The 72,089-nt window shown below is 37.6% G+C and overlaps 3 protein-coding genes and 3 pseudogenes across 4 annotated transcripts in view; 3 read left to right on the forward strand and 3 right to left on the reverse strand.

The window, feature by feature from the left end:
• Positions 1 to 38,379: 38,379 nt before the first annotated feature.
• Positions 38,380 to 40,422, forward strand: LOC104418537 (uncharacterized protein At4g06744). The gene is given in 2 exon segments (XM_010029912.3): positions 38,380 to 38,937; positions 38,939 to 40,422. Coding segments are annotated over 2 exon segments (1,542 nt in total). The 5' UTR covers positions 38,380 to 38,691; the 3' UTR covers positions 40,235 to 40,422.
• Positions 40,423 to 40,640: 218 nt separating this feature from the next.
• Positions 40,641 to 45,827, reverse strand: LOC104418538 (annotated as a pseudogene).
• A 1,267-nt stretch (positions 45,828 to 47,094) lies between these two features.
• LOC104420419 lies at positions 47,095 to 48,039 on the forward strand (annotated as a pseudogene).
• A 648-nt stretch (positions 48,040 to 48,687) lies between these two features.
• Positions 48,688 to 54,958, reverse strand: LOC104420047 (probable 2-oxoglutarate-dependent dioxygenase At3g50210). Its single transcript, XM_039302438.1, has 11 exons — positions 54,845 to 54,958; positions 53,608 to 53,624; positions 52,137 to 52,200; positions 51,574 to 51,641; positions 50,883 to 50,941; positions 50,613 to 50,778; positions 50,469 to 50,488; positions 50,342 to 50,388; positions 49,194 to 49,274; positions 49,016 to 49,105; positions 48,688 to 48,927 (listed from the first exon to the last, which is right to left on the reverse strand). Exons 1-11 carry the CDS (start codon positions 54,956 to 54,958, stop codon positions 48,799 to 48,801), a joined length of 855 nt encoding a protein of 284 aa, XP_039158372.1. The 3' UTR covers positions 48,688 to 48,798.
• Positions 54,959 to 67,381: 12,423 nt separating this feature from the next.
• LOC120286276 lies at positions 67,382 to 69,467 on the forward strand (annotated as a pseudogene).
• Positions 69,468 to 69,612: 145 nt separating this feature from the next.
• LOC104418539 (probable 2-oxoglutarate-dependent dioxygenase At3g50210) overlaps positions 69,613 to 72,089 on the reverse strand; it is a 5,372-nt gene continuing 2,895 nt past the window's right edge. The window contains exons 6-13 of one of the 2 annotated variants that reach the window (XR_005546631.1): positions 71,885 to 71,943; positions 71,615 to 71,780; positions 71,471 to 71,490; positions 71,341 to 71,387; positions 70,307 to 70,387; positions 70,129 to 70,218; positions 69,861 to 70,040; positions 69,613 to 69,830 (exon numbers count right to left, since the gene is read on the reverse strand). Coding sequence is in view for 1 of the 2 variants with exons in the window: in XM_010029913.3 (XP_010028215.2) it covers positions 69,912 to 70,040; positions 70,129 to 70,218; positions 70,307 to 70,387; positions 71,341 to 71,387; positions 71,471 to 71,490; positions 71,615 to 71,780; positions 71,885 to 71,943 (592 nt within the window). In the remaining variant the exon portion in view is untranslated. Of the gene's footprint in view, positions 70,041 to 70,128; positions 70,219 to 70,306; positions 70,388 to 71,340; positions 71,388 to 71,470; positions 71,491 to 71,614; positions 71,781 to 71,884; positions 71,944 to 72,089 lie in introns of both variants that reach the window. The other variant, XM_010029913.3, reaches the window with a different exon arrangement.

The raw sequence follows: 72,089 nt of genomic DNA on the forward strand, positions 1-72,089 counted from the left end.
AGAGTGCATGTTGTCACCTGAAGAAGATAGAGGACTCACCAAATGGGTGTCGAATTTGGGAAATGAAACATGGATAAGTCCAATGTCCAGGTATGGCTAGAACGTGTTATGATTGTGACCAACACGACCATCAGGGAGGAATTGTCATTGAGAATCCAAGCGAGCATAAACACCACTACCACAGTTAGGACGTCACTAGGATGGTGAAAGGGACATGAATTGGACTGATCATGCTTCGATCAGAGGAAGAATGTTTTGGGGAGATTTTATTAGAGTGGCACAATAGAGTTTTGGTTAAGTTCGGGGAACTCCAGTTTGTTAAAATAAAGCGGAAGAAAGGGGAACCACTAGCTATAGTCATGCTCGACTAGTTGTTGAGATATAACTTTGACATCACAGGTGAATAGAGTTGACTCAAGGAGCCTCTCATAGTGGTGGATTATTGATGTGAAATAGTCCAGTCTAAGCCATTGGCATGTGAAAGTGTCGAGTTTATTGGGAGTCGAAAAAAATCTTTGATTTCATTAATCTCGTTGGTTGAAGGCAACCTATTTGTTAGACGGGGATTGCCAAGGTTACTGGGTGATTGTCATAGATAAGATAGATTGAAGAACTGAAGATTGAGGACATCGCAGTAGCTTAAGAATTTCTAGCTGTATTTCCACAGGAATTGTCAGGTCAGTCGTCAGAGAAAGAGATAGAATTCGCGATCGAGTTAGCACTCGGGACAGAGCCACTCTCTAAGGCTTCTTACCATATGCCGTTGTCTGAGTTGAAAGAACTGAAAGTGCATATGCAAGAATTGTTGGATGAGTGATTCATATATCCAATGCATCACTTTGGGGATCACCGGTTTTATTTGGGAAGGAGAAAAATGGTTCATTGCAATTATGCATCGACTATTGTCAACCCAATCAGGTGACGATCAAGAACAAGTGTTTATGGCTGAAGATCGACGAATTGTGTGACTAGTTACAAGAGGTGTTGATGCTTTTAAAGGTCGACCTGAGGACAGGTTATCATCAATTGAGGATCGGAAAGGAAGTTATACAGAAGATTGCGTTTCGTACTCGTTACGGCATTTATGAGAGTACTGTAATGCCGTTTGGATTGATGAACGCTCTAGCTACTATCATGGATTCAATGAACCGAATATTTGAGGAATACCTAGATCAGTTCATGATCATGTTCATCAATGATATTCTAATGTATTCGAGGAGTGCTAAAGAGCATGAGAGTCATATGAGAATAGTACTTCAGACCTCGAGAAAGCATGGATTGTATGCTAAGTTTAGCAAATGCGAGTTTTGGTTGACTCGTGTTACTTTCCTAGGTCACTTGATTTCAGGTGAAGGAATCTCCGTGGACCTAATCAAGATTGAAATAATTACTAGTGGACCAAGACTGACAGCAGTATCAGAGATCAAAAGCTGTTTGGGTTGGATAGATTACTATAGAGGGTTCGTGGAAGGATTTTCAGCATCGGTGTCACCATTGACTTGACTCCTGAAGAATGAAGAATAGTTCGTGTGGACAGACGAGTGTGAGTGTAGTTTCCAAGAGTTTAATTAGAAGCTGACTATCACACCTGTACTAATCATTCCATCTGGTCCTAGAGGACACGAGATGTATAGTGATGCGTCGTTTAGGGGACTGGATTGCATATCAATGCAATATGGTAGGATTGTTGCATACGTGTTCTGTCAGCTGTGATCTTGCAAGTTGAACAACCCAACGCATGACTTGGAACTCGCAGCATTAATTTTTGCACTGAAGATTTGGAGATGATAGTTGTGTGGAGAAAGATTCTAGATTTTCACTAACCAACAAAGTCTTTAGTGTCTATTCTCTCAGAAGGAATTGAATATGAGATAGCACCGTGAATCAGAACTTTTGAAAGGACTAGAATGGTGATACCTGGTATCACCTTGGAAGAATGAAAGAAGTCACTGAGGCATTGAGTCGAGAGTCTTCAATTATGCATATACTAGTTAAAGTATGAACCTTATTAGGAAAAGTTCAAAATTTGGTTTTCAAATTTGAGATTGGCCACCTTTTGAATTTTATGGCCACCCTCAGAGTTGAACTGGATAGTCAGGTTAGAATCAGACACTTCAGTTGATAGACCGGGATGTTAAGAAGATCCTGCATGAAGATACTGATAGGAGAGAGGCTGACTTTCAAATTTCTGAGGATGGAATACTCAAGTTCCAAGAGTGGTTGGTTCTACCTAATGATGTAGCACTTAGGGAAGAGACTTTGTCAAGAATTCATTGTAGCAGTTGTAGTATTCCATCAGACAGTATAAGTAGGGTATAATCGGCGTCAGCTTGATTGATAGACTGATATAAAGATAGATATTACCGAATAGGTTGCAAGTGCCAGAAGTGCTAGTGGAAGTTTAGTAATGCAAGCCAGGAGGACTTTTACAATCACACGAGAGTCTCGAGTGGGAATGGAAGTATATCGATGGACCTTGTGACAAGCTTGTCAAGGAACCAGAGAGGTAATGTTTACAATTAAGATAGTGGTCAACAGATGAATGAAGCCGACTCACTTCAATGCAATATGAAAAGACCTCAATTTGAATAGGCGTGCAAAAGCGTGTATGTGTGTCAGATAGTTTGTCTGCGTAGAGTGCTAGTGACGAATTTATATCAAATTTAGACCCGAGATTCCTAGTTTCAGCAGAACAGTTAGATGGTTCTTTTTCGAAGCATTGCATGGCAGAGAGTACAGAACTTCAATTTGTTGAGATGAGGTCAATGAATGAAAGATCACTAGCCCAGAGTCAATTTAACAGTTAGTGATTGCAGTTGCCGTGATTAGTGACAGATTAAAGACCGTTCAGAGCCGCTAGAAAAGTTGTATCGTTAAATATCGAAAGCCCTTAGAGTTCCAAGTTGGTGATTGCATCTTTTTGAAGGTGTCACCAATGAGGGATACTTTGCGCTTTAGCAAGGAGGGAAAGACTGAAACCGAGGTACGTAGGTCCCTTCGAGATTCTTGAGAGAATTGGGACCCTAACGTATCGTCTTGTGTTGCCACCGAGGTAGGCGCAAGTGCATGACGTCTTTCACATGTTGAGGTTGGGAACGTATGAGCCGACTCGACTCATGTGCTAAATCTTGAAAAATTAGACATGAATGACAGAGTGTCGTACATAGAAAGCCCGGTTCAGATTGTGGATTAGAAAGATCAAGTTCTGTGTACCAAGATGGTCCCCTTAGTCAAAGTGGTTTGACAACACCATGGGATCGAAGAAGCAACGTGGGAAAGTGAAATTGATGAGACAACGACACCCCCACCTTTCATTCAAGACTGGTAAACGTTTAAATTTCGAGGACAAAATTTTTGTAAAAGGGGAAAAGTTGTGACATCATGAATTTCAAGTTCTGATTTCGATTGGATAAGTTGGGCATTTCATTGACGCAACTATAGTGCTTTTCTCTGAGATTGCCACTCATGAGACAACTGACCTATCGGGTGAAGCCATTAAGGGATTTTAAAAGTAATAGACTTGAGATTCGAACATGAATCAATTGCTCGACCGTGCTAGTTTGCAAGTGTCATTACGGCACAATTAAAAATCGACCAGAGACCGGAGATAGGTCGATTCGACTGAGGTGTGTGATCAAAGTGTGGGTGATTTCATCTGATTGTAAATTTTTTGTTGATCGGCACTAGACCTATTTTCTGTCATTTTGGGTAGCTTGTGTCTGTATTTGAAATCTCGAGATTTTCACGATCATCGAAAGTAGTCAATGTGTCTAAGAGTTATGTGTGGCTTGAAAAAAATCGACCACGAATCAATTGCACCAAAAATTTCTAAAAGTTATCCGATAGGTTAGGTCACGCTAAAACCGCGTTTGATTGAAATTAACCGCGAATTTGAATTCAATTTCAGAAATTTGAAGTTCTATCATGTCACAAGTCATTTTAGGAATGTCAACTCTCCTTTCGAGGAATTTTTGGCAAGTTCGGGATCTTTACAAAAAATCGATTCAGACGATTCGGAAAACGAACGGAGATTATGATTGACCAATTTGAAGGGATATTTGGCCTCGGGCATAAGCCTTTTGATGAAAGGTAATTTCGTGGGCTTTTTCCGCATTAGATCAGACCTCAATTGGAGAAGTTCGTTCAGAAATCGGATTCCAAGAAAAAGGAAATAGAATTCGAAATTGAGGAAAATTTGGAGGTTTGAGGGATTGTTTTATTTCGATCCTCAGTTGGACTTCACATTGTGCAAGTTGGTGAAGAAATTGGCCCTAAGATGACCAATTGACAAAGTTGTTTTGAAGTTGAACAAAATTATAATTTTGTTTTATTTCAATTTTTATTTTCCTCCTTTGGTCCCACCTTAATCGCACGCCCCCCAGCAGACGTTTCCCTCTTTGCGGTCTTCATTGTGCCTTGGTTTATTTGACTTCAATCAAATCAGTTGGCCCTTTTGTCCGCACGTTTTTTTTTTCCTCTCTCTTTCTCTCTCTCTCTCTCGATTCATCCCCCCAAGCTGACAACCCCTGCTATGCTTATCTTTTTTTTTTCTTTCATGGGTCTTCAGCTGGTCCACGCTACTTCATCATCATCTTTCCCCCCTCCGTGATTGCTTCTATTTTGCTTTCAATTTTCCTTTCTCCATTTGTTTTTTGCCCCCACCTCCTTCAAATTCTATAGCCCCATGTTTACCCCACCGAAATCCCTTGCCGCGCCACACGTGTTCCACCGCCCATCTTCCTTCGTTTGTTCCTTCTTTGGCCACTACATTAGGCCCGCTCGAAACCACCTCGTCCATTTGCCCAAGTCAGCCCATCCATGTGGCCCGGCGGCATCATCACACGTCCATCTCCATCAAAACATCAAGCTCATTAGTCTGTGAGCTTCAACCTTCAAGCCGAGCCCGTACCCCTACCCATGGTGGTCGAATCTAGTATGAATCGTGCTTAATCCAGCCACCATTGCAGCTCCTTGGACTGAAATTCTGAAGTTGATCTAACAAGGGTTTGTGGGCTTTGTGAGGCAATTTTTGGGCTCGTCCCAGCCCCACTTGGTGGTCTCGCTTTGAAGTTTATCGAGCCCCTCCACGTCCCTGTTATTTTGATCCAAGTGGATTGTTAAACGGATGAGTTTAACTCACTAATTCTTACTTAGTAGGTTAATGACGCTTAATGGTTGATTAGATTAGACTTAGATTGATTTTGTGGATAATTAGAATGTTTTAGTGAATTAGTTAATTACCGATGCATGTTAGGTGGTTAGTTTTATGTAATTAGCGAGTATATAGACTCTATTATTTATCTAACGAGTCTCGAAATTTTTTCGGGCTCGTTCCGGCGTATAATTAGGCTTTATGGGCCTAAGTATGCGTTTTTGTTATTTATTGGTATTATTTTATTATTTTTCATAATTGTTTAATTTAATTTCTGAAATTTTGATCGGGATAACCGGTGACCGGAATTTCATGCTGATTATAGTGGTGCATTCCATTTATTTAATTGACTGCTGGTTTGTGAGAATTGAAGGTGATTTGTGGTTGGGGATATTTTATCCCAAAATTAATTAATTTTAGTAATTAATTAGAAAATTACCAAGCGCTAGTTTACAGTGCCAAAAATATGTTATGGGCTGTTGAAAATGGTGGGATGTTCAAAAGTGAGAAAACATTATATTTTGGTTAAAGCTGACCATGTACCCACATACGGGTATTTTTATCAAGAAGGATAAAAATGGTGATTTGATTATTGATCAATTATCAGTATATTATGGCTGTCAGCTTTTGGCGAGCATATATATATATCGGAGTATTATGAAAGTACATCTGGCGGCAGCTTTTGACAAGCATATATATATATATTTATTTATCAGAGTATTATGAAAGTACATCTGGCAGCTCCTGGCGAGCATATATATTTATCAAAGTGCTATGAAAGTACGTCTAGCAGCTTCTGGCGAGCATATATAATATTCAGTACACTATAGCAATGTACATAGCAGCTTTTGGCAAGTTATACTACTTATTATCAACTTATAATAAGCAATCCTAGGTTTGATCGGACTTTTATAGGTAGTATTGATTGAGATGACCGGGGGGAGGTCGTAATGACATGTAATCGACTGAGTCAATTAATCGATGATTCGATCTGATTGAATAATTGTTTGAATTGTATTGTTTGACAGGAAGGAATTGAGGCCAAGGTAAGTCCTTTGACTCGTGTTGTGCTTAGGCAGCCTTTATGGCGTATTTTCTTTTTAGTCGGGTCTTAGGGGGTAGAACTCGTTAAGACGTTGTCTTACCCCGTTGTGTGATAACATTTTCAAGTCCTTTGATGGAGATTCCCCTCGAACTGCATGGTCGTCTCGTGATGATTACAGAGCAAGTTTCCAATTTTCTTGATCTCGAAGGTTTTTTAGTTTACGACCTAATTGTAACCATTGTCTGGATCGAAGAGGTTTTCGTATAAGGAAATACCCAACCGATTCAGCGCTTGGTTCATACCAATCCCTATGGTATTAGGCTAGGTCCCCTTAGATCTTTCGATATCCCCTCTATAGTGATTGAGGCTGCTCGAGATGAGGATTTGGTTGATCCTTCGGATGGCGTAGTGGAGGACCAGTCGTCTCGCCCTGGCCCTGTGGACTCTGCCGAATCAACAAACGAGTCGGACTAGCTGATTGTAGGACAGCTTGTTTTGAAGAGTCGACCTTTTTATAGACTTTGTAAATATTGGCTAGTAATGTACATAAATTAATTTGATATGTATAAAGGTGTGTTGTGATTTTCAAAGAATTGTGACCCTACTTTTCTATCCTATTGAATTGTTGTCCGGGGATTTTATCTGCTTCCATATGTGCATTTAAAAATGAATGGGTCGGCGATACGTCCTAAGACGTCACTATTTAATCGACCAAAGAGGGATGGGTATGTGCTCGGAGAATCGGGGCATGACAGATAAATTATAAGAAATGTGACTCTTTCAATGCGTGGACTTTGGAAAAGCAAATCAGATCTTTTTTCAAGTCAATATATACTATTGCTATTCATTGATCATTGCAGCTCTTACTATGAACTTGTTTAGACCAACAAGAACTATGAGTTTAGGAGGAGGAAGATGCTGTTCGGTGATTATTAATGATTATTCACGATTCACATGAGTGATATTTATGTCTCACAAACATGAAGCATTCCAATCATTTGTGAAATTCGCTCGAAAAATCCAAAATGAAAAATAGTACGACATCACAAAAATCAAGACCAAACATAGAGGAGAATTTGAGAACTGGAATTTCACCAAATATTGCAATGAGAATGGACCAGAACATAATTTCTCCATAGTGTACACCCCTCAACAAAATTGTACCGTTGAAAGAAGAAATCGTTCACTACGGGAAATGGCAAGAACTACGACGATTGAAATTTTGATCAGAGATCATTGAACACAATAGACATAAGGAAGCATCAAAATTCTGAAATAGTTACCATTTCAGTGCATTTTCTCTTTTTTCGATAACTTCAGTGTCGATGTTTTCTCGACTAATGATTTCATTAACATTACAAAATTTTTCACCTCACTCAGCAATTTATTTTTGAGTATAAATTTTGAAAAATCAACAAGAAAGTTACTATTATTAAGTAACGGCTAGCATTTTTAAACGTGGCTAGACTAGTCCTATTTATAATGAGATAGTGCTCACGTTTTTTTTTTCTTTTTTTGAAAACCACTGGCTGTAACCGCTAGTGATGTCCCATTACATTCTAGTATCCACTTTTCCCTGTTCTATACAGAACATCTCTCATTTCTCTATCAAATGGCTCCTAAACCTCATACAACTCATAAGGCCACTGGAACAAGAAAATCTTCTCAATCAGCCGCAATGCTGGCTAGAGCATCAAGAGGAGGACCCTCGCATTTTGATCTCACTAATGAACTAGAAGGATCCACTGAAGTCACCCAAGGAAAAAGTGGTCATGTGTCTCAACATGATGTAGAACCAAGAGAATCTACAACTGCAAGCACTGCCCAGCCAATGTTCACCAAAGGAGTAACACCGCTTGTAAAGACTCCATAGTCTTGACTTCAAGTTGGAAGGGAGACAGTTGTTGCACCCACTGTTCTATTACCACAACTCGGAGCACCACCCCCACTGATAAGAGTTCCACCAAGAAAGGAATTGATTGTGTAGCAACTAATGGGTCAATTGATTCTAGTTCTCAAGACCGAACAACTAGAGGCCCAACAACAACTAGCATTGCTACCTCCTGCACCTATTGGTGAACTCTCTTGGACAATAGAACGGTCATCACCTAAGAAATCCTCTACTAACAAAGAGCAAGAGGACGTCATTGTTTCACTGAGATTGCCCCTCAACTGATCATAGATCAACTAACAATTTTTGTTCCTGCTCCTACATTGAACAACCGAAGCCAAGGGAGGTCAAAATTGAGATCGAAGAAACATTTGGAGACAAATGTCGCGAAGATGACGACAACTGGATATTCTAGAACTTTGACCTACTGAAAGTTTCCCTCTCGATTCCTCTTATAATTCTAAAAATGTTGTTACGTGAGGATCATGAGGCCACTTTCCAAGCTTTCAAAACTCGTGGCCCCCTTCCTCATAGGCATGTTGATTTGAAAATCTTGATGCCCGCGGAATTTTTCTCTCAAAACTTTTTGACAATCTCAAGCTCAAATCTTTTTGCATCATAAAAGATGAAGTTCATCCACTCTTGTGGCTCTCTTTTATTCAAATCTCATTTTCCAAACCGTGTCTCAGCAAGAAAAACTTTGTTGTTGTTGGAGAAATCCTCTTGAAGTGTTTTGAAGTTGACAAATCGTTTCTATCAGTCTAGTCTGAAGGCTTGCAGACTCTGTTATTTAAAGTCTGAAGACCTCCGGACAGCCAGACTCAAGACTCAAAATCTATCCTCATTGACAAGTCTCTAATCCGTTGAAGAAAGGTTATCCGAACTGGATGTTTCGTTAAGGATTTAACCTTATCAACTGAGAAGATCTCGTGGCTGGAGAAGACATAACGAGTCCTTTAATTGATCGAAGATTGACTCGATAAATTGAAGATCCGGTGATTGCCTAAATATTATTGGAAGGTTCGCTATGGAAACCGAGATTCTGATTGTATGGGCGAACATGATTGATGGGCTATCAACACGTTCCTTTAATAGCTTGAACAATCTTCCTAATTGATTCCGTCCAACGGGTAGATTGGAGGAATTCCTTTGGTAAGTGCCAACGGGTATGATGGCATGAAGGAGTATATAAGGAAGACGGTCTTAGTTGTTCAAGGTGTGCGCGATAGATGAATTCCAAAGTCTGAAGCTCCTTTTTGTTTAGAAAATTCCTTTGAGCGAATACTTGTATACAAAAGAGAGTCTATATTTGTGAGAAATTTTGAGGAGGTGTGGTAGAACATCTACACTGTGGAATCAAGGCAAAGCTGTGCTGTAACTTCTCTTTTGTTCATAGTGGAATCCAGCCAATAGGCTGTCGGTGAAGAAGAGTGGACGTAGGCTTGATATAAGCCGAACCACTATAAACCGCGTGTTCAATTTTCTCTTCTCTCGTCTTACTTTGATTATCGTTTGTCTAAAATCCATCAACTGTCTAGTATTGTGCGATTGTTGAAGAAAAATCTTTTATATACCTATTCACCCCCTCTAGGTACTCATACTAGCAATATCAATTGGTATCGAGCTCGTGTACTCACTTTGTTTGAAGTGTTTTACTTGAGTTAAAGATCCATGGCTAGTATGCTAGCACCTGTGGCTGATGGAAGGGCAAAGCAATACCGGACCACCCTACTTTGATGGAAAGGATTACAACATCCGGAAGAACAAGATGAAAGCTTTCCTACGATCAAAGGATCCTCTCGGAATGGGACGTTGTAGAAAAATGAATTACTCCTACCACGCATCGTCCGAAAGAGGGAAAGAAACCGATGAGACCAGCGGAATGACTCGGGAAGAGATAATCAAGAGACAAGCATTCGATGCAAAAGCAATTTACTCCTTATATTGTGCTTTGTCACCAATCGAATATAATAGAATATCTTCTTGTGTTACAAAGAAAAGAAGTTTGGGACATATTGCATATCACCTATGAAGGAACAGTCGAGTGAAGGAAACAAGAATCAACATTCTTCTCGGTCAATACGAAGCCTTCGTAATGAAACCAGGAGAATCTATAATTGACATGTTTAGTCGTTTTACAGATATTGTGAATGGTCTTGGAAATCAAGGTCGACCAATTTCTGATCCCATGAAGGTAAACAAGCTTGCGTGGACCCTCCAAGGATTGGAATCACATAAAGACTTCGATAAGAGAGACGTAAAGAATTATGCCACTATCTGTCGACGAACTGATTGGAACTCTTCAGTCTTATGAAGTGGAACGGATCAATGAAGATGAAGATCCAAAAGGTAAGAAATCCATTGCATTAAAATCAATTGATGATTCCGATGATACAGATTCTCGAAGATGATATGGACGATGAGGAGCTTGCTCTCATGATAAGAAGATTTAAAACCGAATAGAAAATGAAGAAGGTTCAACTCAAAGAAACAAAGCTTTCAAAGACAGCAGACCAAGTCCGTTGATGATGAGGAACCAAACAAAGATGTAGTCTGCTTTGAATGTAAGAAAAAGGGACACATCGACTAACTGTCCTCTTCGAAGAAGAAGAGAGGAAAAGCTGAAAAATTTCGAAAAGCTCTCAAAGCCGAAACCGGGAGTGATACGAGTGTGAAGAAAGTGATAATGAATATGCCAATCTATGTCCGATGGCACAATCGGACTCGCACTGGATCGACTCGGGACGGTGAATTTGAGGCAAGTAATTTTAAAATTCCTGTCAAAGTTTCTAAATACATTGATGAACTGTGTTTTAGTCTTAAGACTTCTCTCAAAAGAATTTCCGAACTGAAAAAGGAAAACTTAGCTCTAAAACAAAAGGAAAATGTTTTAGTAGAAAGAGTTAAAAGTCTAGACTTAACTGTTTCCACTCTTAAAGAAAATGAAGATAATCTTTTAAAAGAAAATGCTCTTTTAAAAACAGACTTATCAAATATTTCAAAGAAATTTTCAATAGGGTCGAAAAACTTGAAAAAATTCTTTCAGCTCAAAGACCTTACTTCAATAAATCTGGTCTAGGTATGACAGCGAAACAATTCCCTTGATTGATTTTCCTAAAGTAAAAGAAAGAATTAAGGAAAGACTCTCGAGAGAGGCTTACAAAAATCATTTCAAGAAAGTTTTTGTAAAATCAGAGGAAGAAATGCTCTCAAATGTTCAAAGTGCAACAGTCCGGATCACTTTGAAAAAAGTGTCCTATGGTTTGGAAACCCGTTAAGAAAATATGGGCTAATACCGCTTATGTTACTAACACCAAAGGACCCAAGAAAGTTTGGGTACCAAAGAAAGCTTGAGACTTTATTTTAAATGCAGGTCACCGTCAAGAAAAAGGTAAAGTGGTATCTTGACAGTGGATGCTCAAGACACATGACAGGAGACTCAAATTGTTTTATAAAGCTTGCTCAAGTAAATGGTGGAAAAGTTTCATTTGGATGAAACAAAGCAAAGGAAGTATTGTGGGATTTGGAACTGTGAAAATTGGAAATCTCACAATAAGTAATGTTTCCTTAGTGGAAGGACTCAATTACAATCTTCTCAAAGCATTAGTCAATTGTGTGTGATACTGGTTTCAAGATCTTCTTTCAAGAAGGAATATGTTCGGAATCGGTAAAGATTCTACTTAGTCTTTCATGGGTCGAAGACATGGAAACATTTATCTTCCGGATGTGAAACCAAATGAATCGCAATGTTTTATCTCAATTCAAGACGAAGCAAGCTTATGGCACGTAAAGCTTAGTCATGTCAACATGAAGCAATTAGCCAAAATCTCATCAAAGCAGCTTGTTCGAGGACTACCCAAATTACCTTATCAAAAGACCGATCCATGCACTCCATGTATTCGGGAAAACAGGTAAGAAATTCATTTAAACCAATAAATCATGTCTCTACTAATCATGTACTACAGTTGCTGCATATGGATCTCTTCGGACCAACTAGAACACAGAGTATTGGAGGTAAGAAATATTGCCTAGTAATTGTGGACGATTACTCCCGTTTTACTTGGGTATATTTCCTTGCAAGTAAGTCCGAAACCTTCTCGTATTTTGAAAATTTTGCTAAAAAGGTTCAAAATGAAAAAGGATGTGTTATCTCAAGTATAAGAACAGATCATGGAGGTGAATTTGAAAATCAAGATTTTACAAAATTTTGTGATGAATCTGGCTTTAATCATGTGTTCTCCTCTCCATATACTCCTCAAAGCAAAATAGAGTTGTGGAAAGAAAGAACAGATCTCTTCAAGAAATGGCTAGAACTCTTTTAATTGAAAGTAAGATTTCTTCACGATTTTGGGCTGAAGTTTGTTTCAACAAAGCATGCTATATCATCAATAGAGTCTTCTTAAGACCTATTCTAGAGAAAACCCCTTATGAGTTATTCAAAGATAAGAAGCCTATTGTTTCATACTTTCATGTATTCGGTTGCAAATGTTTTATATTGAAAAATGCAAAAGATCGAGTTGGTAAGTTTGAAGAAAGATCGATGAAGGTATCTTCCTTGGATATTCTACATCAAGCAAAGCCTTCGAGTCTATAACAAGAAGAGCAGTCTATAGAGGAGTCAATGAATATCAAATTTCAAGACTCAACGCAAGATGAATCAAGTCAGACTCATCAAGAAGAGTCTGAACTTGCTCCAGACCTTCCAAAGCTTACAACTCAAGAAGCATCTCAGACTCTGGAAAACCAGCATCAGGTTGTTCGTGAAGATCCAAACAAAGAGAGAGATCATCAACAGACAAATCAACAAGTGCTGGAAGCATAAGTCCGGTCATCCCAAAGATCTTATTATCGGCGAAATTAATGAAGGAATTCGCACCAGATCAAAAGGGGAGAAGAGTCTAGTGTCGTAGCTCTCGTTTCGAAATTGAACCAAAGAGCATAGAAGAAGCTTTATCGATGAAAGCTGGATTGAAGCTATGCAAGAAGAGCTCGAGCAGTTCAACATTAATGATGTCTGGGAATTGACATCCAAACCAAAAGGTAAAACTGTTATTGGAGCTAAATGGGTGTTCAGAAACAAGATGAATGAGAAAGGAAAAGTCGTACGAAACAAAGCAAGACTCGTAGCCAAGGGATATACGCAAGAAGAAGGAATAGACTATGATGAGACTTACGCTCCAAAGTAGCAAGGTTAGAAGCTATTCGACTATTACTTGCGTTTGCTTGTTATAAGAATTTCAGGTTATTCCAAATGGACGTCAAAAGCACTTTCCTAAATGGATTTATCCATGAGGAAGTTTATGTGGAACAACCACCGGGGTTTGAAGACCCAAAGAAGCCGACTCGGTCTTGGACCGAAAAGGCTTTGTATGGTTTAAAGCAAGCACCTCGAGCTTGGTACGACAGATTAAGTAAGTTCTTAATACAAAATGGTTTTGTCAAAGGTAAAGTAGATACGACTTTATTTATCAAAAAGGAAAACAAAAGTTTCTTACTTGTTCAAATATATGTGGATGACATTATTTTCGGATCCTCTAATGAAAATCCGTGCAAGAAATTTTCTAAATCTATGGGATGAGTTTGAAATGAGTATGATGGGAGAGTTAACATTCTTTCTTGGTCTTCAAGTAAAACAATTGAAGGAAGGAACTTTTATTTATCAAGGAAAATATGTTAATGATCTTGTCAAAAGGTTTGACTGGAAAAGTGCAAAAAGACCGACATACCAATGTCAAGTTCTTTAAAGATAGACAAAGATGAAGAAGGGAAGAAAGTTGATCAAAAGCATGACAGAGCATCATTGGTTCACTCCTTTATCTTACCGCTTCTAGACCCGACATCTTGTTGAGTGTTTGCATCGTGCTAGGTTTCAATCGATTCTAGAGAATCCCATCTCGGTGCTGCGAAACGCATCATTAAATACGTTGCTTCATCATCAAGCATCGGTCTTTGGTATCCTAAGAAGGGAGACTTTAATCTTCGGGATATTCGAGACGCAGATCTGGCCGGTTGCGAGTTGATAGAAAAAGCACTTCGGGAACTTGCCGCTGCTTGGAAGCAGGGGACGGTGTCTTGGTTTTCAAGGAAACAAAGCACTATGTCTCTTTCAACAATGAAGCGAGTATGTAGTCCTTGGAAGTCGCTGTTCGCAAATTCTATGGATAAAACAACAACTAAGAGACTTTGAAATTGAAGACTCATGCACGGAGATTAATTGCGACAACACCAGCGCTATCAACCTCACCAAAATCCAATTCTCCATTCAAGAGCAAAGCATATAGAGATTCGACATCACTTTATTAGAGACCATGTTCAAAATGGAGATGTTTCAATTCAATTTGTTGACTCAAAGAATCAATCGGCGGATATATTCACAAAGCTTTTGAGAAAAATCAATTTGAATCTATACGTTCCAGACTCAACATTTTGAGGTATGAGGATATCAAAGTCTAAAGACTTTCAGACTCGAGACTTACAAGACTTTATCGAAAGATAGTCTTGGTACGACCGTCAGACTGTAAGTCTTTCTCTCCTTAATCTCATCTTGAAAAGGTACGATCGTCAGACTGTGTTTAAATTATTACTATATTTAATTGACGTAAATATTGCATCGTTTCATTTTCAAAAAGGAAGTTATTTTTTAAATGGCTATTTTTGCGGAAAAAGGCAGTTATTTTGAAAATGTATTTTTTTATTTCCTTTGTGACGATTCGTTTATCCCTCATTTTAACCGATCGTGCACTGTTGATTCCTCTTCACTTTACTCTCAAAAACCCTAGAAAGCATCGATCCTCCATTCTCGTTTTTCTTCTTTGTTTAATCTTCAAAAAGTTGTCATCTTTCCTGGGAAAGTCAAGCAAGGAATCTTCCAAAAACTGAGAAAGATGTCATCTTCAAGAAAGTCTTCGAGAATCGCAAGCAGGGGACCACGACGAATGAGTGAGGGGGCTACGCACTTCGATCTTACGAAGAAGAAGTGACCTAGAACAGCAAGCGAGCCCACAACATTCTCAAAGAGCGTCATTCTCCTTCATCTAGTCCTCAAGGCGTTGATCATCAACAACAGGAAGAAATCATCGAGGATGCAGACCCTGTAAGAGTTCAAAAGCCCGCTTATATTTACCAGTTATATCGTGCCTTAAAAGGAATTCTTACTCCTTTGAACTACATTGATGATTTTCTTAAAGACAAAGGATATGGGAACGAATATATCTTTCTGCGAAAAATGGAAAGTTTGGGAATTACTCGAAAAGGGGTGGCTGAGGAAACCCTTGCAAATATCCCAAGTGATCCTCGTGATCGGGGCCGAATCGTAGATGGGAATGATGATGACAAATTATACAGTCAATTTCAACCGAAAATGGGTGTTGCGGTTGAAAATCAAGGAAAAAGGGGAGATTTGTTCAAATCAAAGGAGCAAAATGATCTATACTCGAAATTGCTGAAACGTGGGGTAATAAACCCTAGGAGTGTGGATTTTGATTTTCTGGATGCTGTGAATATGAACTTGAGGGAAAAATTCAGTTATCTTCAACTTGAAAAGTTCTGCTCTAACACTATAGAAGCTTATGCTGAATTAACTGCATATTTCTATTCAAATCTTAACTTTTGGATGCGAATAGATTCTCTTTCAGCGTTAAAGACCAAGACTATGTTGTGGATATGAATATCTTTGGCAGATGTGTTAGAAGTTGAAAAAGGAAGATATCAACCAATCAAAGTTTCCATTGCTCGGGCCACACTTGAACTGGTGAAGGACAGGAGAACAGATGAAAAGATCACCTACTTAAGGATGGGTGCATTCAACATCTTGCTTCACAAGATTGTGATTAATTGCCTCCGACCGAAATCAACTTCCAAGACCGATGTTTCAAGTTCGAGGCCAAGCGATGTATGCCATTCTCTTTGGAAAAAGGTTTTTTCTCCCTCACACTGTTATGTTTCACATGTATAGAGCAATGATGAAGGACAGATGTCAACTCCTTTACCCAAGCCTTGTTACGAAGTTATTCAGACATCTGAATATTCAGCCTCCACAAATCTTTTGTGTTCGACCATGCGATCATATGGTGGTAGGACTGAAAATGGTGACCAAAATGCGTCTGAAGGAACTGAGCAAGGAGTTGGAGAAATTCAAGGAGAAGACTCTGCCAAATCTCATCAAATCTCTTTCGCAGCTAAAAGAAAAGGGAAGGAGCCCATGGTTGCTCCATCCAAGAGAAGAAGAGCTCTCCTCGTTGAGGATGAAGATGATGAGGAATACATCACCATCTCTGCATTGGCTTTGAAGAATTTAAGTCGTCCTGTTCCACATAAAGAATCAGAACAAATGACAAAAGAAGCAGAGGAGAAGGAAGAAGAAGAAAGAGAAGCTGAAAAAGAAGCAGAGGAGGAAAGACCTAAAGAAGAAAGAAGAGAAGAAGGAGAACCTGAGGAACACTCTTCTCCACATGAAGGCATGGAAACAGGGGGAGATCAAGAGAAAGGAGTGAAGTCTTCATATCCTGATGCAAGTGAAGGAGTCAGTCATTCACCTGCAGACCTAGAGGATGTTTATGCATCTCAATTTCCAGAGGAAGGTCATGAAGTTTCATCGCCAAACCTGCGAGATTATGCTGATCTACCATCGTCTGCATTTACTCCATCAGATCGAGTCGAAGCAAGTACTCAGACTGATAATGGAGCAGATTTTCGTAGAATCATGGATATTCTCTTGGAGATGCGAGGTCAAATTTATGCATTGGGATGCGAGGTTCAAAGCTTGAAGAATGAAGGTCAAGCTTCTTCTGTTCATTGAATGATAAGATGCAAGCCCTCTCTGTTCGTAATCAGGCCAATGCCAAGAGTGAGGAGATTGCACATCTAAAGGAAGACTTTAAAAGGCTGGAAGGCATCGTTCAGTCTATGGAAGATTTCCAGCTTGTCCGCGTTCCCAAACAATCTTGACTTCATCTCATCCTTTTTAATTATGACGAAAAGGGGGAGAGATGCAAGATGTGAACAAAAAATTTCAATCATTAAACTTTTAACTGTTTGTTGGATTGTTGTGTTGTTTAAACTTTGTTTGACTTTGTTTTGTGTCTGGATGAGAACTGAACTAGACTTGGACTTGACTGCTTCTATTAACTAGTATTGATATCTTATGGATGGCTTTATCATATACTAGACTAACCGATTTTCTGTGGTTGCAGATTCTAGTGTTATTCTTTTAGCCATTTATCTCTATAAGATATGCATATGTGTTTGAGAAATGTTTTGCAGGTCAAAGTTATCCAAATCTGCATGAAAGTTTTGTCACCATCAAAAATGGGGAGATTGTTGGAGAAATCCTCTTGAAGTGTTTTGAAGTTGACAAATCGTTTCTATCAGTCTAGTCTGAAGGCTTGTAGACTCTGTTATTTAAAGTCTGAAGACCTCCGGATAGCCAGACTCAAGACTCAAAGTCTATCCTCATTGACGATCTCTAATCCGTTGAAGAAAGGTTATCAAGAATGGATGTTTCGTTAAGGATTTAACCTTATCAACCGGAGAAGATCTCGTGGCTGGAGAAGACATAACGGAGTCCTTTAATTGATCGAAGATTGACTCGATAAATTGAAGATCCGGTGATTGCCTAAATATTATTGGAAGGTTCTCGCTTATGGAAACCGAGATCCACGATTATATGGGCGAACATGATTGATGGGCTATCAACACGTTCCTTTAATAGCTTGAACAATCTTCCTAATTGATTCCGTCCAACGGGTAGATTGAAGGAATTCCTTTGGTAAGTGCCAACGGGTATGATGGCATGAAGGAGTATATAAGGAAGACGGTCTTAGTTGTTCAAGGTGTGTGCGATAGATAAATTCCAAAGTCTGAAGCTCCTTTTTGTTTAGACAATTCCTTTGAGCGAATACTTGTATACAAAAGAGAGTCTATATTTGTGAGAAATTTTGAGGAGGTGTGGTAGAACATTTACACTATGGAATCAAGGCAAAGCTGTGCTGTAACTTCTCTTTTGTAACTGTCTAGTATTGTGCGATTGTTGAAGAAAAATCTTTTATATACCTATTCACCCCCCTCTAGGTACTCATACTAGCAATATCAGTTGTCTCTAGATGAACTAGCTGAAATTATTCAAACTAAGTACATCGTGTTAAAAAAGATTTCAGTGGAGCCTAATTCCTATAGCTTTCTTTGGGAGATTCCAAATTTCACTTGAGACTTTAAAGAGATCGTCCCTTTGAACTTGCTGCTCCTCAAAGTCAATTTTGCTAAGGAAATCTTGACTCTTTGCCTGCGTCCTAAATCATCTTCCATAAATGATGTGTTTTGCTATGAGGCAAGAGTTATCTAGGCTATTCTCACTATGTTCAAAGAATTCCCTCTTTCTCACATAATCTTCATCCACATGTACCGAACTGTAAGAGAAAAACAAGAAAGCTACTCTATGAAGCTCCCATCACTTGATAATCAACTATGCCTATATAATATTTATGCAAGCAAAGGAAGGTTTTGGCCACAAGATGATCCAACAGTTCCAATAAAGAGAACGTGTCTCATATGAAATTTCTAGAAATTGAAGAACAATGACTCATTTGGCTTGAGCCAAAGGTTTCCTATGTAAAAAATTCCTAGTTTTATGTTTTCTATTTTGATATTTCCTATTATAAAGTTTCCTAATTTTAAGTTTCCTAGTTTGATGTTTCTAATTTGGTGTCCTAATCCCTCTATAAATAAGAGGTGAACTCTCCATTGTATGCAAGCAAATTGTGATAATATATGATAATTTCTCTAAAGAGAGGTTCTTTCAATTCTTTATCCAATTCGTTGGTGGAGAATTTTTGAGTTTTTTATCCTTAGCTGGTGGAATGATCCTTTATGCTTTAGTGGTGAACTCTTCTATCCCAAAGTTCTTTTTTCGCAAACATGCCAAACACTTTTGTTCTGTCAAATTCTTTCCACAATCTCACCACGCATTAGCTCGATTCCTTGAAAATCTATTATTTTGTCACTTTTCCAAAGAATGCGCCTTGTTTTCAGAAAATCCGGGTCACAAGCTATATATGGACACAAACTTCGAGTCAATCAAACATTGAATGGGACGGTCTACTTCCATGCATACATGTTATTCATTAAATTACCTTGGTATTATAGCTAAGCTTAAGCTTTTTGGCATTGGCTTTTCTTTTTATTCTTGATTTTATCGAATTAATTTGAATCATTTTAGTCTTGTTACGCTTAAATTTTCTAGGACGACTTGATAATTTCAAGTAAATTTGATTTGTTTTCTTTATCTTTCAAAGCAAAATGAATCTGATAGTGATATGGCAAACAAATTAACTTTCAACGCCATTCATTTGTCTTGTGTTCCTAAGTGTGAATCTATACTCTTTGAAGATACTTTTGATTTTGCTTTTAGCGATTAACAATCTACCTTTTGCTAGGGCAAACGCCCTTGCGGGCCTTGGCGAGGATCGTCTACCATCTTCGGCCCTCTCTCCCCATCCCTTATTGACAGCTACTATTAGTTGAGATTGATGTCCTAGATCCCGAGCAAGAGCTGGAATCAAAGCTAGTTCTGTAGTAGCAGGCAAGGAGCGGGACAGATTATCTTCTTTTTCTATAGGGGTCAATTGTTGCATTTCAGCATCGGTATCCGCTGCTAAGATAGAAACACTGGAATCCTTTCCAGGGATTGTTGGACTCCTTTCATTTTTGATGAAAGGGGGATCATATCTGTAGTGACTGTTCTCTTGCTGTCTATGCTGGCCTTCTGAACTACTTTCTCGGTATTTGCAACAGTTGGCAAAGCTAGTGCAGTAGATGTCCTGAAAGGGGGAGTTTCGGGGATAACTTCATCAGGGCCATCAGATGTAGACCCATCTTCATAGAAGGCGCGCCAATATGGACTATGCTCGTTGACCTCCGCGCGGAATTGTTATTTTTCCTTTCCCTCGCTCTCGGAATTGTTATGTACTTTTGTCATTTTACTCTTTGTTTTTCTATTTCCTTTTCCCATTACCAGTGTTGAATAACAAAAATAATCATTAAAAAATTAATCGGCCACGTCGAACCCTAAGAGCTAGTTAACTGACAAGCAGTAACCATATATCCATTTCCTTGATCTATTTTAAAGTTCTGACCACTTTATTTGTAAGATGCAAAATTCGTGTTATTTTAGGATTTTATACCCAGAAATAAGTGAAGCATCCATTATTTTCTTATGCGTATGTTTGTGCTTTATTACATTATTTCTCGAAAATGAACTCGTACATAACACGAGTGAGAACCCTAGGGTATTAAGATCGTCATCTAACATGATTTATTGAGGTCAGTATCATAGATATTTCTATAACTCAAAACTAATGCTCAATTTTAGCTGGAAGAAAAAAAGGAAAGCTTAAAGGAAAAAATCTGCCCCAAACGGGCAAATTACTCTAGCAAATTACGCAAGAAAATGCCTTAAAAAACTGTCCAGATGGTATACCTGATTCGACCTTCTGAATGGGCATCTGTATAGAATTTATGATGCGGGCTCTCCACGGTTATAAGAAATAAAAAGTACGAAAGTCTAAATTTTTCAAAGAAGAAAGTAGGATGAAGTTGTTTTCCAAGGAAAAAAAATTACACGAGTACAGAAAAAGAATATGTTGGTTAATAAGTGGTTTCATGAGCTTGTATAAGGTATGGCATTCTTATTCAATCCGATGAAAAGCATGAACCCTTCTGCAATAAAACTCACATTTTGGAAAATGCTATGAAAATTTGTGTGATGCAAGCTTGTCACAAGGGGTCTATATAATCTTCCATCTTATTTAGGGTCACCTGCATTTACAAAAATGTTGATTTACGTACTCTAATTCGTATCGTCCTAGATCCGATGTTGCTTATTTGGACAATATATGTAAGAACTACTGTTTCTCTTGGGCCTTGCTGGGGAATTGTTCGACCTCTTGTTTATTGGATAGATAGCCTTCAACTAAGAGCCTTAGTTCCGTGAGCTTCTTTAAACTTTTAAACAAGCTAGGATCACAAGCAAAAGAAAACCCATGACTTACTGCTGTGTGGAGCAGGGTATGTGGCTTTGCTATTACTGCACTCTTTTCCAACTTTTGCCCCCTATCTCAAGGCAAAGTGTGCAATTGAGTCGTCCACTTTTCCATTTCGCAATTGGGTGGAATATCTTGCTTGATTTATACAATTAGATCCTTCCATTATCATGCCACTATTTTGTCTATGTGTCACTACTATGTGCCAAAAATGCCTTTATCCTCGCTTGATGGTGGTCAGTGTGACTTTCATATAACATTGTCATGTTGTGCTTAGTTGATAAAAGTAAAATAATTGGCGACATCAGCTTGCAAAAGGATGCGACTGCAAAATAAAGCAACTTATGAGAATTACTTGCACAAATCAAACAAACTAGAGAAGTTCATTGCATTGGAAAATTTGATGGCCTAATTGTACATTTCGCATAAGTAAGAGGATTAAAAGTGTTTGGTCCATTTGCCTTACGGTGATTTGCCATATATTGTAACATTTTGCTATTGAAGTCCAATTGTTTTTTTTTTCTTGTAGAACCTTGTATTTTGATTTCCTTTTTTCCTTTTCACTTTCACGATACATACATTCTCCTATTAAAGGAAAAAAAAATTGCTTTGGACTGATCCTGCAGTAATGACCAGTTGAAAAAATATTCCATTTTTGAGATTAGTAAGGCATTTCATGAGTTTCGGGTTTATCTACTCTCGTGGGCCCTCTCTTATAAAGGAATAAGTATAATGAAAGTTCTAAAACTTATTATAAAAGTGCAATTAAGTCCTAAATTTAAAAAAAAAAATGTAATCAAGTATTTAAACTTGTCACGAAAGTGTAATCGAATCCAAAACTTTCAAAAAATGTAATCAAGTTCTAAAAATTGTCACGAAAATATATTCAAGTCTTGAAACTTGTCATGAAAGTATAATCAAGTCCTAAAACTTTCTAAATATGTAATTAACGTAATGATTTGATTAGATCAATTTGATAAGTTTTAAAACTCAATTGTATTTTTAGAAGTTTTAAGACTTAATTGTACTTTCGCTTTTAGGACTTAATTGCATTTTTTGAAATTTTTATGACTCGATAACACTTTCATGACAAGCTTTAGGATTTTCAATATACTTATCTCTAAATAAAACCATTCCATTTTTTTCTTATTTCCAAAAAAAATCTTTGGGCTAGGATTGAAGTTGATGGCAAAGACTTGATCACTTACCGAGCCCAGCAGACTCGGAGAAGGCCCACTTGGACCCCAACTTTCCATGGGCTCGCTTAAGGCCTATTTCATTATCCAATTAGGTTATGACAACTAAAAAAAAAAATCTGTATTTAATGAGATTAAGCTTCTTGACAATCAAAATTCACAAGGATTTAAAATATCTAATTAAGGGAAAAACTCACTTAATGGGGTAAGTTAAGGAAGGAGTTAGTTAATTAATCAAGTGAAAGGATTTGACCACAATTAGAATCTCACCAATTATATTGCCAAAATATACAAATAATGATCACGATTCCATATATGCCAATATTCAGTCATCAATCTTCATTTATTACCAAAAAAATTTTAATTTCTATTTTTATTACTTAAAGCTATCAACACTTAATATTAATGGTGCACTATTTCCACCCTCATTTTAACTAAGACACTCATTTTTTTCAGTTAACTGACCAAAATACCATCCCCTTTCTCCCTTCAATTTGTTGTTTCTTTTTTTTTTTCTTTTATCAGGCTAGGGAAATATTGCATTTATTTCTATCACCTCTTTTATTAGTAACAATATACAAATGATACATTACACTCTACAAGATATCATCTTATCTTGCATCATGTTATCACTTTGCCTAGAAAGAATTATTAATTTTAATTTAATGAATCATAGCCTGATAAAAAAGAAACAACAAATTGAAGAGAGGAAGGGGAGAGTATTTCAATCAATTAATCAAAAATTTAGGGTTTTACCCAAAATGAGGATGGAAATAGCACCGCCCAATATAAAGTACTCAAATTCTTAGCACTTATATTTTAGTTTTATAAAACAAGCCTTTAAGCTTCGTTTGTTCCATGGAAAATAAATAATTTGGAAAACGTTTTCCTAAAAAATGATCACTTGTATCGCTAGCAAAACTAATGAACGAAAACTCTTTTTCATCATCTACAAAAATGTTTAAATATATAAATTGCTGTCGATAATGAACATATTTTGCGTTAACTAATTATTTTAAGTGATAAGAACAATCAATTTTGGGAATCAAGTCTTTGGCAACAAAAGAAAGCCAAAAGCTCTACCCTCCCTCTCTATTTATTTGGTCTCATCCGGTCAAAGATTGGGGCCTCAGAATTACTAGTCAAGCTGTTTTTTAATGCCTTTCTTTGTTCATGGTTCAATATTCTGGTACCTTAGGCATAGAGGAACATTTTCCAAATCAATATTTTTCGGCAAAACAGACGTAATCTTGGACTTTGAATATGTGGGCCTAATTAAGTGCCCAAAATCACCCATGAAGAAAGCATGGGCGGGCCAATATATTGTTGGATTCTTTTGTAGAAAACAATGACCGGCAAATAAATATGGAGATAGAAATGAAATAAAAACAATCTAAGTAGGGATAAGTGCATTAGAAATCCTAAAACTTATCATGAAAATGTAATTGAGTCCTAAAACTTTCAAAACGTGTAATTAAGTCCTAAAACTTGTTACAAAAGTTCAATCAAGTCCTAAAACTTTCAAAATGTTCAATAAAGTCCTAAAACCTGTCTTGAAAGTGCAATTGAATCATAAAATTTTCATAATGTGCAATCAATGGAAGGACTTAGATTGAACCACTTTGACAAGTTTTAGAATTTGATTGCACTTTTTGAAAGTTTTAGATTTAATTGTATTTTGTGACAAGGTTTACGACTTAATTATACTTTTTGAAAGTTTTAGAACTTAATTGCATTTCCATGACAAATTTTAGGATTTCCAATACACTTATCCCATCTAAGTAAGTTTGGAAATAAGAAATAAGATTTTCACATTGTACTGGAAAGCGTTTGAAAATTTAGCTTTTTAGCTTTTAGGGATATAATATTCTAATCATAAAAATGGGGGCGGGCCTGGACACCTCTTGCCCAAATTTGAGTTGCGAGAAAAAAATATTGGCCAAGGCCGCTTACATCAAAAGAATTAGGGCCAACCCGCTTATTTGCGCGGGCTTGGCTTATGATTAGATCTATTCATCGCATTTGGTGGCATTATCTTTTTCTTTTTTAACCTCTCAATGCTTCTTTATTATCTTATCCCCAGGAGTTGGGCTGGTTGAATACAGAGGCGGCCCGATCGTTAAAGAACTATGGGTTGGGATTCACCCCTGGCGTGAGTTTTAAATATATATATAATATGCATTTCTTATGGCGTGCATTTATTTCGTAAAAGATAATTGATTTAGAGAATATTTTATTAAAAATAATCACTTACATCATTTGAAATAATTAGTTAATAAAAAATATACTATTATTGATAATAATTTATGTCTAATTATTTTTGTAAACGATGCAATTTTTTTTTGTATTATTCATTTTGTAAGTAATATAAACAATCATTTTTAAAATATTATTGGAAAATTTTTCAAATTATTAATTTTTCGTGAAATAAATGCACATTCATTTAAATTATAATAATTAGATCTACAAAACTATGCAAGAAATGCATGTGTTCACCTACTATTGTTGGTGTTAATCATCACACCACATGACAACGCGGCTTTGCCAAATGCATATCGGAAACATCATGTCAACGCAGCATCTAACTAAAACAACAGTAACGAAAGCTTTTATTGTGCCAAATGGACATCTCTTGAGGAGGTCGACAAAGGAAAAACCTTTCAATTAACCGTCGAAAGTCTCGGATCGAAGGTAATTAGGAAAGCTAAAGTGATAGACTTGTTCATCTTCTTCATTCGAGGTCCGCGTGCGAACCACCGCACTAAAGTTTTTTCTTGCGATGACCTTTAAGAGCATAGGCCCTTATGCTAATGTAATTGTACTTGGAAACCACGGCATCCCACGGGAGACTATTGGGTGGTTTTGAGAGTGATGATGCGCAATGCTAGGTCCGCTATCATCGGGCCAACCCAAGCCTCGATGGAGGCAACTAAGCCGTCCACCGCAAGTAAGCAAGCCTTCCTGGATTTTTCTCAAGCGGAACTTTCAATACTTAAGTCAAAAAAAGAAAAAGAAAAAAAAACGTGAATGGTAAGTTACCGAGAGAAAGAAAGTTAAATGAGATAAAAATGAGATGTGCCATAATAATGTTATCCAACCCAATTTTATTTGGAACACTGTGGACTGTGTCAACTCTATACGGCAAACCGATGTGAAGGTCTTTTTTCTTCTTCTTTCCATTCACCTCTCTTCAACAAAATGAGAAAAAGGTCAATTCAGCCATCGGCACTTGACGGCACCTCTTACTCGCGGAACTCACCTTTCAATTTGAGCGAGGTTATCGGCGGACTCTGTCATCTGAAGCTCCTTTCAAATATTTCACGCGTCCATGACTATGTCGCCTCAACTTCTTCAAGTCTCCCCAAAAGAAATCTCCGATGGACGGGGATGACGATGAGTGATTGAAGGGCAGAAAGCCATCGATGTCAAATGTACTGGTTAGGCGGACAACTGTCACATGAAAAAAGAAACGAAGAAAAGCAAAGGTACAAAAGATGTAAAGCAAAAGCAAAAGCTTTTCGGTCCCCATTTAAGGTTTGAGTGGGTAGAGGGTCATGGAAAATGTATTTTACAATTGCCAAAGCTAATATTCGATTCCCAGAGTTTGGTGACTTTTTGACCAAAAAGAGGCTAGACCTCCTAAAAATACGCTTTTTTTTTCTTTCTTTACGGGTTATAATCATCAAAGTATCCAATATCATTTGTATAAAATATTCATATTCTCTTTATATACATCTAGTCTTTATACACGTTTTAACTTAAGAGTTCGGATTGACATGCTAATGTTACACACTGGTAGTTAATTGATTGCCTAATTGCCCATGTGATGTTTAGTGAGTCGAGAACACACTAGGCCAGCCTTTCCTATTCTTGTTCCAAGGCTCGTATAGCATTAGCTCCTAATTAGTTTGTGTATAGAAGCTCTAACACCACTCTCATGAACTAGTTGTATCATTATGCATCATTCACCCTGAACCTAGATGCCACTAGCTCTACTCACAAAGTTATGTGAGTACGTCTTGACCCTAATTCCACTAGCTATATTAACAAGAGTACGTGAGTATTCAATTCTGCAACGTTATCGTTACAGGCTGTTCTGTCACTTCTTTGATTTCCTCAACTATTAACACCCTACCCTGGGTCTTACATGGAATGATAATGCTTGGCCAACAAAATTGGCCATTGCACTCCATTGGTGGCTTTCCTTGATGGCTACCATTGGTCACTTGTGCTTTCCTTGACAAGTATGGCATCCGGAGCTAATTGCATTTATAGCAACCCCTTTTCCACCCACTAGGCCGGCTTCTCTTGATTCCAGCAAACCAATGGAGATTTTTTTATTGTTGAAAACGTGGTAGCAGACCCATCTTGAGATTCACCAATTGATCCATGAATATTTTTCCTATTTAGTGAGTAATTTGGTTTTTTTTTTTTTGGGTACCCCGTTGCCATTCTAGAAGCTAGATGAGAGTAGCACTTTGTCTGAGCCCCTTTTATGCCGACAATTCACTCTCTACTTTTGTAGGACTAGGTAAACCATAGGTTTTTTTTTTTTTTTAAATAACCCACCTATTGGAGGAATCATACTCTAATACTATCTATCACGGGCCAACAATTCCTTAATTGCGTGGTACCTAATGAGTTCAGAACACATTAGGCCAACCTTCAATCTATAATTATTCTTAAGAACAGTATGGTGAGTAACATCCTCATATCGAATCATACCACGCTCAACTTAGCTCAGACATCTAATCTACACACAAACCATTTTAGGCATAACAACTAGTTTTGGTTTGCCATGATCTCATCTCCTAAATAGTTGATGCTAAGGGTGGGCATGATTTCCAAGTAGAATCGAGAACCAAAGAACCAGATCGGTGGATCCGGTTTGTTTCATGGTTCGATTCCCAGTTCCTAGAGGAATTAGAACTAGAACTGGGAATAGTGAACTAGGACCGGAACTGGATTGGGATTCCTAAGCCTAAATTTATTTATGCCATTTGCTTTTCTTTTTGCCTTTTACCAATGAATTCACATAACATAATGCTAATGGACTCCATCCATCTATTTAATTGAGTTGTGTACATTTGTGGGTCAATTTAGTGAGCTCTTTGCAAAGAAAAATAAGAAATGAGTTCAAGTTCATTTCATATGATTTGTTATGTAATTTAGTGATATACCCGTCGGGTTAAGGAGTAAAATTTGTTTTGTCTTCCCATTACTTTATCATTCTTCCTCAAGAAAGTATTTTCTAAATAAGATATTTGGATAGTCTACAAGGACCTAAATTCATCTTTATTCTCTTTGCTTTACTTCTTTCATGATTGTGGCTACAACCTTCTTGTGGTTTCTCTTAAAAGTATGTGGGATGAATGAAATAACCATGGGGAAGTCATAGATGAATGATGATTCAAATTCTAGAAAAAATTGAAGTGGACAATCAATACGATTTCTATATGTTTCTTTTAAGAAGTTCTTTTGCCACTCTTCCCTCATTTTTAAGAAGCCAAACGTGTCTAAGCTTGTTCATTATTATTACATTCATTTTCAGTTTGTTTAACTAAAAAGAAAAAAAAAAAAGGAACCTATTGGATCCTAGAACCCGTAATAGGGTAAGTTCCAAGTTTCAAAAAATGAAAAATCTGTACCCGGAAGTAAGTTACAAGTTCTAAGTAAAACTTATAAGGAACTTGGAACCACTCACCCCTAGCTGATGCACGGAAAACCAACTTTGCCTTCAGTGTTTTGCAAAAATATAACATTTCTGTCTTAGAACTCCAAATACAAATGCCACAACGCTAGTCTCATGAACCAATTGTACTATCCCCTTTGCATCATTCACTTTTAACCTCAACACCACTAGCCCCACTCACAAGAATATGCAAGTACGGGAGAATTCCTATGTCACTATGGTATGTGAAACAAACGTTCTAGCTTATTTTAAGTGTACAGCCTTGTTTGTCAATTTTCACAATTGGATTGGACATTCTAATAATAATAATCCAAAAGATCAAACATATCAAGAAGGTCGTAACAAGTAGATTTAGCATAAAATTCCACCTATTGGTCTATCGCATAATAATACGAGATTTTGCTTAGCAACTTACATAGGCAAATCTCCATACATCACCACTCTAGGTCGATGATCAGCCTTAATATCTTGGAAAGCACGACAATAAGTACAAGGAAAAGATGGACCACGGAGGTGTCAAATCCTTGGCCTCTTCCAACATTATTGAGCCGAAAGAGGGGATACTTTTTACATTTACCATGGCCATGTCCGTTGCTCCTTAGGCACACCGTTGAATGCTTGTCATGTTTCCTCATTAAGTGGATAATTACGAAATCGCCAAATGATGTAACCCTATAACGCCTCTCAGTCTCTCTCCCCCCTCCTCCTCTGTATCTCTCTCTCTCTCTCTGCTCATATGACCTCCAGCCATGGAAGTTGGCCGTGTTCGAGCTTGACGGTGGCACAGTTCCTCGGGGTGGATGGTGGTCAGTGCTGCCTCTAACTCTCTGCGCGATATTTGTTGACAGGAGCAAGAACGCAGAGCTCACAGCAGATCTCATGTGAGCTTGCCGACCGGTCGCTGTTGCGGATCGTTAGAGAGAGAGAGAGAGAGAGAGAGAGAGAGAGACTTGTCAACAAACTGATTTTGACCAACATATACTTATCATGCTTGGTTACGAGTTATAGTTACGATGTTTAAAAAAAAAATCGTAACAAAACATTGCAAAACTACTGGTCGCAAATTACTATAAAGGAAAATCAACCCACACGATTGGCGAAAAAAAAGGGAATTAAATTAATATATAGAGAGGAGGCAATATTTTCTTCATTCCTTATTGAAAAAAATATATTTTTAATTGATAAACTATAAGTTACGAATATTACTCATGGGCAAAATTTACCAGAATTAAGGGTGCATTTGTTTCACAAAGAAATAAATTATTTAGAAATTACTTTCCTAAAAATGTTCTCTTGTCCTGTTCACAAAATGAATGAATCAAAAATACTTTCATCATCCATGAAAATATTTAGAATTAAATTGTTTTCAATAATGATAACAATTTTTCATTGACTGATATTTTGAATGATATAAGTGATAATTTTTTAGAAAAATTTTTTTCTAGATAATTTATTTTTCGTAAAATAAACAAAGCCTAATAGTCATGTTTTCCTCATCCTTCCTTCCACCAATTTCTATTTTGCGAGTTTTCTTTTAAAAATATTCAATGCCTAAGGTTCTGTTTCTTTTCCCAAAACTGAATGATTTAGAAGATATTTTTTAGAACAATGATTGATTATATAGCTCAACATATTTAGCCAACGAAACTTATTTTCACATTGATAGAAATTTATGCCTAAATATTTTTACGAATGATGAAAATATCTTTCGTTTTTTTTTTTTGTGAGCATCGATTTTAGAAAATATTTTCAATTCATTCATTTTTGCGGAACTAGCAAAACTTTAATAAGAAATAAAACGAAACATATTTCTCGCCTATCTCTCCCCTACAATGCACACAAAACTCACCGCCGCTGCAGCCGGCGCCTCCCCCAAGTCACACTGCTCTCAATCGCCTCCGAGCCCTTCAACCACCGCCGCCTCCTTTCCCACCTCCTCCCTCTTCTGTCCAGTAGATGATGCTGTCCAGACACAACGTGCTCCCCTACTTTTCTCCCCTCTTCTCTCTTCCCGATCCGATGCCCCCACAATCTTATCTTCCAAGAGTCGTTTCCTTTCTTTCAGTGTTTCCCTGTCGCCAATCCTAATCGAACATATTGCACGGGTGCATACAAATGAAAGTTCCGCACGTGAAAATAGCCGTACCCCCTAAAATTAGACTTTTGTCGTAGCCTTAAAAGCAATGGTAACGAGAAGTGAAAGCTGATTTCTGGTAGGTCCAATTGTGAACCCAGTATTATACTTAGCGACTTACTCGATCCCTAAACTAACACTTGATCCCAATTTCAGTACAAATTTCATATTTAAACTGGAATATAGGGGAAAAGAAAACTTATTATATGCCGGGGATTAACACGTGGTGTTTGCGTAAAATAAACTAATAAGTATATTGAGGGGTACTTATAGAACAGTGCTTGTACTATTTTTGTTCAATTTGCGTCCTTATGTCTTGTTTTATGATGAATTTGGTCCACAAACTAATATCGGTAATGATTTTAGGACGGAATTCACACTTTCATTGTTATAAATATGCTGACTAACTAATAGAGCGCTATATGTGGCGACAATGTATTATATGTAACAATGTGAAAATACATAACCTAAGCATGGAGTTATAACAATACAATTCGATCCATGTAAGACTAATGCAAATAGAGAAAAATTGATAATCCCACTAGCATTCGCATTTGAATGCTAACTAAGAACTGGAGATCAACATGCTGCGTCATCTTATTAGATATAAACAATGAAAAAATTGATAATCTGAGCCACAATGAGATTTGATACACATGTTAGTCAAACTTTCGATATGAGTACTCAAGTAATCTGTTTAGGAATGAGCGACTACTCAAATGTTGGGACATGACTAGAGATTAATCCTGAGAATCATAAGCAAAAAAGTAGAGACTAAAATCGAATGGTACCAATGGTACAAAATATCATTTTAGTGATTTTTTTTACACTATTAGTAACTATAGACTAGCATGTTAGATTGATCCTCCTTCAGATATGAGATTATTTGGAATTGATTAAGAGAGAAACCAAATATTTCGCATGCCTTATCCATGCACCCAATTGCAGTATATAACATGATCTATACGATTATTTGGGATGTGTTGGATCTATATGCGCATTAAGTACATGTGGTACATACAATCATGTGATTCCTAGATCAGGTCTTAGTCTCCCCAGTCCCATGGAACATGTGCATGGACCTACCAGGGCCCTTAATAATCAACCTATTCGGATGGTTGTACCACTAGCAATGATCCCTTTTGGCATATGCTTGGAATAATTGGAGTTCATTTGTTCTCATTGGAAAAAGTAACTAAATTATTTTGTGTCCCGAGTAATTTGTCTTGGAACACAGCAGTCCCCATCTTTCTCTAATAAAGATGCGTCTTACTCCTGCTTCTTGGACTCACTTCCATGTGCAGATTGGCAAAAGATACCAAGTGGGAGGTTGCCGACTTCTTTTCCCCTTTATTTTCTTGTCGCATGAGGGATTCACTTCCATGTGCAGATTGGCAAAAGACCTTACCTTATTTTTTTATATTGTTAGACGCAAAATGGAGCGAACAAATATGTGATTTAAGCGTATCAAAACAGCATCCGCATTAGGTAGTTTGCTTCTCTATCTCTACTTAGTCCTGAAAAAGAAAAGGTATCGAAAGATTGTACGAGTAATTCTCGACTTGTAGACCCTTTTTATGGCAGGACTTAGACTAAGCATAATCTATACTAAAAATAAAATTGAGATTTGAGACAACAAAATTTAACAAAATAAGAAACACTTTTCTTGTGATTATGACAAAATGTAGAGAATCATATCATCATAACACTAACAATCAGACTCAACGTCGCATGAAGGAAGACATTTTAAGTTTCGAAATGAAGATGATATAACTGCCGTTATTCTTATGCAGACTAACGGCAATGAATTTCTATAAGTTTAGTCTTCTCGTAGTAAACATCACCATGTGCAATCGAATTAATCACCCCATTATCGCATATTGACGGAAGCTTGATAGCACTCACCTTATGCTCAATAACATAACAAACGAAGCTCTGAGTAAGAGAAGAATGTGTCTACGTTTAGTTTTGCACATAAACAAGATCACTGGACAAGCACCATCATGGTGGTGGGTTGAATTTTCCAAGATTTGATTTGCAAGAAGTAGGTCATAGGTTCGATTTCCCAGTTTATCCTCGATATCGTGAAACATTAATTATTCAGTTTGCGAATAGGGGGCTTGGACTTAGGCGTTTCATCAATTGTGAGCTCCCACACTTAACATTGTCATAAGGCATGGGGATGAGCTCGCCAAGTGGACAGTGATGCGTGGGCTAAATTTGCAGCCTTGTAATAATGAAAAAGGAAAAAAAAAACCTCTATATCGATATAAGGGATTAATCGTGCAAGACTCCGGTCAATCAGACAATTTTACAAATTTCTTGAGAATCAATAATCGATAAATCACCAAGAGAACAAAATCTTACTCGTCCATTAAAAACTTATAAACTTCTGTTATGATATAGGATTACGAATAAGGTATACGATAAAATGTATTTGAGCATGCCGATTCTAGAATGATGAATTGCTCCCGTCAATCTCTCCGAGACTCCTTACATAAGATTTCAAGAGCACGGGAGGGGACGACAGAGCGTTGGGAGGTCTCATCTTTGGCATTTTCTTTGGGCGAATCTATAATTACTACTTTTATTAAAATATAGAAAAGAAATCTCCCGGTGAGAGGGCAGAAGAGGATAGTACTTTTGGAACTTGGGACGACTCAAATCACTCACGTTCCTTTCAAATGGGCACGGACTTTCCGGGGATAAAGGGCATGTCGAGTGGTTTATGCACCTTTGTCTTTACAGTCTTTTTAACCTCTTCTTTCCATTGAAAGTTGAAACTTTTTATTTTTGTAGTTTGTGGATGTTTTATGGATTTTTTTTCTCTGAAATTACGAACTGATCATTTATAAACGACTAAGACTATGCGATTCATGCATACATCATAAGGAAAATTATAGACTTACAAAATTGCCTTTTTCCAAGCTAATACCATTAAAAATTGCAAATTAATATACATGTAATGAATTTATATTAGGTTAATTTTTTAGTCATCAAAAACCTAAAAACCTACCATAGTGACATATTTACCTCTGTTAACTTCCGTCAAATTTTATGGTGAAATTACAGAGCTGGATGACAAACATGGCAAATCCATGTGGAATTTCATATCACTTAAAGGTAAATTTATTACAAGTATACTAGTTTATAATTTTTGGAGAAATTAGTTTGGAGTAAACTCGTCGCAAGAATATCAGTTTTGAAATTTTCATAATATTAACTCTATTTTGTTTTTCATTTTCTAAGCATAATTTGACATAACCATTGAAGGCTGTGGAGTACAAATAACTAACATCAATTAATGATGCGATTTTATTCAAATAATCTCACTCAACTTTTCTGGACCATCATCATCATTACAGAATCTTCGATCGCTATGGATAGTGCAAGAATGCTCAAAACATTTAGTCCCTGAGAAACTAAGTAGTTTTGCCTTTTATTTTTTCAATTATCTAATCTCAACTAGTAATGAAATAAGTGCTTCATTAAATCCTTGTACTTGTCGTACGCATCGTTGATGCTACAAACATTGAAAGCTGCTTGGTCTTTTGCCTGTTTGCTATAGTGACACGTTAAAAGCGTAAAAAATATAAATAATGGGTGTTTTTATTGACGAGGTCTCCAAAACACTTGTTAAATTTACTAACTAAAGAAATAATTCGAATGCAATGTCCTTGGAAATTAAAAATTTTCTTGTTATATTGCTAGTTTTACATGCATATTTCTTGGCTATGCATAAGGTAAATAAGATTATTGATTGTGGTGCTGAAATTAAATATATTTACATTCAACAAGTTTCTAACATTTTGGGTAGGAGCAATTGTAGTAATATTAATTTGAATCAACTAGAAACTGGCAATACTTGCATAGTACTCAACACAAATGGTAGTTGTGTGGCAAGATGGAACTTGTAAAGCCAATAGTTGTTGTGACCGTTGAGTTTAACGATATACAAGTTCAATCTCCTTAAAGTATGGATGTAACATGGGCTTTACTATATCTGTGATATAGGAGATTGTGTCTAAGAATTCTTGTTGAGTGGTTGAAGATGCAAGTGGAGTTGGCTTTTTGATGAGGTCCATTAACATGGTGAAGTTCAATTGCCGTTTAATTTTGGAAGATGTCTATAGCAATAGAGTCAATGAGAGATTGTGGGATAATCATAGCAAAGTTCAGGTTCCGACATAACTATAGTAACTTGGTTTCAACATCGAGTTAAGGTGGAGATTCGTCAAAATTATGCCTCGAATTTGAGGTTGTGAACAAAACCTGATCCAAGTTAAATTGTGTGGAAGCCTAACCACATGAAAGTCAAAATCAAATGCCATGACAATAATTGTTCAAAAATTTCTAAACTTATTTCATGATGGCCAATTTAATCTTAAACCCTTTAATTATGTCAATTTAGTCATCAACCTTTTAATGATTTGTCAATTTAATCATAAACATTTTAATTGTGTCAATTTAGTTTAAACCTTTTTAAGGATTTGCCAATATAGCTCTTAACCTTTTGTGATTTGTCAATTTAGTCATTATGATGAATTTTGATTAGAATTCATTGACGTGGACATCGGCCGACTATCTTATGTGGCATGGTAGGTATTGACTTGAATGATTTTTGCATTTTTATATTTTTTGAAATTATTTCTTTGTTTTTTCTTTTCTTCCTTTGGCCAGTACTTGGCCATGGCCAACAACGTACCATAAGCAAAAGGAAAAGAAAAGGCAAAAAAAAAAGAAGGAAAAAAGAGAAAATTTCATAATTAAAAAGAAATTGTCTATGTTAGCATCTGTTATGCAACATAGGCTAGTTGGCGTTCATGTCAGCGATTTCTAACCAAAATTAATTGAAATAACTACATTAGTAAATTATTAAAAGGTTTTTGGACTAAATTGATAAATCCTTAGAAGGTTTAAGAATTAATTGACATATAAGTAAAATGTGTAGGACTAAATTAGCGAATTGTCAACAAGTATAAGACTAAATTGGCATTTGTGCGGCCCTGAGTAATTTTGCTTGGTACTTAAACCAATGCAGAGCATCTTGGTGTAATTACGTCCTAAAATCACTTAATAAGTGTTTGAAGCCCATGATCTAAAAGATACACACACAAACATTGTGTGTGTGTGTGTGTGTGTGTGTTTTTTTTTTTTTTGGAAATTGGAAAGATTATTTCGTGAATTATTTGAGGGAAAACAATTGAGTTGTTTGATATAGTTTGGATTTGGAAAACATTGAAGGTTGTAATCTTTATTTCAATTACTTGATCTACAGTAAAATCTTGTATTGCTTTTCCCATAGAATAAATCACACCAACTAAACCATGTAATATTTTTTGCTTATTATTGTAATTGAAGATAGAAGGATATGTGGATTGCACAACTTATACTCAATGAGGACAATAACTAAAGTTCACACTCGATGTATTACTAAAAATAGCACCCAAAAAAAAAAAAAAAGAAGAAGTCTTAAACCAATTATATTGGTGGTAATTCAGTTATAAATCTTTTAATTAGATCAATTGAGTTTGAGAGCATTGACAAAAATGTTAATCGTCTTATATGAAATGGCCGGCGTTGATGTGGATATTTGTAAATAATATTTTGAATTTTTGAATTTTTTATTTTCAAATCTATTCTTCACTTTTCCTTTAATGGCCGAGAGCTAACAAGAGTTGTTAGCCATGACCAAGGGCCACAAAGCTCTCAACCAAATAGAGCGAGGGCATCACAACCCTCACTCATACCTAGTAAGAGCACAAGAATTGGTGGGGGTCATGGTACTCTCACCAAGCCTAGATCTAGCGAGGGCATCACAACCCTCACCATGCCCTCATCGACCATTGCAAGGTTGTCACAACCCTCACTAGACTTGGGCAAGGGCCGTGAAACACTCGCTCGTGCCCATAAAGGGCATCATTGCCTTGCTGTGGCAAGCGAGGGTTGGCCAACGGCCCTTGCCAGCCCCTTAGCCAAAAAGAGAGAGTAAAGAACATAAAAGAAATTATAAAAATAAAAAAACAAAAATATTATAAAATATTATTAAAAAAGCCCACATTAGCATTGATCATGTCACATAGGATAACAATGCATATGTGTCAACGATTTCCAATTAAAATTGATTGGTGGATTGAATTGGTACAAATACAAAAGGTGTAGCAATAAATTGACCCAATTAAAAGGGTTGACACTAAATTTGCACCAAGGCAATAGTTTTATGACTTTTTCGATACTTTTCCTAAGAATTACCATTGCAACAAGTAGGAGTTTGATCTAACCAATGACCGACTCATCATCTATATTATTCTTCCTCTCCAAAGATCGCACAAGACATTCCCTTTAGGAGTGATTAGTTTCCGGTCCGATTCGGTTCTACCAAAGAATTGGTCACTTATTTAACATGAAGATGAAATTAAAAAAGAAAGAGTGTGAGAGATTTCAACTTTTCTATGGCAAAATGAAAGAGGTTCAACCAATCAATTAGAGAAATCTTCCATGCTTTTCTCTAGCAAATTTTGGCTAGCATGATCGAAGAAATTAATTCCTTCAGACTGCGTAAAAAGGGGCAACAAATATGGTAGTGCTCAAAGAGGGAAAGTAAAGGAAATTGTCTCCATTTTATTTTGGAAAAATATAGTTGTGAGGGAAAGAGCATATAGAGAGGGATATTCTCTTTAGAAGATAATGGGAAAGGTCAGTCAACAGGGAAGGAATTAAAAAAAATATATGAATAAAAAGAAAGAGGCGAGAGATTTAAGAACTAATGAGAGCAAAGCAAATCAGTGAGACTATTCACGCCTAAAATATGTTTGGCTTCTTAAAAATGATGGAAAAGTGGCAAAAGAACTTCTTAAAAGAAACATAAAAAAACCCTATTAACTGTCACCTTCAAATTTTTCTAGTATTTGGATAATTATTCATCTATGAGTTCTCCATGGTTATTTTATTCATCCCACGTTTTTTAAAGAGAAACCATAAGTAGGTTGCAGCCACAATCATGAAAAAAGGAAAAGAAAGAGAACAAAGATGAATCTAGGCCCTATAGACTATCCAAATATTTTATTTAGAAAATAGTTGCTTGGGGAAGAATGATAAAGCAATGGGAAGACAAAACAAATTTTACTCCTTAACCCAACTTGTATCTCACTAAATTTCATAACAAGTCATGGGAAATGAACTCAAATTCATCTCTTATTTATTTTTGCAAAGAGCTCACTAAATTGTCCTATAAATGTGCATGACTCAATTAAACAAATGGATGGAGTCCATTAGTGTTATGTTCTGTGAATTCGATGATGGAATTCCCATAAGAACCAATATGCATTGGTAAAAGGCAAAGTGAAAAGCAAAAAGCAAAAGAAAAGCAAAAGGCATAAACAATTTTAGGTTTAGGAATCCCAGTTCGGTTCCGATTTTGGTTCCTATAGGAACCTAGAATCAAATTGAGAACCATGCTCACCCTATCACGCTGCTATCTTCCCTTAGTTTTTTGAAGAATATATATATACATATGAAGTCTGCTTCGGTTTAGTTCTTCTTTGGAAGTGAGAACCGGACTGTTCGAACACTAGTTTCAATTTTAGGAATCGGTAATCGAACCTAACTGGCCAGTTCGATCTAGTCCGAGCGATCCCCAATTCAATTCATCCGTCTTGCAAACTCCTAATTTTCTCCTAAGCAATTTCTCGCAAATTCTGATCATCAACAATGTAGGCGATACACTACAAATTTTGTACCGCAAGAAGTACAAGGATCAAAACTCCCTTTTAAGTCAGATTATAAGAACAAGAGTTGTCGCAAGCCTCCCCAACTGCATTACATGCAGTATATCGGAGCTGATCAGAAAGGTGAATTCGCCGTCAAAAACTCGTTCGGCATTCTCCCATCTCCTCCCCTTTGGATAGTATTTCCCCTTCTCTCGGTAGAGAAAAAGGTAGGGAGCATAGGACGTACTGATAGCTTTCTTGCAGGGTTTTCGTATACGGAGAGACCCAGCAAATGCAATACTCCGAAGACTTTTCAGCGACCCGAGTCAGCTACGTTCACTGATTGAGGCCTATCTCTTTCCATGCAAGACCAGACCCACCATGTCCTTGCTCCCCTTTTTGACGCCTAGCTCTCCGTTCACGGGATTTTGCCAGGAGAGCCCCACTCTCATCTCCATAGCTGTAACCAAATATCACCAGCAATCCCCCCAATAAAAAAACGCAAGACACCCACATTTTCTAGTCCTTATTCCCAAACTGATAGGACTGACATAGAAAAGTTTGCACCATCCTTAGTCTTTAATCCTCCCAAAGTTCCTAATGACGTTGGAAATTTGATTTGCTGCTTGGACCAGCGATGAGATAATTTCTCACTAGTGGCGCTGGCCGACACTTTGTCCATATCTGCGAAGCCTCTATTTATAGCTTTCATGACTCCGGCAGGGGCATATCAAACTGTTCTCCTCTTCAGAGGGAGGACCTTCCACCTGTAGCAGTTCATAAGTAGAGAGTCTGCAACATCTGCTTCGGGTCCCCTTGATTCATTCGTGGAGTAGCTATGGCCAAAATACCAGGTCCCACCTCATCCGCATTGCTGCTTCTGCCCTTGGTCATCTTCCATTCTTGCCTTGTTCAAGCTTCTGGCGGCACTTCAGCTGCAAAAACAGGCCGAGAGGCAATCGAAATAGTAATCGGTGGTGGCGGCATCTCGATTGGCTCCCCCCCTGCTCCTAGCCCGGAGAGTGGGTATTGCCCTCCCCCGCCCCCTCCAGAGCCTGTATGCCCACCACCACAGGCACCTCCACCGCCCACCTCCACCTCCACCGCCACCTCCACCTCCACCGCCACCTCCACCTCTGCCATCACCGCCGCCACCTCCACGATTGCGGCCACCGCCACCTCCACCATCGCCGTCACTGCCGCCCCGGCGTCCACCTCCAACTCCAACTCCAGTTGTCCCCCAGCGGAGCCGGCTGGACATGGTGTATCAACCAATACAGGATTTCAAGAAGCTCATAAGCAAGGGCAACTGCGACCCTAAGAAAGTCACTGCGACCTGGAATGGCACAGGAGAAAAGATCTGCAATTACAAGGGCTTCACCTGTGCAACTGTACCCGGCTACAAGATGTCGGGTCTCGCCGGCATCGACTTCAATGGCTTCGGCTTCTGCAATGACAAGGGACAGCTCCCTATCGACAACTTCATTGAGAGACTACCCGATCTCGTATTCTTTCATACAAACTCCAACAACATTACCGGTCGCATCCCCTCCAATCTTTCCAAGCTCAAGTATTTCTACGAACTCGACTTGAGCAACAACAAGCTACGAGGAGCATTCCCACTGACCGTTCTAGGCGCCACCAATCTCACTTTCTTGGATCTCAGGTTCAACAACCTGACTGGACCGATACCAGCGCAAGTATTCACTCTGGACCTTGAAGTTCTCTTTCTCAACAACAACGAGTTCAATGGGGCAATTCCGGAAAATCTCGGTAAAACACCCGTAAGTTATCTCACCCTAGCCAACAACAAGTTCACAGGCCCAATCCCTCGAAGCATAGGGAAAACTTCAAAGTCGTTGCTAGAGGTGCTGTTCCTGAATAACCAATTATCGGGTTGCCTTCCGTATGAGATAGGACTTCTGAAGAAAACCACTACTTTCGACGCCAGTATCAATCAGTTGACTGGTCCCATACCACATTCCTTCGGCTGTCTGCAGCAGATGAATCAGCTAAACTTGTCGCATAACCATTTATACGGGCCGGTTCCTGAGACGGTGTGCGTGCTGCCGAAGCTGAGTGCACTAACACTGAACAACAATTACTTCACACAGGTTGGGCCGGAATGCCGGAAGTTGATCTTGAAGAAAAAGCTCGATGTAAGGATGAACTGCATTTTAGGTCTTCCATCACAGAGATCTCCGGCAGAATGTGATGCCTTCTTCTCCAAGAAGGTAAAGTGCCCAAACGAGAAGTCAATGAGATATGTCCCCTGCAAGATTAGTCAGTCAAATGCCGAGGATGCCTCCAAAGGGTCAGTGACACCTGAGATCGCCCCAGCACCATCACCTTCTTATGCGGCACTCAATAGGAACCGATAGCAAGTGAAGTTATTAGACAGGGCTAAAGCAATTGTCATGTGGATTCTGCCAGAAAAATAACGGGGCACAGCAGCTTTCTGTACTTAGTTTTTTTAATATTTGCATCATGCATTGTAACTGCAAGCATGTAAGTTTCTCGTGAAGTATCATTTGAGTATAGTAAATTAATGCTGTTGAAGTTGTCGATTTGCATAGAGTCAAGTAAACTTTCGTAGATCTATTAACTTCACTATCGAGAGACCTGAAAAGATAATATAATCAAACAAAAAAACACAACCTCTGTTATCAAACAAGAGAGTGAATAGAAATGGGGAGGACCTTTGTCTAGAAGGACCCTTTGTCTATTAGTGCAGTAGCCACATGGTCAAGTAAATCGTAATACGCTACAAATTCAAGATCCTGCAAGTGAAAATCCAATAGCCTAAAGAATAAAAACAGGATAAATGTAGCACCCACAGTCGACCCTGTTATTAAGGACTTCGGAAGAAATACATGCAACTATTATTCCATGACTTTACAAATTCAGTATCCACAGCATAGAGTACAACATTAAGCAATCAAATGCAAAATACATCATTTATATCAAGCTTAAACTGACAATGGAAGAGATGGGATTTTGTATTTCACTCCACAAAATTTGTTTGGACTTTGCTAACTAAATGCTCTCCATAGCATGCTCTTCCAAACTTCCTGGTTCCACCGGTTCTCCCCACACAGACATCTAAAGGCTCCACCGGGACATTGAAATTGGGCTGTTTGTAAAACATTAATTAGTGTTCAGAAAAGAACTGGATTCAACAAAAAGAAATGCACAAAGGAGATTCCAGTCAAGAAATTAACCTCATAAAAGTATGCTACACAGACTTGATGTCTTGAGCAACTATTAATTATGCGATGCAATGTTGAGTCATATAAGCCATTGGACCAAATCTGCAGTTGTCCAGACCAAAAATTGATTTGCCAATCCAGCACAAAGTCAGAAATGAACATCAAGGAGTCTTCTTCTCCAAGTTTATACCTTAAGCATGTCGCGTATGTTGCAAACAAATGTTCCTGGAATAGGAACAGCAGAGATCCACTCACCAGAGAGGTTCTTGACCTTCAAAAACTCACCCAGATCAAAATGAACGTAATAGAGGAGCTATGAAGTTTTGATAACCGAAATGCGTGGCAGGTTTTCACTGAATAAGGTATAATACTGATTGTAATTTATTACAGAATGTGATCTGATACCATTCAAGATTTAAACCTTCTCACTCATTCTGCATGATCTAACACCAATAGAATGAGATGACAATAACAACAACAAACTAAGCAGAGGATCAATCAGAATGAGTAACATGAGAAATTTATATTGCAGTGGCAACCTATGGGATGGCAAAAATTAGGAGCTGTATTTATGACCATGGTTGTGCAGCTGGTCTGAACATTAAAGAAACTACTTAACAATCAGGATAGATAGACCCAAACATATTCTGATGATCAAATCTAAATCCATTTTCGTCAACATCAATCATCTATTGAGAGCCTCCTTGGTTTGGTCTAAAGAGGATATTCCAAATTCCACTTGGCCATTATTAAATTGACTATTAAATTGACTGCAATCTTTGTCTTGGTGGGAACTAGCATGGCATCTAATTTTCCTTTAATCCAAACCAAACAACTAACTGTTGTATTTACTGCCAAATTCGATATATTATAAATGTTGTGAAAAACATTATGGTGACTTGAGATGTTACTTACACGTTCTAAAGAGTGAAGTGTTCCATAATGAAAAGCTAATATCAATTTCTAAAAGTCAAAAGGAGAAGAATAACAAAAGTTAAAAGCAAAGCCACACCAAACATACACTGCCATTTGGAATGACCAACAGCCTGGACAAGAAAACGTACTCATACATGTCATCTTGAAATTCCAAGAACTGACTTCTCTAAGGAATTAGCAGAACAATTTGAATCAATTTAATACTTAACTCAGTCTCACTTGTTCTGTAATTACTCTTTAATGATTAAGAACTAATTTAAAATATCAAAACTAAAACATTAAAAGAAATTGCAACTGTACCTGAAGAGCAGTGATGTCATCCTCCTGATTCACCAGAGTCAACAAACCCGTAACATAGCATCATAACTCATTGTCCTTTATTTCAAGTATGAAATCCTCTAAAGACTCAGAAAGTTAACATAATCAGTGTGCGCTCCGCTGTTTGCTTCATGCACAAGAAGAAAAGAAAAGAAAAACTGCATGAGGGACTAAAGTAATGAAGAATTCTAGAGTACAATCATTGACAATGAATTAACTCGCGATGAGAGGACAAATGTATTACCATCCAATGTCATTTTCAGGACTTCCAAGGCCATTTGCTTTTTATGCACCTGGATAACCGATTATACGCAATACACAAAATGGATCTCCAGCTCTTTGACCTTCAAATTCATTTGGGGATCCGCCTAATGCTAATGCAATACCTCATGATCTTTCTTGAAAGTTCTAGGAACAATCAGAATCATGTGTACAAAAATGATGGATAAGAAAAGTATTGACAGAGAACCACTAATCAAGAGTCCATACCAGTGCAAAGGCTAACGTATTCCTCCATGATTGGCTTTAAATTTGAAGGATTAACTGGCCTGCATTGGGGACAAAAGAAAAATGCGTTAACACATTCCAGAAAAAATCAGCAACACGTAATCCAAAACAAGCTATCATATACCTGAATGTTGTTAGCAGTGTTAAGAGATGTGCAATGAATTAAATGAAAAGGCTGAGCTTATGGAAGAAATAATATCTATAATTTTCATGAAAGGACTCCATCTCAAGTTTAGTTAGCTAAATGGATGAATTCCAGACATATTTACTACTCATATGTGCATTTAATTGAACAATCATTATATTAACTAGTGTTGGAAGAATGAGGAACAGCAAAGTGATAGATCAACATGGGACCTAAGTTTATACATAATGCCACTGCCCAATTGCCACTGTCCATTTGCTCAGTTCAGTTTGATGACATTGACATAATGATGGACCTAAGGAAAACAAGCATGACGAGTACTAAAGTTTCTTATGATTAATACTTGCTACTGATGAAGAACAGTTAAAAGGAACGGTGCTCTTGTCAGGGTACAACCCTGATCGTGCCCCCTGATTGCTCCCCCGCATGGCCACTAGACCAAACGTCTAGTGACACGGTTAAAGGGGCTACAAAATAAGAGACGTAGACAATTATCTTAGGTTAGAGTTCTTGATTCAACATACCACTGATTACATCCTTCCATGACCTTGCCAAGTTCTCCATACATCCCTTGCCTCACTTCTCTGTAACACTGCTCCAAATATCACATTTTAAGTCATTGCAGTGGGAGGGAGATAACAGCGTGGGAAACAGCAGCAGAATACTATGATAACATCTCAGTATCATCGTCCCAATACCAGTGCAGGCTCCACATTCAGTGATATGGATCCCCACCTAAAGGACTATATAACTGCGCAATTCATAGTGGAATAACATTGACATAATTTGTATGAGTTTCATGCAGAGAAATTCTGTTCGCTTGAATTAAAGATTGCCTAAGACTTTCACAGATTGAACAGTGCTAATCAAAACACTCCACTTCAATGGAGCTAAACAAATTATCCAAGAAAAAAGGCATCCCGGAAAACATGGAATGCTTTTAATGATTAGAGAACCCTACCATACAGGGACAAGTCATATGATACCAGGGAACTGTTACTGTTCAATCAACATGATATAATAATCTTGTACTTAATGCAAGTATATCTGAACAGCAACCAAAACATTGGTGAAGCAACCTACGTCAATGGCCCCATGCATTTCAGGTACACCTTTTGTGATATTTTCATGAAGTCTCTGGTATCCCCTGCAAAAAAATGTTAAAAGTCATGTTTAAGCTAATTAGCAATTCACCTGGAAACTAGTATAAACTTGCAATATTACATGATTATAATTTTCCTAGGAATGAAAAAGTGGAAAAATCGTAGAAATACGGGTATAGGGAGGTGTAGTGACCAGAATCAGATCATGATGTTGGATAGAGGTTTTGCATGACCATTTTTTTTTCTGTATACTGGCCAAGCTACTTTACCATCAATATCATATGGGAATGACAATTGGTAGGTCATTAGATTCCTTGAAGCACCCTTTTTGGAAGCTTATTTTGTTTTGCTAATTAAGTAAGCTGTGTATTCCTCACCACTCACATGTGGGAGGCAAACGTTTGGGGAGCTTATTTTCTAAAGCTTAACTATAGGACATGATATTCTTTCTGATTTATTTGAATCAGTGTTTTCTTTGTAATTTGATCCTTCTGTTCATGTTCTACAACAAGCCAAAATTATTAACAGTTTATGGACATCTTGCTGCATAGAAAATTTAAGATAAGAGAACACAGCTTGTGATTCTATTTGCTGCTTCCATCCCATGTTCTACAATAAAGTAAAACTTATTAACAATTCATGAGCATTTAACTGCATATCAAATCAAAGAGAAGAGAACACAGCTAGTGATCGATCTAAAGTTGACAATCGTCAAAAGGACATTTCAAGAATGCTAGGGGAGTCTAACCTGTATCCTGCCACTGGAGTCATCTTGATCTTGAACTTCTCTTCATAAGGAAGTTCAAAAACTTCGTGCGTCAAGAACCTTTTTAATGAGGGAGTTGGGAATACCATGGCCCTTCTGGTCAATGACAAAGTTTACACACTTCCACATCACTGAAGAATGAATAAGGAAGCACACAATGTCCTGCTTTTTTCCCCCACTGAACTAAAAACAAGACAGTTTTTAACAGCAACATGCTTTTTTATGTAATTTCTGCGATTGCCATGCCTAAAACTCCATTTGAGTTTTAAGTTCCCATTCCTCACTCTACAAACTCAAGTAAACTGACAAAAGAAGCTCCCGCAATAATATTGTACTTATTATCAATGAAAAGGCCTAATTAAACAACCTTTTCACCCTAAAAAACTCAACATCTCAAGAATGGTTCTATCAGGAGACCGACCCACAATGCACATCAAACATAATTCTTGAAAAAGACCAGATGAACCAACAGAGGCAAGAGATTCAATACAGCTTATACTGGGAACATTAACAACTGAATACGAAAACAAGTTCGGATGCAACCACGTGTTCACGCATTCGGCAAAACAAGATAACAAGCACATATTCGCCGACCTCGATGTTATGGACAGGCGACCACATAAATTTCTGCCATCAAAATACAGAATCCCACTGCAAAGCACTCCGATTGATTTGAAAACAGCTTAGTAAGCTCGCGCTTGCGTTTTCAGCAACTGGGTCGACGCTAAGCTACCCGAAGGAGCGAGCGGGGACAAATTCACTGACCACGTCGAAGAAACCAGCCTCCCTACAAGCCTGATCCAACTGCCTGACAACTTCAGCCACGCCCGGGTCTTCACCCATGTCCGGATCATCGCACTTGGCCATGAGGGGACCCATATCTGCAGAACAAGATTGAAACGCACTGGATTGAACGTCGGGTCGATTAGCCCAGGTGCCCACAGAGGGCATTGTTCCCTTGTTGTGGTGGGCGAGGGTCGGCCGACGGCCCTTGCCAACGCCTCAACCAAAGAGAGAGAGTAAGAACAAAATAGAAAATAAAAAAATGAAAAAAAAAAAAAAATTGTAAAATATTTTAAAAATGTTTACATTAGCACCGATTATGTTATATGGAACAGTTTTATGCATTTATGTTAGCAATTTTCAATCAAAATTGGTGGATGAATTGAATTGGGATGAAAAAAAAAATAAATAAATTGATCCAATTAAAAGATTTGATACTAAATTGATACAAAACAATAATTTTAACTTTTTTTTATGACTTTTTTTCTATGGATTACCACTACAATGAGTAGGAGTTTAATCTAACTAATGACTTGACTTGTCATCTATGTTATTCTTCCTCTCCAAAGATTGCACGGGACATTCCCTTAAGAGTGATTGGTTTCCGGTCCGGTTTAGTTCTATTCAAGAATTGGTCACTTATTTAAAATGAAGATGAAATTAAGAAAGGAAGACGGTGAGAATTCTTAGCTTTTCTCCAGTAAAATAAAAGAGGTTCAACCAATCAATTAGAGAAATCTTCCATGCTTTTTTCTCTGGCAGAATTTGGCAGTGATCCGGTTCTCCTGGTTTGAAAAGCGAGAAACCAGACAATCAACCCAAATAAAAGGAAAACCAGAATTATTTAAGAACTTTTATAAATCAGCCACTCTCTTCCCTTTGCCGCTCTTTTCCATTAATTTTTTTGAAGAAAATTCATACATACATACATATACATATTCGGTCCGGTTCTTTTATAAGTCAGTAATTAGACCTAACGGCCGATTCAATTTAGTTCGAGCAGTTCCCAATCTAGTCGGTCTATCTTGCTCACCCCTAATTTTCTTGACCAATTTCTCGCAAATTCTGATCACCAATAGTGCAGGTGAAAGCAATACAAATTTTGTAAAACAAGAAACGTGAGGATTAAAACTCACTCGATATTACCCTTTTGAGTTGGATTATAAGAACAAGATTTGTCGTGAGCCTCCCCAACTGCATTACGTGTAGTATGTCGGACCTGATGGGAAAGGCGAATTCGCTGTCAAAACTCTCGTTCGGCATTCTCCTATCTTCTTCAGTCTGGATAGTGTTTCCCCCTTCTCTCTCGAGAGAGAAACAGGTGGGAGCATAGGACGTACTGATAGCTTTCTTGCAAGGTTTTCATATGCGGAGAGACCCAGCAAATGCAATACTCCGAAGACTTTTCAACGACCCGACTCAACTACGTTCACTGATTGAGGCTTGTCTCTTTCCATGCAGGGCCAGACCCACCATGTCCTTGCTTCTCTTTTTGAGGCCTAGCTCTCCATTCACGGGATTCTACCAGGAGAATGTCACCGCGACCTGGAATGGCAAAGGAGTCAAGATCTGCAATTACACGGGCTTCACCTGTGCAACTGTACCAGGCTACGAGATGTTGGGTCTCACCGGCGCGGACTTCAATGGCTTCGGCTTCTGCAATGACAAGGGACAGCTCACTATCGATAACTTCATTGAGAAACTACCCGATCTCGTATTCTTTCATGCAAACTCCAACAACATTACCGGCCGCATCCCCTCCAGTATTTCCATGCTCAAGTATTTCTACGAGCTCGACTTGAGCAACAACAAGCTACAAGGAACATTCCCAATGACCGTTCTAGGCGTCACCAGGCTCACTTTCTTGGATCTCAGGTTCAACAACCTGATTGGACCGTTACCACCTCAAGTATTCACTGTGGACCTCGAAGTTCTCTTTCTCAACAAGTAGTTCAATGGGACAATCCCGGAAAATCTTGGTAAAACACCCGTAAGTTATCTCACCCTAGCCAACAACAAGTTCACAGGCCCAATCCCTCGGAGCATAGGGCAAACTTCAAAGTCGTTGCTAGAGGTGCTGTTCCTGAATAACCGATTATCGTGTTGCCTTCCATATGAGATAGGACTCCTGAAGAAAACAGCTACTTTCGACGCCAGTATCAATCAGTTGACTGGTCCAATACCACATTCCTTCGGCTGTCTGCAGCAGATGAATCAGCTAAACTTGTCGTATAACCATTTATACGGGCCAGTACCTGAGATGGTGTGCGTGCTGCCGAAGCTGAGTGCACTAACACTGAACAACAATTACTTCACACTGGTTGGGCCAGAATGCCGGAAGTTGATCTTGAAGAAAAAACTCGATGTAAGGATGAACTGCATTTTAGGTCTTCCATCACAGAGATCTCCAAGAAGGTAAAGTGCCCAAACGAGAGATCAATGAGATATGTACCCTGCAGGATTAGTCAGTTAAATGCCGAAGATGCCTCCAAAGGGTCATTGACACCTGAGATCACCCTGGCATCATCACCTTCTTATGCAGCACTCAATAGGCACCGATAGCAAGTAAAATTATTAGATAGGGCTAAAGCAATTGTAATGTGGCTTCTACCAGAAAAATAATGGGGCACAGCAGCTTTCTGAACATGGTTTTTTTTTTTTTTTAATATATATTTGCATCATGCATCGTGATTACAAGCATGTGAGTTTCTAGTGAATTTGAGTATCATCTGTATAGTAAATTAATGCTGTTGAACTTGTCAACTTGCATAGAGTAAGCTTTCGTAGATCTATCAACTTGACTATCAAGAGAACTGAAAATATAATCAAACAAAAGAAAACACAACCGTTCTGTTATCAAACAAAAGAGTGAATAGAAATGGGGAGGACCTCTGTCTAGTAGTACAGTGGCCACATATTTAAGTAAAGCATGATACAACCTAAAAATTCAAGATCCTGCAAGTGAAAATTCAATAGCCTAAAGAATAAAAAAGGATATTTGTAGCACCCACAGTCTACCCTGTTATTAAGGACTTCGGAAGACATACATGCAACTATTGTTCCAGGGTTTTACAAATTCAGTATCCTCAGCACAGAGTACAACATCAAGCAATCAAATGCCAAATACATCATTTATGTCAAGCTTAAACTGACAATGAAATAGATGGGATTTTGTATTTTACACCACAAAGTTCGTTAGGACTTTGCTAACTAAATGCTCTCCATAGCATGCTCTTCCAAGCTTCTTGGTTCCACCGGTTCTCCTCACACAGACATCTAAAGGCTCCACCAGGACATCGAAATTGGGCTGTTTGTAAAACATTACTTAGTGTTCAGAAAAGAACCGGATTCAACAAAAAGAAATGCTTAAAGGAGATTCCAGTCTAGAAATTTACCTCATAAAAGTATGCTACACAGACTCGATATCTTGGGCAACTATTAATTACGCGATGCACTGTTGCGTCATAGAAGCCATTGGACCAAATCTGCAGTAGTCCAGACCAAAAATTGATTTGCGATACCAGTACAAAGTCAGAAATGAACATCAAGGAGTCTTCTTCCCCAAGTTTATACCTTAAGCATGTCGCCTATGTTGCAAACAAATGTTCCGGGAACAGGAACAGCAGAGATCCACTCACCAGAGAGGTTCTTGACCTTCAAAAACTCACCAAGATCAAAATGAACCTAATAGAGGAGCTATAAAATAACCGAAATGCATAGCAGGTCCACTGAATAAGGTGTAATACTGACCGTAATTTATTACATAATGTGATCTGACACCATTCAAGATTTAAACCTTTTCACTCATTCTGCATGATAATTTATTGCAGAAAGGATATGATACCGTTCAAGATTTCAACCTTTTCACTCATTCTGCATGATCTAACACCAATAAAATGAGACATGATCAACAACAACAAACTAAGGAGAGGATCAATCAAAATGAGAAACATGAGAAATTTACAGAGCACTGGGAACTGAGGCTCAAAACAAGGATCAGGAGCTGTATTTATGACCATGGTTGCACAGCTGCTCTGAACATTAACGGAACTACTTAACAATCAGTATAGATAGACCCAAACAGATTCTGATGATCAAATCTAAATCCATTTTCATCAACATCAATCATCTGTGAAGGTTCTCCTTGTTTTGGTCTAAAGAGGATATTCCAAATTCCACTTAGCCATTATTAAATTGACTGTAATCTTTGTCTTGGTAGGTGGTTAACAAGACTGCTGGATTTAGTAATAATAAATGAGCCACTCTTTCCAAATGGCAACTAACATGTCATTTAGTTTACCCATAAGCCAAACCAAACAACTAACTGTTGCATTTACTGCCAAATTTGATAAATTAAAAATGTTGTGAACAACATTATGGTGACTTGAGATGTTACCTATACGTTCTAAAGAGTGAAGTGTTCCATAGTGAAAAGCTAATATCAATTTATAATAGTCAAAGGGAGAAGAAAAACAAAAGTTAAAAGCAAAGCGACACCAAACATACACTGCCATTTGGAATGACCAACAGCCTGAACCAGAAAACGGACTCATACATGTCATCTCGACATTCCAAGAACAGACTTCTCTAAGGAATTAGCAGAACAATTTGAGTTAATTCAATATTTAACTCAGTCTCACTTGTTCTGTAATTACTCTTTAATGATTAAGAACTTATTTAAAATTTTAAACATAAAACATTAAAAAAAATTACGATTGTACCTGAAGAGCAGTGATGTCATCATCCTGATTCAACAGAGTCAACAAACCTATAATGTAGCATCATGACCAATATATAAACTCATTGTCCCTTCAAGTATAATATCCTCTAAAAGACTCAGAAAGTTACCATAATCGGTGTGCGCTCCGCTGAATGTTTCATGCAAAAGAAGAAAAGAAAGAAAAAACCGCGTGAGAGACTACAATAATGAAGAATTGTAGAGTACAATCATTGACAATGAATTAACTCGCAATGAGAGGACAAATGTATCACCATCCAATGTCATTTTCAGGATTTCCAAGGACATTTGCTTTTGATGCACCTGGATAACCGAGTATACGCAATACCCAAAATGGATCTCCAGCTCTTTGACCTTCAAATTCACTTGGGGATCCGCCTAACGCTAATGCAATGCCTCTCATGATCTTTCTTGAAAGTTCTAGGAACAATCAGAATCACGTGTAGAAAGATGATGGATAAGAAAAGTGTTGACAGAGAACCACCAAAAGTATTGACAGAGAACCACTAATGAAGAGTCTATACCAGTGCAAAGGCTAATGTATTCCTCCATAATTGGCTTTAAATCTGGAGGATTAACTGGCCTGCATTGGGGACAAAAGCAAAATGCGTTAACACACTCCAAATAAATCAGCAACATGTGACTCAATCCAAAACAAGCTATCATGTACCTGAATGTTAGCAATGTTAAGAGATGTGCAATGAATTAAATGAAAAGGCTGAGCTTATGGAAGAAATAATACTTACAATTTTCATCTTAGGACTCCATCTCAAGTTTAGTTTGCAAAAACGATGAATTCCAGACATATTTACTACTCATGTGTGTTTCATGGAACAATCATTATATTAACTAGTGTTGGAATTAAAGAAGAAGGAAGGGCAAAGTGAGAGATCAACATGGGACCTAAGTTTATACATAATGCCACTGCCCAACTGCCACTGTCCATTTGCTCGGTTCAGTTTGATGACAGTGACATAATGATGGACATAAGGAAGACAAGCATGACGAGTACTAAAGTTTCTTATGATCAATACTTGCTGCTGATGAAGAACAGTTAAAAGGAACGGTGCTCTTGTCAGGGTACAACCCTGATCGTGCCCCCTGATCGCTCCCCTACATGGCCACTAGACCAAATGTCTAGTGACATGGTTAAAGGGGCTACAAAATAAGAGGCGTAGACAATTATCTTAGGTTAGAGTTCTTGAATCAACATACCACTGATCACATCCTTCCAGGACCTTGCCAAGATCTCCATACATCCCTTGCCTCACTTCTCTGTAACACTGCTCCAAATAATATCACATTTTAAGTCATTGCAGTGGGAGAGAGATAACAGCACGGGAGACAGAAGCGGAATACTGTGATAACATCTCAGTATAATCGTACTAATAACTGTGCAGGCTCCATATTCAGTGATATGGACCCCCACCTAAAGGACTATATAACTGCGCAATTCATAGTGGAAGAACATTGACATAATTTGTTCGAGTTTCATGCAGAGAAATTCTTTTCGCTTGAATTAAAGATTGCCTAAGACTTTCACAGATTGAACAGTGCTAATCAAAATTTCACTTCACTTCAATGGAGCTTAACAAATTATCCAAGAAAAAAGGCATTCGGAAAACACGGATGCTTTTAATGATTAGAGAACCCTACCATACAGGGACAAGTCATATGATACCAGGGAACTGTTACTGTTGGATTAACATGATATAATAATCTTGTACTTAAGACAAGTATATCTGAACGACAACCAAAACATTGGTGAAGCAACCTACGTCAATGGCCTCGTGCATGTCAGGTACACCTTTTGTGATGTTTTCACGAAGTCTCTGGTATCCCCTGCAAAAATTGTTAAAGTCACTTCTAAGCTAATTAGCAATTCACCTGGAAACCAGTATAAACTTGCAATATTACAAGATTATAATTTTCCTAGGAATGAAAAAGTGGAAAAATCCTAGAAATACGGGTATAGGGAGTTCTAATGACCAGAATCAGATCATGATGCTGGAGAGAGGTTTTGCATGACCATTATTTTTCTGTATACTGGCCAATCATTGGGAATGACAATCATTAAATTCCTCGAAGCACCCTTTTCGGAAGTTTATTTTGTTTCACTGACTAAGTAAGCTGTGTGTTCCTCACCACTCACATGGGGGAGGCAAACATCTGGGGAGCTTATTTTCTAAAGCTTAACTATAGGATATGATATTCTTTCTGATTTATTTGAATCAGTTTTTTCTTCGTAATTTGATCCTTCTGTTCATGTTCTACAACAAGCCAAAAATCATTAACAGTTCACGGACATCTTGCTGCATTGAAAATTTAAGATAAGAGAACACAGCTTGTGATTCTATTTGATCCTTCCATCCCACGTTCTACAATAAAATAAAACTTATCTATAATTCATATGCATTTGACTGCATATCAAATTTAAGAGAAGAGAACACAGCTAGTGATGGATCTAAAATTGACAATCGTCAAAAGGACACTTCAAGAATGCTAGAGGAGTCTAACCTGTATCCTGCCGCTGGAGTCATCTTGATCTTCAACTTCTCTTCATAAGGAAGTTCGAAAAATTCGTGCGTCAAGGTTCTAACCTTTTTAATAAGGGAATCGGGAATACCATGGCCCTTCTGGTCAATGACAAAGTTTACACACTTCCACATCACTGAAGAATGAATAAGGAAGCACACAATATTCGTGCGTTTTCCCCGGACTGAACTAAAAACAAGACAGTTTTTAACAGCAACATGCTTTTTTTTATGTAATTTCTGCGATTGCCATGCCTAAAACTCCATTTGAGTTTTAAGTTCCCAATCCTCACTCTAGAAACTCAAGTAAACTGACAAAAGAAGCTCCCGCAATAATATTGTACTTATTATCAATGAAAAGGCCTAATTAAACAACCTTTCGCCCTAAAAAACTCAACATGTCAAGAATGGGTCTATCAGGAGTCGACTTATCAAATGGGTGGGTCGGGTCGGGTTGAAAATAGGTGGACCTATATTTGACCCATTTAACCCATTTTGACCCATATTTATGTAGTGTAAATATAGTGTCTCCTACCCGACCCAACCCATATTTAACCCGACCCATATTGCCGAACCCTATTAATATTCTAAGAAAACCTACGCCTACTTTAAGTTATATGCTAATTGGATTAAAACTTCAAATTAAAATAAAAATTAAATAATTTTAAAATAGTTAAAAAAAAATAAAAAAAAAATAAAAAGTTAAAAAAAAAACCTATAAATTGAAATATTTATAAAGAATTAGACCATCCACATGCTTCTCTTGTCTAAAGTAAACATAACATTAAGTAATTGAAAACTACAACGTGAAAAACCTTTAACTAAAACTGAAAACATAACATTAAGTTCATTTTTATGATATTATTTTAAAAAATGGTATTGCTAAAACATTTTTATACGATACAAATTCATTAGAAAATTTTTATGATTTCTTTAAAAAATATATATTTTTTTTTATAAAATCAAATTTTTAAAAAATCGAATTTTTAATTATTATTATTATTTTCTTCTTCCTCAACCGGTGACCGGCCACGGACGAGCTTAAGCTCGCCTCACGTCGGTGAGATCGAGCCATGCCAAATGTCAGGCAAGCTCAGCCTCGCCAAATCCAACGAGACTCAAGCTCGCTTGACGCCGGTGAGCTCAAGTCTTGTTAGATTCATCAAGGCTCGAGCCTTGCTAGACATTGGCGACCATGCTCACATGCCGCCGAGCTCGAGCTTTGCTTGGCCCATCACCGTGCTGGCCATAGGCTAAAAAAGGAGGAAGAAGAAAGAAAAAAAAAAAAAAAAAAATGAAAAGGGAAATATAAAAAATAACCAAAATTTCGATTTTTTATTTAAAAAAATATTTTTATAAAGTTAAAAAGAGAAAGATTGTGTGAGGTTTGGATTAGAAACTTGGAAATAGGTTCTAACCCACTTGATAGTTTAAATGAGTCGAAAATGGGTCATAATCATACTCATTTTTTTGACCCATTTTCAGTGGGGTTTTTAAAAGTCTCTAACCTATATATGACTCATATACGACCCATATACCACTCATATACAACCCATATAAATAAAATATTAGTCCAAAAATGAATCCATGACCCATTTGACACCACTAATCAAGAGATCGACCCACAATGCATAATAAACACATTTCTTGAAAAAGACCAGATGTTACCAACAGAGGCAAAAGATTCAGTACAGCTTATACTGGGAACAGTAATAGCTGAATACCAAAACAAGTTCAACCACGTGTTCACGCGTTCAGCAAAACAAGATAACAAGCACATAATCGCCGACCTCGATGTTATGGAAAGCGACCACATAAATTTCTGCCATCAAATACAGAATCCCACTACAAAGCATTCCGATGGTTTGACCTAGTAAGCTCGCGTTTGCGTTTTCAGCAACTGGGTCGACGCTAAACTACCCGAAGGAGCGAGCGGGAACAAGGTCACTAACCACGTAGAAAAAACCAGCCTCCCTACAAGCCTGATCCAACTGCCTGACAACTTCAGCCACGCCCGGGTCTTCACCCATGTCCGGTTCATCGCACTTGGCCATGAGGGGACCCATATCTGCAGAACAAGATTGAAACGCACTGGATTGAACATCGGGTCGATCAGGTTTTGCATCCGATCAATGGAAACTAAGGAGAAAGTACCGATTAGAGGGATGGATTTAAAGTTAGTAGACATTCTTTTTTCTTTTTCCTGTGATGTTGATGCGACGGTCGCTCTCAATCAAATCACTCAGATTTGAGCCTTCACACGAGCGCGGGAAGAATGAGGGGCCGGGATGTTTTTCCGAGAAAAATGGAAATCGAAATTAGAGACATTTGCTCTGCATGGCCCAGCACTTAAATACTTAAATCTCCATGACCCATCAATTAAATAATTAAATTCAAAAACGTCATTCACTTTATTGATACAGAGGAAAGATTTCAGAACCAACCATCTTTTATCTTTTTTTTTAAATGGTACAAAATAGTTAGCCGGCGATACCAATAAAAAAGACAAGTCACCAAAGGAATTTATCACAAAATTGTCTCAAAAAGGGTAGTTTGCACATCTTTGGAAATCACTAGCATCCACCGAGTAAATCAGTTCTGAGAATTGCCGTTAGAGGGATGGATTTAAAGTCGGTACACATTCTTTCTTCTTTGTCCCGTTGTGCTAATGCGACGGTCGCTCGATGAAAGTTCGGTGAACTCAATCAAATGGCTCGGATTTGAGCCTACATGTGAGAGCCGGGTAGAATAAGGGGCCGGGATGTCCTCGGGGGAAAAGTGGAAATCGAAATAAGAGACATTTGCTCTCCATGGCCCAACAATTAAATAATTAAATCTCCATGGCCTAGGAATTAAATAATTAAATTCTAAAACGATTTGCTGATGCACAGGAAACAACTCAATTTCAGAACCAACCATCTTTTATCTATTTATAAATAATAGAAATGGTACAAAATGGTTAGCCGGCTGTACCGACCTAAAAGACAAGTCACAAAAGTAATTTATCCCAAAATTGCCCCAAAAGGTAGTTTGCACATCTTTGGAAATCACTAACATCCACCGAGTAAATTAGTTCTAGAAATTACTGTTAGAGGGATGGATTTAAAGTCGGTAGACATTCTTTCTTCTTTTTACCGTGATGTTGATGCGACGGTTGCTCGATAAAAGTTTAGTGGGTTTAATCAAATCGCTCAGATTCGAGCCTACACGCGAGCGACGGGAAGAATGAAGGGCCAGGATGTCCTCAGGGGAAAAATGGAAATCAAAATAAGAGACATTTGCTCTCCATGGCCTAGCAATTAAATAATTAAATTAAAAAATGGCATTCACTTTGCTGATGCACAGGAAACAACTCAATTTCATAACCGACCATCTTTTATCTATTTATAAATCGTAGAAATGGTACAAAATAGTTCGCCGGCAATACCAGCCTAAAAGAAAAGTCACAAAAGGAATTTATCCCAAAATCCCAAAATTGTCCCAACAATGGTAGTTTGCACGTCTTTGGAAATCACTAGCATCCACTGAGTAAATCAATTCTAAAAATTACCGTTAGAGTGATGGATTTAAAGTCAGTAAACATTCATTCTTCTTTTTCTTGTGATGCTAATGCGACGGTCCCTCGATGAAAGCTGATGAACTCAATCAAATTGCTCGGATTCAAGCCTACACATGAGCACCGGGAAGAATGAGGGGCTGGGATGTCCTCAGGGGAAAAATGGAAATTGAAAAAGAGACATTTGCTCTTTATGGCCCATCAATTAAATAATTAAATTTAAAAAAAAAACGTTATTCACTATGTTGAACAACTACCAAAAAAAAAAAAAAAAAAAAACAACTCAATTTCAGAACCAACCATCTTTTATTTATTTATAAATTATAGAAATGGTACAAAATAGTTAACCGGCAGTACTAGCCTAAAAAGACAAATCATAAAAGGAATTTATCCCAAAGTTGTCCCAAAAAGGGTAGTTTGCACATCTTTGGAAATCACTAGCATCTGCCGAGTAAATCAATTCTAAAATTACCGTTAGAGGGATGGATTTAAAGTTAGTAGATATTCTTTCTTATTTTTCCCGTGATGCTAATACGATGGTCGCTTGATGAAAGTTTAGTGAGCTCAATCAAATTGCTTGGATTCATGCCTACATGCGAGTGCTGGGAAGAATAAGGGGCCGGGATGTCCTTGGGCTAAAAATGGAAATCGAAATAAGAGACATTTGCACTCAATGTCCCAATAATTAAATAATTAAATTAAAAAACGTCATTCACTTTGCTGATGCACAAGAAATAACTCAATTTCAGAACCAACCATCTTTAATTTTTTGTAAATTGTAGAAATTGTACAAAATAGTTAGCCGGCAGTACCAACCTTAAAAGACAAGTCACAAAAGGAATTTATCCCAAAATTCCAAAATTGTTCCAAAAGGGTAATATCTTTAGAATCACTAGCATCCATCGAGTAAATCAGTTCTAAAAATTGATGTGGATGAGACCCAAAGGAACCTGAAGAACTCAAAACCTGGTTCAGCTTGTACAGCCCTCAACAATCCGTGTAATTTGGGCCAAAAACAAGGGCAAAACTAAAACAAAAATGAAAATGGACGTTTTGCAAGTTTCATGAGTTTCAAAAATCATGGAGAAATTACCCATTATATTTTAAGACGAAAGCTACAACTTTCATGAAGAACACTCTACTAAATTTCTTGTCGAAAATTCCATCAAAATAAAAACCTTGTAAAGGTCTGTAAATTTCCAAGAAAAACTTATTCAAATTCATGTACTTTTCCAAATACAATTTGATCATACGAAGTTCCAAAAATCCAAAATTAAAGTATGTTATAGAACAAGGTATAAGGTGCAACTTTCATAAGTAGAGCCTCACAAAATTCGTACCACATAAATTGGTATAAAACTAACATAATGCGAGGTCTATAGTGACCTGAACTTGAAAACAACGACGTCCCCAAATTTTGTCCACAACTCGTGTTATTCAACCTCAAATACACATAAATCTCAACAACCAGCATCTCAACAATACATTCATGAACTCAATAAACCATAAACTCAACAATGCTAGTTGCGTAAGTGTTGACACCTAAATTTTTGCATAAAAAATGGGTTAATTTTACCCAAAAAAGAATAAAATAAAATTATATAGAATATAATTTTAGGCGCATTTGATATATTTAATAAATATTTTATATATTCAAACAATATATACTAAAATGTATATTTCATTGAAAATTAGAAAGTTTCGAATGGAGTATTTCACATGTGATATATATTTGGCATTAATTTTTGGGTAATATGCATTTTCAACATAATAAAATAAAAATTAGATCTTTCGATTGTCAATGAGCGTAAATAAATGATAGAAAATGAAATGAAATCGTGAAGATTACACCTTAGCCACGCGAGATGCAATCGAAAAGAAAAAGGAAATTTTACTTCTTCCACATGTGGGCTCAATTTCGTTGTATATAAAAAAAAAAAAAGGGGGGCTTTTCTCGTGCGATGGGGAGAGAATAAAAAAGTCGTGTGAGAATTTTAAAAGAAATGAAAGAAAAGGCGTGAGAGAGTCTGAAGAGAGAAAAAAAAAGAGAGGAACCTCACGCCCCTCGTCCCAGAAAGTCAACAGAAAAAGGTTACTTCTCTTCTTCTCTGACAGGCTGCAGAGAAAAGAAGAGGAAGTCAGCAAGTTGCAGAAAAAAGAAAGAAGTCGGCGTCAGAATACAGAGAAAAAGGAAGAGCAAAAGAAGATGAGAAAAAATAAAAAAAAAATCATCTTCTTCCAGGGGAAGCTTCGGCCGTCTGAATCCCCATCCCCCCCTTCCTTTGCATCTCCACAGCCACGAGCGCCGCTCGCTCGCCAGCAACTGCCCCAGCATCCCGCTCGTCTCCGTCGCGCCCGACGCCTGCTGCCCTTCGCCCGAGCATTGCCGTTCCGCCAGCCGCCGAGACTCCGCCATCCGAGTCCCCACTCGCCGTCTCCAACACACCACCGCCACTTTTTGCCTTCTTCCTTCATCTTCACCGCAACCCTCCCTACCACCTCCACCCTTACTGTCACCATCACCACCGTTCTCACCATCGCCAAACTAAGGAAGAAACGAGAGAAGTTAAAAATAAATGGAAAAAGAAAAGAAAAAGTAAAATACAATAAGTTAGATATTTTTTATACGTTAGCATTGTTTGCTTTTTTCTCCATGTTGGTGGGCACATAAGATTTTTAGAAGGCGTTCGCTAACAGAATTTTAATAGAGAGTAAATATATCACATGGGTGCCAATTTGACATGATTTGAGGTTAAAAGTAAATGTGTCATGCGGATATAATAAAATTTATGATAAATGTGTTACAATTGACATAATTTAAGATTTTTTGTTGCATTTTCCTTACTTTTAAGACAAATTAGAGACCAAGTGTGAGAACCCACATTGACTTAAGGAGTTTCCTATAGTTCATGGATTATTATAACATAATCAGGGCTCTTTGTAAAAAAGGACAAAAGATAAAAAGATAAAGGACAATTCCAAAGATAAAGTATTCAAAAAGATAATGAACCATCAGGACCTCTAGCTATTACATTGAGAGGGGGGTTGGGTGTTAGGATGATCATGATCGATGACAAGCGGCAACCACCATCAAGGTGTTTGCTCATGAAACCCATGGTTAGGGGTGAGCATGATCCGAGTGGGCGGTTCCCATCTTGGAATCGAAAATCACTCAATGAGGACTGTTTCCAAAAATTTGGAACCAGGAACCATCTGTTGATTCTATGGATCTACCGAACCAGCCAGTCCAATGCTTTGGTGGGTCCATGAAATAGGTCGCATCAAGCTTCACACACTTAATGCAACATTTTATGGCAAGCCAAAGTAAAATAAAAAACAAAGAATTTCCCTATTCTTAAATGCAAGATCAATAAAAAGATTGGACTTATATTAAAAGTTGAAAATCGAGGTCGTGAGTGAGAGATAGAAAGACAACTCAGATGAGATGAGAGTGAGACAAGACAAGCACTCAATTGATGGGTGTTGAGCTTCAAATCTAGGGGTTTTAGGATTTTCATTTTTGTTAAATTTTTATTTGGTCGGAAAATTTTCTTAAAAATTAAATATATATTTATTATCGGTCCGGTCTAAGTAGGCGGTTCCACACCTAGAACTGAGAACCAGATAGTTCCCTACTGGTTCCGGACAGTTTTTGGTTCTTTAATGTTACCCCTACTTGTGGCAAAATAATGACGCTAGTTTTAAATTCATGCAATTTGATCCCCTAAGTTTTTATTTTTTATTTTTTATTATGCACTCTATTACTATAAAAATCTCACTAGCAATCTAAATTTTTGAAATGAAGTCTTTTCCTCAAACAATATGACCATCGAATAGCTGATGGGCATCGCTACTCAACCAAAAAGTGTACAAATAGTGCTAGTGCCACATCTGCAAACACAAGGGGAAAAGAAAAAGGAAAATCCTAGAAGATAAAAAGGGGGAAGGGTTACACACTTTGTCGGCAGGTAGCCTCTACCAACCCTCATCAAGCACAGCTAAGGTCGGCGAACTCTGTGCTATCTATAGAGAGTTATAGGTGATTTTTTTTTTTTTTTTTTTTAATTTCATATCTTGAATTGATATACTTCAATTTCCACTTTGATGGAATTACTCTTTGCTTTTGTAACTAATGAATATCTCATCATTCGTATTATTAGAGATAATTATAATATTTAATTATGGTAGAGATAAACAGGATATTTCTCTTAATTCTCCATATCTCTTAGAATTACACATATATTGCTCTTGATTGTGCATGTCCGTGAGCGACTATAAATGATATCATCATTATCTTGTTTCTTTAGATAATCATCTAATAAAGTTTAGGCTCATGCACTCTTAATTATAATGCATTGGAATATAATGAAATTGCACAATTTTTTTTTCTTCATTATTCTTATCTTGGTATATGCACTTGACGCACACCTAAGTACACACCTAGAACACACTTCTTATCTCACATCTTTCTCTTTTTCAATAACTATTAACATCTCTCTCAAAATTGTCCATATAGTCATTAGCGACCTCAGCTCACTCAGTTGTCCCAAAGTTCACACAGTAGCCACAGTAGTCTCTTGTGCAGATAGCCTCTTGCCACAATGGCAACATCTTGTTGCATAGTCTACACAACAACCATGCCAACATCAGCCAATTCTCTCTTCAGCACACCAAACCGATTCAATGTTCTCATCTAGGATTTTTTCTTTCTGAGATCTTTTTCCCAAACTCCAGTTGATTTCTAAGTTACCTTGAGTTTGGGCGATGTTAGAATTAATTATGATTTCCCCTTGATTCTCCACACCTCTCAAGATTGTACATACATCTCCATTGATTGTGTATATCCCTAATTAATTATAATTGATATTACGATTATTTTTTTATTTTGGATCTTTTTTTTTCTTTATTTCTTTTCTTCCTTTGGCTGGTACTTGGCCATGGCCAACAACCTACCACGAGCAAACGGAAAAGAAAAGGAAAAAATTCATAATTTTTAAAAAATTATCTACGTCAGCAACTGTCATGCAATATAGGCCGGTTGGTGTCCATATCATTGATTTTTAGCCGAAATTGGTTGGAATAACTATATTGGTAAATCATTAAAAGGTTTTTGACTAAATTAATAAATCCTTAAAATGTTTAAGAATAAATTAACACAATTGAGATGTTTAGGACTAAATTAGTAAATTGTCAAAAAGTTTAGGAATAAATTTTTATAATTGAAAGGTTTAAGATTGAGTTGACTGTGATATTATATGTTTAGGAATTTTTGGACAATCTATACAATATGGAAATGTTTTTTTCTTTCGGATGCTACCAAGAAGGAAAGTTTGACTTAAACTTTGTAGGGGATGCTTTTTATGTTGTTTTGGATTGGTACAGATGCGAATAAATTTGCTTGGTACGTAATCCAAGGCAAAGCATCTTTGTGTTATTACTATAAATAAGAAATAATAAGGATACTAGAAATTTACGTGGTTCGGTTTGACTATCAGTACCTACGTCCACGGGGAGAGCCAGCAACAAATAATCCGCTATAATCGGAGAATTAGAGTTTACAATCACTCACACACTCGAGTGTTTCCCACACCTAGATTTAACTATAAACCCAAAGTGTTTATAAATAAACAACTCACTTAGACATAAACTCACGGCACAAAATTACCGTGTGTTCAAGCTCAAAGCAAAACGCTCTACGTACGCCAAAATCAAGAACTCCACCGTTTGCCTTTGGTCCACATACGTAAATCTTCACGTTCTTTGAAAGCTTCGCGTGGCTTCAATGATATGCGGCTTCAGAAAACTAGTGAATCGTGGACATCTAGAGGAGTTGGTTTATGTACGCCTTTTATATTGTGTGTGCCCAAAAGTCAAAGTCTTGACTTTTGGGGCCCACGCAAATAATTCGGCTTCTGCAGGCTTCCGCGGATGAGGAAATTCGTATCTATTCTTATATGTGTGCCCACTAGGCCCCTTTCGGCAACCTTCTGTAGATAAAGAAAACTTTGCTCCCTTTTTTTCTCCTTTATTCTATTATTTCCTCTTTTATAAATCTTCAAGAGTCCAGCGAATTTTCTCATCCAATTTGAAATCTACTTGGGAAATCTTTATCAACAAATTCGGTTTAACAAATTGTTATCCGTATTCAAACTCGAGACATTAATTTAACAATTCTCCACCTTAGTTTGATGTTTGAAGCCAACCTATAGTACTCATCATCCATGTTGTTCTCCCAATGCCCCGACAGACATTCACTCTCCATAGACACCAATAGAGCTCAAGCAAAGCTTGAGCTTCACCAAAGGAACAGTCTTAATCATCATGTCTGCTAGGTTATATGCTGTAACAATCTTTTTAACAACAACATTACCCTTAGCTAAGACATTTCGGATGAAGTGGTACTTGATGTTGATATGCTTTGTTCGCTCGTGATAAACTAGATTATACGCTAAATATATCACACATTGGTTATCACAATGTATATCCACACTTTTCTGTTCTAAGCCAAAGTTCAAGAGCAAACTTTGTAACCATATTACATCATTCGCTATAAAGATTAGTGCTATGTACTCTACCTTAGTCAAAAACAAGACAATGTGATCATGTAAGGAAGATTTCTAACTAACTACACCACCCGCTAATGTAAACATGTACCCTGCTAAAGACCTGTGATTATCCAAGCCACCGTCGTGATCCGAATCTATAAAATCAGTAGTCTCACTACTATTGCTTTCCCTCCGATACATTATACTCACGTTTGTTGTCCCTTTACATATTTGAGGATCCACTTCATAGTTTTCCAACAAACTTTATCAAGACACTTCATATAGCGACTAACCACGCTCACAACTTGTGAAATATCAGGCTTAGTGCATACCATAGCATATATAACACTACCCATGACACTAAAAGAAGGAACATGGGACATATGCTCCTCTTCCTCCTCAGTTTGCAGTGATAATTTATCTGAAATTTTAAAGTGCTTCGCTAAAGGTGTACTTATAGATTTTGCCGATTGCATATTAAAACATGCCACGATCTTCTCAATATATTTTTTCTGAGATAGACGTAAAACTCCTACAGTCCTGTCACGTCAAATCTCCATACCCAATATTTTCTTTGCTGCACCTAAATCTTTCATCTCAAATTCAACATTTAACCGCATCTTCAGCACATCAATATTAGACATATTCTTAACTACTATCAGCATATCATCAACATATAAGAGTAGATAAATCAAAGAACCATTATCCAATTTCCTAAAGTAAACACAGCTATCCATCTAACTTTTTGAATAGTTTTGACTAGCTATAAAAGCATCAAAACGTTTATACCACTACCTAGGAGACTGTTTCAACCCATACAAAGATTTGTTCAATAAGCAAACATGATCTTCCTTACCTGGAATAACAAAAATCTATCCGGTTGCCTCATGTAAATCCGCTCCTCTAACTCATTGTGAAGAAACGTAGTTTTTACATTTAGCTGCTCTAACTCGAGATCCTACGAAGCAATTAAGGCAAGTAAAACACGAATAAAAGTATGTTTTACTATAGGAAAGAACGCCTCATTGTAGTCAATACCCTCACACTGTGTATATCCTTTCGCCACAAGTCTCGCCTTATACCTCGCTATCTTAACATTAGAATGCCCTCTTTTCATTTAAAGACCCATTTAATTCCAACAATCTTTTGGCTTTTTGGTACTTTGACCAGCTCTCATGTCTAATTTCGATGGAGTGATTCCATCTCTTCACTCATAGCCCTTAGCAACTGTGACAACTCCGAATTAGCCATCGCCTCAGAGTAAGATGAAGACTCATCTATCTCCACCTCATCACCTACAGTCAATGTATAAGCAATATATGTATAACCATAACATACCGATGATTTAATTTGTCTTCTCTGTCTATCTATGGCTATAGTGTACTGTAGCTTTGCTAGTTATTTACTATCACTGACTTTAGAAACTGCAGCTTCATCTGTAGTCTCAACTTCTGTTACCTTTGAGGTCTCCAAAGTCTCCACCTGAAGCCTCACCTCACTAACGACACCATGATCTATCTTCTCTACTGGTTGTATCATGGAACTCCTTTATTGAAGCATTGCAGTCTCATCAAAGATCACATCTCTACTGATTAGAAAACCAGGTGATTTTGGATTGATGCACCACAGCTGGTAGCCTTTCACCTCATGTGCATAACCCAAAAATATGCACTTCTCGCTCTCAACTCAAGATTACCATCACTCGCATGAGCATATGCAAGACATCCAAATATACGTAATCGGAAGTAATCAATAGATTTCCCTGACCATACTTTTTCAGGAGTCTTCCACTCGATAGCTGATGATGGAGATCGATTAACAAGGTAACATGTTATGTTCACTGCTTCGGCCCAAAATTCCTTACCAAGTCCTACATGCAAAAACATACATCGAGCATGCTCAAGCAAAGTTTTATTCTTCCGTTCTACCACGCCATTCTATTATAATGTCTCAGGTATTATGCGGTGTCTTACAATACATTCTTTCTCACAAAACTCAGTAAAATATTTACCATAGAACTTCATGCCATTATTGGTTCTTAGGCACTTAATTTGTTTATCTGACTACTTCTCAATCAATACCTTAAATTTCTTGAACCGATCAAACACATCATATTTTTGCTTCGGAAAGTATACTCATACCTTTCTCGAATAATTGTCGATAAAAGTCAGCATATATCGGGCACCTCCTTTTCAAAGAAACCGAAGACGAGCCCTAGACGTCTGAATGAATATATTCAACTCGTCGTTTGGTTGAATGAATAGTTATAGCAAACTTAACTCGGTGCTGCTTCCCAAAGATAGAGTGCTCACATAAGTCCAGCTTTCCTATCTTTTGACCCTTCAACAATCCCCTTTCACTCAACATTGTCACACTTGCCTCACTCATGTGCTCTAAACTTATATGCCATAACTGAGTTAAGTTAGAGTCTGATTTATCTGATGAAACTGCAGTGGTTCTAGTCACGGTCTCTCTAGTAGATAATAGAAAGTATTCACTTTCTTCCCCTTCATCACTATCATGGCAATTCGAGAGATATTCAGTACTCCACCTTTAGCAGTGTACCTACACCCGATGTCATCGAGTGTCCTTAGAGAAATAAGGTTCTTCTTGAGCTCTAATACATGCCTTACATCTGTCAATGTGCACACCACCCCCATTATGCATCCGAATCCAAATTGTCCCTATCCCCACATCCTTATAGACTGCATTATTCTCAAAAGAACTCTACCACCATCTGCAGTCTAGTAAGTAGTAAACCAGTTCTTATGAGGCATCATATGATAAGAACACCTCGAATCTAGCACCCATTCGTCTCCTAACAAAGTAATAGTCACACATAAAACAACTTCTGCATCACTATTGCTCCCCTCGGCAATGTTTGCCACACTACTTGTAGCATTCGACCTATTAGCTTTATTCCTCCACTTTGGACAATCTCTCCTGATATGCCCCTCCTCGTGACACTCAAAGCACTTCACGTGTTCCTTGGACTTTCTATGACGTGATTTCAATTTGCTTTTACCTCTGCTACTACTAAGCCCTCGATGTTGTTCTCTACCTCAAATCATCAATGCTTGTGCTACTCCTTGCCCCATACCATCATCTCGCAACTTTTTCTGCCACTCCTTAGAGAATAAGGCGAACTTTACCTCTTTTGAGGTAATTGTAGTACGCTTCTGCAATAATGAATTAGTAAAGTACTCACATGACTATGTTAAATAGACTAACAATATCATGCCCTATTTTTCATCATCAATTATCTTACTAACATTCTTCAAATCTATCATGAGTTTATTAAATTCATCTAGGTGGGTTCTGATAGATGTACATTTAGTATATCTAAATTGAAACATTTCTTCAACATGTACAAGCGATTGTTCAAACATTTCTTCATATAGTGTGCTTGAAGTTTTGCCCATAATGCTGCGGCATCCTTCTCCTCAACAACCCTATTAAGACCTCATCCGACAAATTTAACAAGATTGTGTTGTTTATTCTTTCCATTAGCTCTACCCTTTCCGAGCTTTCGTTATAATAGCAATCCATTTTCACCATCCAATGCCTTGGCTAAACCTTGGGTTGTCAATAAAGTCCGCATCTTGATGCACCATAACACTCAATTTCAGATTTCTTCTCAGACATAATTGCAATAACAGAGTTTTCTAGATAATAATCAGATAAGCAAAAGCTCCAAATCACAATCAAGAAATCTGATCCCAAGCTCTTATACCAATTGTTGGAATATAATACGCGGAAACAATAGGATTTTGCAATTTATGTTAATGCGAAATCATCAGATAAATATATGAGAAATAATAAGAACACTAGAAATTTACGTGGTTTGGTCTGAGTATAGGTATTTACGTCCACGGGAAGAGCCAGCATCAAATAATCTACTATAATCGAAGAATCAAAGTTTACAATTGTTCACACGCTTGAGTGTTTCCTACACCTAGATTTAATCTCAAACCCAAAGTGTTTATAAATAAACAACTCGCTTTAACATAAACTCACGGCACAAAATTATCGCACGTTCAAGCTCAAAGCAAAACGCTCTACGTATGCCAAAATCAAGAACTCCGCTGTTCGTCTTTGGTCCACATACATAAATCTTCACGTTCCTTTGGAAAGCTTCGCGTGGCTTCAAAAAACTAGCGAATTGTGGACATCCAGAGGCGTTACGTACTCCTTTTATATTGTGTGTGCCTAAAAGTCAAAGTCTTGACTTTTGGGCCCCACGCAAATAATTCGGCTTATTAGGGGTGAGCAGCGGTCTAGGGTCGACCCTGGACCAACCCTGGACCGGCCCAACCCTGCTGGTCCTGGTCCGGTCCCCAAGGGGACTGGGTCGGTCCTTGGTCCTGAAATTTCAGGACCAACACTATATGGGTTGGTCCTCGGTCCTAAGAGTTTTTGGTCGGTCCAACTCTGGACCAACCCTATATATTATATTATATTGTATTGTATTATATTATTTATAATTCTTTTATATATATTCAAACCTAAGTAAAATGTCTGTTATATTATATTATATTGAGATGTTCTATTAATAGCACTAATAATAATTTCAATTTAAAACTTTTGTTGAGTATTAATTATATGTAGTTTGTTTTGTTTTCAGGTGTTTAGAAGTTCAAGTGAATTAACAAGATGTGAAGTTATATATTCATGGTTTATATTAAGTATTTTGACTTTTTATGGTTTAATTGTACTAATGAATTTCAGTTGCACTTTACTTTTCAATTTGTGTCAAATGATAGAAGTTTTTGAAGAGTAGAGTAGTATTGCAGTGGATACAGTGATTTGCTAGTCAAGTGATGTGAAGCTCATGTTTTGGTTGAGTGAACTCTACGTGATTATGAATATTAAAGACATATGATTACAAGAACTTTCCATCTTGTCCCATATCTCGATGAGCGGTTAGTAGGTACAAAATTTTTATTATTGTGTCATCTTAGATTTGCTAAATATGTATTGGTATTTATAGTTTAATTGCACAATGCCGTATTGTCGATGGATGTGTAATTTGAATTTGTAGGTTTGCTTTTTAGGAAGTATAAAAAATAAGACGAAAAAAATTATCGATCGGTCCCGGGTTGACCCTGGAACCGGACCGAACCCATTGGGTCGGTCCGGTCCTTGGTTCCAGACTCAATAGGGTCGGTCCTCGGTCCTAAAATTGGGACCGACACCAAACGGGTTGGTCCTAGGGTTAGGGGGTGGCCCGGACCAACCCGGACCATGCTCACCCCTACGGCTTATGTAGGCTTCCGTGGATAAGGAAATTAGTATATATTCTTATATGTGTGCCCACTAGGCCCCTTTCGGCAAGCTTTCTGCATATAAAGAAAACTTTGCTCCCTTTTTTTTTTCTTTATTCTATTATTTCATCTTTTGTAAATCTTCAAGAATCCAACAAATTTCCTCGTTCAAATTTAAAATCTACTTGGGAAATCTTTATCAACAAATTTAGTTTAACAAATCGTTATCTGAATTCAAAGTCGAGACATTAATTTAACATTCTCAATTATCGTTCTAGGCACCACCAGGCTCACTTTCTTGGATCTCAGGTTCAACAACCTGATTTGGACCGATACCACCGCAAGTATTACCTCTGGACCTTGAAGTTCTCTTTCTCAACAACAAGAAGTTCAATGGGACAATCTCGGAAAATCTCGGTAAAACACCCGTAAGTTATCTCACCCTAGCCAACAAGTTCACATGCCCAATCCCTCGAAGCATAGGGCAAACTTCAAAGTCGTTGCTAGAGGTGCTGTTCCTGAATAACCAATTATCGGGTTGCCTTCCGTATGAGATAGGACTTCTGAAGAAAACCACTACTTTCGACGCCAGTATCAATCAGTTGACTGGTCCCATACCACATTCCTTCGGCTGTCTGCAGCAGATGAATCAGCTAAACTTGTCGTATAGCCATTTATACGGACCAGTTCCTGAGACGGTGTGCATGCTGCCGAAGTTGAGTGCACTAACACTGAACAACAATTACTTCACACAGGTTGGGCCGGAATGCCGGAAGTTGATCTTGAAGAAAAAGCTCGACGTAAGGATGAACTGCATTTTAGGTCTTCCATCACAGAGATCTTTGGCAGAATGTGATGCCTTCTTCTCCAAGAAGGTAAAGTGCCCAAACGAGAGATCAATGAGATATGTCCCCTGCAAGATTAGTCAGTTAAATGCCGAGGATACCTCCAAAGGGTTAGTGACACCTGAGATCGCCCCAGCACCATCACCTTCTTATGCGGCACTCAATAGGAACCGATAGCAAGTAAAGTTATTAGACAGGGTTAAAGCAATTGTCATGTGGCTTCTGCCAGAAAAATAATGGGGCACAGCAGCTTTCTGTACTTAGTTTTTTTAATGTTTGCATCATGCATTGTAACTGCAAGCATGTAAGTTTCTCGTGAATTTAAGTATCATTTGAGTATAGTAAATTAATGTTGTTGAAGTTGTTGATTTGCATAGAGTCGAGTAAACTTTCGTACATCTATTAACTTGACTATCAAGAGACCTGAAAAGATAATATAATCAAACAAAAGAAAAACACAACCTCTCTGTCATCAAACAAGAGAGTGAATAGAAATGGGAAGGACCTTTGTCTAGAAGGACCCTTTGTCTATTAGTACAGTAGTCTCATGGTCAAGTAAACCATGATACACTACAAATTCAAGATCCTGCAAGTGAAAATCCAATAGCCAAAGAATAAAAACAGGATAAATGTAGCACCCACAGTCAACCCCGTTATTAAGGACTTCGGAAGAAATACGTGCAACTATTATTCCATGACTTTACAAATTCAGTATCCACAGCAGAGAGTACAACATTAAGCAATCAAATGCAAAATACATCATTTATGTCAAGCTTAAACTGACAATGGAAGAGATGGGATTTTGTATTTTACTCCACAAAATTTGTTTGGACTTTGCTAACTAAATGCTCTCCATAGCATGCTCTTCCAAACTTCCTGGTTCCACCGGTTCTCCTCACACAGAAATCTAAAGGCTCCACCGGGACATCGAAATTCGGCTGTTTGTAAAACATTAATTAGCGTTGAGAAAAGAACTGGATTCAACAAAAAGAAATGCATAAAGAAGATTCCAGTCAAGAAACTAACCTCATAAAAGTATGCTACACAGACTCGATATCTTGGGCAACTATTAATTACGCGATGCAATGTTGAGTCATATAGGCCATTGGACCAAATCTGCAGTTGTCCAGACCAAAAATTGATTTGCCAATCCAGCACAAAGTCAGAAATGAACATCAAGGAGTCTTCTTCCCCAAGTTCATACCTTAAGCATGTCACCTATGTTGCAAACAAATGTTCCGGGAATAGGAACAGCAGAGATCCACTCACCAGAGAGGTTCTTGACCTTCAAAAACTCACCAAGATCAAAATGAACCTAATAGAGGAGCTATGAAGTTTTGATAAGCAAAATGCATGGCAGGTTTTCACTGAATAAGGTGTAATACTGATTGTAATTTATTACAGAATGTGATCTGATACCATTCAAGATTTAAACCTTCTCACTCATTCTGCATGATCCAACACCAATAGAATGAGATGACAATAACAACAACAAACTAAGCAGAGGATCAATCAAAATGAGTAACATGAGAAATTTATATTGCTGTGGCAACCTATGGGATGACAAAACTTAGGGGCTGTATTTATGACCATGGTTGTGCAGCTGCTCTGAACATTAAAGAAAGTACTTAACAATCAGGATAGATAGACCCAAACATATTCTGATGATCAGATCTAAATCCATTTTCATCAACGTCAATCATCTATTGAGGGCCTCCTTGGTTTGGTCTAAAGAGGATATTCCAAATTCCACTTGGCCATTATTAAATTGACTGCAATCTTTGTATTGGTGGGAACTAGCATGGCATCTAGTTTTCCTTTAATCTAAACCAAACAACTAACTGTTGCATTTACTGCCAAATTCAATATATTAAAAATGTTGTGAAAAATATTATGGCGACTTGAGATGTTACTTAAACGTTCTAAAGAGTGAAGTGTTCCATAATGAAAAGCTAATATCAATTTCTAAAAGTCAAAAGGAGAAGAAAAACAAAAGTTAAAAGCAAAGCCACACCAAATATATACTGCCCTCTGGAATGACCGACAGCCTGGACTAGAAAATGTACTCATACATGTCATCTCGAAATTCAAAGAACAGACTTCTCTAAGGAATTAGCAGAACAATTTGAATCAATTTAATACTTAACTCAGTCTCACTGCTTCTGTAATTACTCTTTAATGATTAAGAACTCATTTAAAATATCAAAATTAAAACATTAAAAAAAATTGCGACTGTACCTGAAGAGCAGTGATGTCATCATCCTGATTCACCAGAGTCAACAAACCTGTAACATAGCATCATAACCAATATATAAACTCACGGTCCTTTATTTCAAGTATGAAATCCTCTAAAGACTCAGAAAGTTACCATAATCAGTGTGCGCTCCGCTGTTTGTTTCATGCACAAGAAGAAAAGAAAGAAAAAACCGCATGAGAGACTACAGTAATGAAGAATTCTAGAGTACAATCATTGACAATGAATTAACTCGCGATGAGAGGACAAATGTATCACCATCCAATGTCATTTTCAGGAGTTCCAAGGCCATTTGCTTTTGATGCACCTGGATAACCAATTATACGCAATACCCAAAATGGATCTCCAGCTCTTTGACCTTCAAATTCATTTGGGGATCCACCTAATGCTAATGCAATACCTCTCATGATCTTTCTTGAAAGTTCTAGGAACAATCAGAATCGTGTGTACAAAGATGATGGATAAGAAAAGTATTGAAAGAAAACCACCAAAAGTACCGACAGAGAACCACTAATCAAGAGTCTATACCAGTGCAAAGGCTAACATATTCCTCCATGATTGGCTTTAAATCTGGAGGATTAACTGGCCTGCATTGGGGACAAAAGCAAAATGCGTTAACACATTCTAGAATAAATCAGCAACATGTAACTCAATCAAAAACAAGGTATCATATACCTGAATGTTAGCAGTGTTAAGAGATTTGCAATGAATTAAATGAAGAGGCTGAGCTTAT

The sequence above is a fragment of the Eucalyptus grandis genome, chromosome 9 (assembly GCF_016545825.1).
Source record: "Eucalyptus grandis isolate ANBG69807.140 chromosome 9, ASM1654582v1, whole genome shotgun sequence".
NCBI lineage: Eukaryota > Viridiplantae > Streptophyta > Magnoliopsida > Myrtales > Myrtaceae > Eucalyptus > Eucalyptus grandis.

What these genes read in the sequence shown, in the direction of transcription:
- LOC104420047 (XM_039302438.1), bottom strand. Translation starts at nt 54,958, where the DNA reads ATGGGTCCCCTCATGGCCAAGTGCGATGAACCGGACATGGGTGAAGAC. An exon ending in CGGAGCGCACACCGATTATG is followed by an intron (nt 50,389 to 50,468) that starts GTAACTTTCTGA and finishes GCTACATTATAG; the next exon opens with GTTTGTTGACTCTGTTGAAT. An exon ending in ACATAGGCGACATGCTTAAG is followed by an intron (nt 49,106 to 49,193) that starts GTATAAACTTGG and finishes GGACTACTGCAG; the next exon opens with ATTTGGTCCAATGGCTTCTA.